General features: G+C 36.4%; 5 non-coding genes across 5 annotated transcripts; all 5 read left to right on the top strand.

Annotated features, from left to right (window-relative positions):
• Nucleotides 1-21,173: 21,173 nt before the first annotated feature.
• On the top strand, nt 21,174-21,247 carry TRNAV-AAC (transfer RNA valine (anticodon AAC)). Its single transcript has one exon. It is a non-coding gene; the product is annotated as a tRNA-Val (tRNA).
• A 12,219-nt stretch (nt 21,248-33,466) lies between these two features.
• Nucleotides 33,467-33,540, top strand: TRNAV-AAC (transfer RNA valine (anticodon AAC)). Its single transcript has one exon. It is a non-coding gene; the product is annotated as a tRNA-Val (tRNA).
• Nucleotides 33,541-47,466: 13,926 nt separating this feature from the next.
• On the top strand, nt 47,467-47,540 carry TRNAV-AAC (transfer RNA valine (anticodon AAC)). Its single transcript has one exon. It is a non-coding gene; the product is annotated as a tRNA-Val (tRNA).
• A 13,190-nt stretch (nt 47,541-60,730) lies between these two features.
• Nucleotides 60,731-60,804, top strand: TRNAV-AAC (transfer RNA valine (anticodon AAC)). Its single transcript has one exon. It is a non-coding gene; the product is annotated as a tRNA-Val (tRNA).
• A 3,810-nt stretch (nt 60,805-64,614) lies between these two features.
• On the top strand, nt 64,615-64,688 carry TRNAV-AAC (transfer RNA valine (anticodon AAC)). The gene has a single exon. It is a non-coding gene; the product is annotated as a tRNA-Val (tRNA).
• Nucleotides 64,689-72,089: the final 7,401 nt, after the last annotated feature.

Raw genomic sequence — 72,089 nt, 5'->3', positions numbered from 1 at the left:
ATTTTAACCAAAATAACAAGATATTAGATTGCTTATGCTAAAATGCTCTCTAAAAATGTCTATAGCCTAAATGCATACAAGTTTTCAGGATCTGGATTATGAAGAAATGGGCTCTATTTATAGGAAAAATGGAGCAATGGATGGTTGAGATTGAGCAATCTCAACAAGGGTCAGGATTGAATGATTTCAAATCCATGTGAGGGCTTTCAACCCAATCCCAGGATGACAAGTGTTAATGTGAGATAGGTTGAGAGGGGAGGGAATAAGCATTAAATGCCTGATATGACCTTGAGATTTTAGAGTCAAGGTTGGTTGAATGAATAAAATCTTTATTCAAAGAATAAAGCTTTTATCCAATGGATAAACTCTTGTGCAAATGTGAAATGGATGAATATGGTCAAAACAATAAATGTTTGGGGGGACAAGTTTGAAATAACCATAAATGGTTATGTAAGAGCCATAAATGGTCATGTAAGAGCCATTAGTGGTCTTGGAAGACTTTGGGGGTTAATTTGTTGAACACACAAAACATTAAATGCTTTTCAAAGACTTTGGAGTCTTTGAGAAGTGACTCCATTTTGCTTAGGAATGTGACAATAATTAGGAGATGGATTAGGCTAATTAGGAAGGGGTTAGAAGAATCTAGAAGGGGATTAGATTTTTGCAAGTGGATTTGGTGGGTGAGGGAAAATAGGATTTTATTAAAATAAATATTCATTTATTCCAATAAATGTGTGCAAGTTGTATTTGTAGGAAAATGCAAGTGGGGCGGGGATAATGATTTTAAATAAATGTTTTATTTAATTTATTTAAAAGAGGAATAGGGGGATTTAATTAAATAAATAGATTTTATTTATTTAATTGATTTGAATTTGATTTTATGAATTAATTAAAATAAATTGAATAATTTATTTAATTAATAGAAGAATGTTTGGGGATGAATTAATTAAATATTAATTTAATTAATTGATGGCTAGTGGATTTTTAATCAAATAAATAGCGAATATTTATTTAATTAAGTTGGACAGATTTGTGTGACTACACCTTCCTTTTGATTTGTTGTACTCTTTTGACTAATCCATTTGGGTTGGTTAGTGTTGTCTAGAATCTAAAAGTATGAAATGTGTTTAAGGTTATGATCTAGCTTAGTGTTGTTCGCTTGAAGGACTAGTGTGGTAGATATTGAATGCTTTTATGTAGCAAATGAATGATTATCACTCTTCCTCCTCTCTCTCTCTCTAGAAATTAAAATGCTTGTTATAAGTATAATTATCCCTTATGTGAGTTTTCTTTTTGCAAGAGAAAGGTTGCGACTCCTTGAGCCCTTGTGTGAGCCTCATAACGCTTATGTGGTTTTAGATTATAAAAGGGCTTTGGTTTGAAAGTTCATATTGGTTATTGGGAGAAAATTGTATGTTTACGTTAAAGAATTCTCCATGTGTTTTGTAGGAGTAACATAATTAAATTTTATCTTAAGTAAGGTGCATTAATATGTGAATAGTTGAATTATGTGAAACTGCTTTATTTGTAAAAGAAGTACCTAAAAGAGAACATGTTATAGTAGCTTCAAGAGTGTATTAATGTGTTCCATGAAAGATTGTTTTATGTGCTTCTTTAAACCGGTTTGATTGTGGATCTGTTTTAGCAATGCTCCATTGAACTTGCTTTTGGATACATGTAGTTTCCTTATTATGTTTAGAAAGTACGAATGAAAAGCTTGTTTGATGTGTATGCATAAATGTGTATTATTTAGTTGATAGCTCCTCGTTTATCTTCTTACCGTACCTTGAATTTTCAATGATAGGTTGCAGATTTTTTTTGATATGTTTTGTTTGAACTAAGAATAGTGAGTGTTCTCAAGAGGTCTTGCATTATCGATAAGATTACCTGTTTTGATATCCGTTGTTTGGAAAACTAGAAAATTTTGTGCAACCATAATAATTGGAAATGTCATGTTAGGTTGTTTGGCATCCTCCTAAAACGGTAGTGAAATGAAAACCGTGCAATTAAAATGATAGACATAGTGATAAATTTTAGCTTGTAGTGTGATCTTGTTGATCTTGTGTCTTTGTAGGAAATAGTTTGATTATCAAACTCTCTTTCCTTTCTCTTTACATAAATCATAAGATTTATAGAAATGCTACTAAGAATGCATTGATTTAAAAAGAATTTTTATAACACATATGAAATTGTATGTTTTCTTTTGGGCTTCTTATGGAAAGATGAAAGTCTTGAGCTTCATAACGAAATTTGCATAGTTAGTAATGTGGTTGTGAATGCTTAATGGGTTTAGAAAAGATATCGGAATGATGTTATTTCCTTATATAATGGTGAATTGTTAAGAATTTCAGTACTTGTATTTAGAGTGAGCTTTATTTAGTGATTCATGTGGAAAGCATAGGTAAAACCTTTCTTGAGTAGATGATAGTGTATTGAAAAGTACTCCCCATAAATGTGACTAAACTAGTAATGGTGCTATTCCTTGTGTATTGTAAGAAACCCGTGCTTGCTATGTGTGCCCATGGGATGGTGAAGTAATCAACCATGGAGGATATGTTTGCTTATGAGTATGGGAAACCATATTGTTTATGTGATGTTGCTTATTTGTTTCCTTACTGAGTGCCAACCCACGGGTTGTTGATAAGTCAGTATGTGAAGGGGTGGTATTAAAACTCACCATTCCTTGAATAGTATGGAATGACGTATGAGTAATGTCAACGCGAAGAGACTTTAGCTTCTCTATTTTGAGGAAAAATATAGTTATATAATGAAACTATATTATAGGTGTACTCAATACTTTCCCTTGTAATGAACTGATTCATAAGGTTCATGTGTGCCAGCCTATTCCTATCCTTTATTTGAGCATATTGATGTCATTACTTGAGCAGAATGATGGGTTTTATTGGAGGATCTTTTGCCTTGTCTTCATGAAAGGTATGTTATTTTTCACATGAGCTTCCAATTGACTAGCGTTGGTAGGCTTGTGGGTAGACCTTAGCCATTTATACCTCTGGCTTACAATGAGTATCTTGAGAGGTATGTCGCTATCCAGGGTGTGACCTATGCATGCCTTTTTCCGTGAGGTACACTGTCATGCGGGATACGTCCATTATGTGCCCTTTCCGCTTGGAGTATTGCCATGTCGTGCTGAGACACGGTGCAGGATGTAGTAGACATTGCCATGCGGCCTACCGACAGGTTTAGGGTAGAGCCATGCCACGTGACGACGTGATGCGGGGTGATGTCGAGGTGCACACTGCCATTCCATGAGGATGTGTGACTAGGCCACACCACATGATGAGCTACTGCGATAGCTAGACGATTGTTCCTTCCTTCCTCGTTGGTGGCTAGATGCTAGTCACATAGTGATGTTATGTGCACTTATGATATTTTTTATTTATTTCCTTGTGGGCCAACAATTTATTTTATTTTGACCTTGAAGGTTTAGCAATGATCTTGCGATCTTTTTCTTACTTGATTTGATGTTGCAATTCCGGAATTATTTTCTTGCCTTACTGTTGGAATTAATGATTATTATCTTTATTCTTATGTACTTTGGTGGCTAAACTAGTTTATCCTTGTTGTTTTTGCATGCTGGTCTTGTGTTGAAATGTGAATTCCTCTCCAAGAACATAGGAGACGGTCTTGGTTGAGTGTATACGATGAAGTAGACATAGGGAACCTTGAGGATGGGGGTATGTGAGGTTGTGAGACAGCTAGGATCCACTACCTACCTATGTGTGGCGACTATCTCTTGGAGTCTAACCACCTTACGCAACAAGGGATATTCATGAGGGTCTTGTATAGAAGGTAGCACCACTATGGTGTGCCCTAGCACCATCAAGCCCTTGAGTGAGATGTTGGATATTTATGATCATGTTATTTGTTATGAGATTAGGCATAGAGATGTTGATCGTGCATGTTATCCTTGATCGAGCATTAGACATGCTCACATGTGACCTTTTGTGTTGTGCATTCCAGTTATGTGGATGGTTATTATGTGTAATTATGGATTAAATGGTGTTAACTCACCACTATGTTATGGGACATAGTCATTGGAAAGGTTCTTTTATGCCGGGAAAGTGTAAACAATTGAGTTATTTACATTGCTCTTATTTATTGAAAGTTAACTTTGAGGGCTTCATCCCTAGCTCACCCGATCGTGGATCGCAACTTAAGGCGTGGGTATGCTCCCCATGGTCTTGAGTTCGAGTCCCCGACTGTGTTAACTCTGTGTGTGTTGCTACGTTGTGAGCGGGTCGTACACACTGGGGGATTAGTCTCGCTTCGGCGAGGACACCTCCAGATTCCATGATAGTGAATATAAAAAAAAAGTTAACTTGTTTGTAGAAATTGATATTTGAAGCTAGTTCTATGCGATAAAGTTTTGTAAAAAGATGAATTGGTAAAAGAAATTGATCATGATGGCATGTTTTCTTGTCCTGCTTGGTAGAATGAGTATGGTAATTGTTGTTTACCTCTTTTAATGCTTTAATTTGGTGTAATGAAAGGAAGAAAATTATGGTTTTCCTGTTGTGATTGTGGATAATCCTTAGAATATTTTAAGAGGTGTATGGTTTTAGATGTAGCTTGCCAATGGATAATGACATTCATAGAGGATTTAGAAATAACATTTTGATTGTTTGTGAAAAGATTCATATGTGCAAATTGATAATGGTTAATTGAGTTTCAGGGCTAATACGTGTTGCATGAGTTTCGCTTAGCCTTACGACTTCCGGTAGTAAGTCGGAGCCTAGGGGGGAGAATGTAGTGCCCCTACCCTAGTCAGCTTTGTAAAACCGGTTTGACCTTGGTTGACTTTTTTTATGTGGCATTCTTGAATGGTTGATTTACCGCAATGTAATGTTGTAGTCAAATATTATGATTATTGTGCGTACCTATTAATGTTCTTTCACATCGATTCTTATGTAAGTTTAATTGTTTCCCTGATTCTTGTTATTGATCTCGAGCTAACACCTTCATTAAATATATATATATATATATATGTATGTATGTATGTATGTATGTATGTATGTATGTATATATATATATATATATGTATGTATGTATGTATGCTTGTGTGACTCCTGGTTGTAGGAGATTGCAGGTATAGTACCGCCGTGGTGCAAGGTTTGTCTTCACCTGGATTCGCAGGGTTGAGCATACCTCTTTCGCCCTTAGAATTTGGGTTAGGTGGTTGTAAAACCCTCATTTTACCCTAGTCATGCTCAAGTGAGAGTCACCTATGGTCCGTCAGTTTCCCTTTTAGTTTGGGTTTGCGGGTCGTGTATTTGGTTGGCTTTCTTGGTTTGCGTGCCTTGCGTGTGGTAAAAATTGAGTATTTTGTCCTAAGTATTTAATTTGATTTAATGTATTCATTTACGCATTAGTAATTGAGGAATTAAAATAAATAGGTTCTTTTATGTGATTAATCATTAATTAAAAAGATTGCTCTATATATGTTGTAGCAAGTTTAATTTAATGATTAATTTAAAATTGTGAATTTATTTAGTTTATGCATTTTGAAAAGGGAAGATTTAAAGTTATTCGAAATGGGGAGAGGGAGCTTTGCAACCAAGGTACACGAACGGTCCTTGGCTACAGGTCGCCTCTCTGCCCGAGGGCTCCTAGACCTAGTGGGAGGCTCCTGCACTAACTCTATTCGTGCCTCCATTAATGGAGAGAAAAACCAATGGTGAAGGGAATAATACCCGCAAAACCCCTGTCAATGGCAAAAAAAAATTCAGTGAAGTTGTTCAAGGGCTCCGCATGACCTTTCCAAACAAGGTGAGGTTCGAACCAGAGACAAACCAAGATGCAGCAGCAAATTGCCAAGAAGGTGAGGTTGCCTCGGCCCCGAGAGTCATCATTAAACCTAACTCCTCTATGACTGAATGTATTTCTAAAGAAATTGCTAGGCTTATGGATTCTACAATTTTTTTAGCAGCCCTTGATGTAGATAAAATGTCATCTAGACAATACCTTAATAAATGGTTTCAAGATACCTGGTCTATTAAGTTTGGAATTCAGTTTTCGTTCTGCAGAATGTTACAAAAAGGTTTATTTCTTATTTTCTTTAATGATAAAGAGATGCAAAGGAAGGTTATTGAAAAAAAATTTTGGAGTATAGGCAACGCCTGTTTTAGGGCCATCCCCTGGACTCTGCTTGCTTATAATGAAGAAATAATGGCACTCTCCAACCCTAAATGGGTAGTTATTAAAAATGTCCCCCCATTTTTGTGGAACTGTATTTCTAAAATCACGGAGCCACTTAGAAAGGTTATTAAAATTGACTCCTCGACTTCTCTACTACCTCACATGGATGCGAGGGTTCTCATTGCACTCAACCCTACAGTAACCCTCCCCTCTAGTATTGGCATTTGTATTGAAAACCAACTCTTCTCGTGCCCCCTAGAATACTTAGGAGGGATTAATGCATGCCATAGACGTAGAAGAAGTGGACATTACTTGAAAAACTACCCTCTGATGGTGAAGAAAAATGGTACCTCCTTCAAGAAGACTTCCAGTAGAAACTGCCTTCACCCGGAGTCGGAAGAATCTAATAAAACTGACCCTTTTCCCTCTGCATCCCCACCCCTTGACCCTTCCCCCCAACCTAGGGTTGTTGAATCTCTACCCTCATCTGATCCTTCTCCCCCCTTGTCTCAACCCCAAACCCTCCCCTGACCATCCACTTCGCCTCCCTCAATTGCAAAAGCTATTCTCAAATATCAGTTGGCATTAAAAGAAGCTAATCGGGCTACTAGCAAACTTGGTGTATTGGAAATAGATAAGAACAAAATCTCCATTCCTACTGGTGAACCTAGGAAGCAAAATGCTCAACAAATTGTCTTTGAAAAGCTGAAGATGGCTGCAGAACATAGAAAACAACTTGAATTAGCATTAATTAATCAAAAAAAGGAAATTGAATCATGTACCATACCCTTCCTCCAAGAGTTGACCAGAGGGGAAGATGGTGGTACTCATGTTGCCACCAGTGCTACCGAGAAGGTTAGTCACTCCCCTCATGGACCTCAAGTTAATATGAATGCCCCCATAGAGGATATGAGCATCCCTCATATGGAAAATATTCTAGTGGAGGCTAAGGAAGGAGGAGAGCTAGAATCCAACAATCATACTGAAAAAACCTCTAATAACACTGATGGGGAGGTGGAGCCTACCACTTTTCCTTTTGGCCAACCCCTTGAGAAAGGGCATGGTACTGCACCTGGGATACAGTCAGCTGAAACAGTGAATAACAATATTGAAAGAGAAAATACATTTTCCCCTAATCCTAGAACCTTTGAGGTTGGAGCCAAAGATGGGGGAGAAGAACTAACTAGTAATAAAACAAAAAAAAGGAGGAAAATATCTCCTAAAGTTAGTAAAGACAATTCAGCTAGGAAAGAATCCCTAGGACCTGATCAACTCTCTGAACTCAGGAAAAAAAGAGGGAGACCACTATCAATTGTGGCCTTTGATGCCAGCCACCTCTCTAAATCTGAGGAATGGCCCAAATGTTTTGAAGGGTTTAAAGCCCTAGGGGACAATTCTGAAGCAACCCCCCAATGATGAAAACCATCTCATGGAACATCAAGGGATTAGAGGCCCCTGACAGGAAATATGTAGTCAAAAGATTTCTAAATATGCACAAAGAAATTGATTACCTTATTCTCCAAGAACTAAAATCAGTAGGATTTTCTCTAGAAATTGGGCTAAAATCCATCTAGAGGGAAGCCACCCCCTTCTTCACCAAACACCCTAAGGGTAAGGGTGGAGCTGTAATATTGCTTAAGTCCTAAATGGAAGAACAAGATTCTCAAATGGGGACAATCCCCCTGTGATAGGGTAGTATGGGTAATAATACAGAATGAAAATAAGACATTTGGTCTCTGCTCAATATATGCTTTTAATGACTACCGAGAAAGGGGGGAGATGTGAGAATGGATTGCAAAATTAGAAGACATCCCCTGGCTCTTGGGAGGAGACTTTAATATGGTACTCAATGCACAAGATAAACAAGGAGGGAACAAGGTGGAATGCAAAGGGGCGAAGAGGATACACTGGGAGAGGATGGTCAACAAAATCAAGTTGCTTGACCCAATAGCAGGTAAAAAAGGAAAACACAACTCAATATGGTACACCTGGTGTAACCACCAACAATACAATAAGAGAGTGTACTGCAGGCTAGATAGATTTTACTTCAACAGGGATTATTTTAAAATTATTAAAAATGAGGAGAGTGTTCAGTATGTTGTCATACCATATACACTATCTGATCATCACCCCATTATGATTGGACTAAAGATAACTAGTAGTAAAATGGCCCTACCAAGCCCTAACTTGAATTTTAGAATGAACACTAGCTTGCTAAAGGATGGTGATCTTAAGTGTGCACTATATCTGGTCAGAATGTATAACAAATGTGGAAACAACAAGTTGTCAAACATTGAAAGGTGGAACCAAAATATTGCAACCTGGACCTCACTTTGTCAGGTGGTAGGTAAAAAGAAAGCTAAGGATGCCAGAGCAACTGAGATGCAATTGCACAATGCACTACAAGTGGCAGAATCTGAAGTGCAAGGGGATCCAGAAAATGCAACACTCACCTGTCAACTAATCAGGGCAAAAAATGATCTTAGAAGGCTACAAACCAGAAAATTAAAGGATGGAGAGCAAGAGCTAAGCTTAACTGGTTAGATTCTAGGGATCAAGGATCCAAGTTCTTCTTCCAGATGCTCAAAATGAAACAAGCAAGAGAGAATATAGAATCCATATGGGAAGACAATAAAAACCTCTCTGAACCAAATGAAATTCTAGAATGTTTTGCTCAATACTACAAGCAATTATTCTCTGCAGAACCAGTTAGGGAGGAGCAGGAAAATGCAAGTAAATTAATCATGTCTTTAGTCCCCAAACTCCTTGATAAAGAAGATAGCAGGATTCTTGAAGGAACTATTTCCAAAGAAGAAATCAAAGAAGCTATTGATGCCCTTAGTAATGACAAGTCCCCTGGCCCTGATGGATTCCCAGTAGAATTTTACAAGGATAATGTTGAATGGATTGTGGATGATCTCCATGAGCTATACTCTGAGGCTATTCACAAGGAATCCCTAGGAGAAAACATAAACCAAGGTTTGATCAAACTCATTCCCAAAGAGGGTGATACAACCCTTGTTAAAAACTGGAGACCCATTACACTGTTAAATGTAACATATAAGATATTAGCAAAGTTGACAGCAAGCAAATTGGAAAATATTCTACCTACGATTATCAGTACTACACAAACAGGGTTTGTCAAAGGACATTATATATTAGAGAACTTAATCACATGTTGGGAATCACTTCATTGAGTAAAAGAAATAGGACAGAATGGAGCCATGTTACTCATCGACTTCGAGAAAGCTTATGACATAATAGAATGGGAATATATTATTCAGATGCTCCAGACTCTTGGATTCCCCCCTGGGTTCTATAAACTAGTCAAAACACTATTATGTGATGCTATTGCCTCAGTTGAAGTGAATGGAATGAGATCCCACAAATTTGCACTATCCAGGTCAATAAGGCAAGGTTGCCCCCTAGCCCCTACCCTATTTGTCATAGCTGCTGATGCAATGTTCTATTTACTCAAAGACTCATTTGTCACTCCTCCTGTCAGGGGTATATCCTTACCTAATAAAAAGGAAATATGTAATGTCCAATTTGTTGATGATACTGCAATGTTAATTAAACTTGATGAAGAGAACCTTACTGCTCTGCTAGAAAATATAAATGTTTTTTGCCTTGCCTCTAGAAGTAAGATTGCTATGCACAAATCTAACCTACTTGGCTGGGATGACAGCCCCCCAGGCTGGCTCTCAAAATTCTCTCTCAATTGGTTGGGTCCTTCCCATATGGTTAATTATCTAGGTATCCCCTTCTCTGTTCTTCCAAATCTAAAAGAAATGTGGGAATGGGTAAGGAATAAGATAGAGAAGAAACTCTCTAAATGCAATAGGAACTATCAATCTATGGCTGGAAGATTTCAAGTCTGTTAAAAGATCTTGGCATCATATAACATCTATTTCTCTGTTGCCTGGCTCTTCAAGAACTATCAATTTAACCATATCCAAAAATAGATAAGGGAATTTCTTTGGTCTTATGGGAAAGGTACCAGGAAGCAACATGCAATGAAATGGGAATGGTGTACTATGCATAAACTGTATGGTGGGATGGGGCTAAAAGATCTTAGAATACAAGGGATAGCCCTCACATCCAAATGGATCCTCAAAGCCATGGATGGTGAGGAGCCATGGAAAGTCCTAATAAGAAACAATATATCATCCTCAATTCCAAAAAAAGCCAAGAAGTGGAAAGACCTCCCCATGATTGACCTTCTTCTTGGACAGATAGATGTAGCCCCAGCTAGATCAGGGGTCTTTAAGTCCCTATGGAAGGCCTAGGAACAGGTGAAACACTTGGTACAATACAATCTGAAGGGAAATAGACAGGGCCAACTCACTAGTGATAGATCTATCTAGTGGAATCTAATATATAATGGAAAACCATTGGCATCTCTTCAAGGTTGCTCTGCACTTACATGGCACAATATAGGAATCAAGTACTTTGATCAGATTTTGGAGAATGGCCAATTGAGAACATGGGAGGATCTGCAACTTTCCTTCTCTATCCCGTTATCCCAGAGCAGAACCTATAACATCATTAAGTTTGTCATAGCCAATGCTCTTCCCCCATCTCACCTTTCTCCCCCCCTCCTTTTCTTCTCTAGGCTTAGCTGGGTTGATGGCACACCTCTCTCCTCTCTTAAGGCCAAAAACATTTATGCATCCCTCACTGAGGCAGATACCATTTTTCTTCACCTAAATAATTATTGGGAGCTAAATTGGGAACCTGGGGTATGGAAAGATAGATTAGGTAAATTTTGGATGAATCCAAATGAACCAAAAAAATAGTTCTTTGGCTGGAGACTGCTGTTAAATAAACTCCCTATTAAGGACAAGGAGGGTAACTACCTAAATTGCAAAATTTGTAGAATTCCAGAGACTATGAAACATATCTTTTTTTACTGTCATTTTGCAAAGGAAATCTGGAACTTGTTCGGTCTAAATCTGGATGCTAATTGTGTTGAAATCATAAATGTTGTTTTAGGCTACATTAAGGGCTGTAGGAAAACTGCAAATATCTTCTAGTCTTGTTTATCTTTATAAGTTCTTTGGCTCATTTGGAAATACCGTAATGATGATGTCTTTAATAACAGCACTAGGCACCTCACTGAGTCTCTTAGGAGACTCATTTTTCATACTATCTCAATACAGGTCACTGTGGTTATAAAGCTAGACTCAGATAAGTTTGATAAATGGATAAAGGAAGGTGCCACCACTGTCTACATCAGAGAGCTATCCCACGGCTTCACATGGGAGAGAGATGAACCAGGAAAGCGGCATTTGAGCAAGAACTCATGGCCTTCATGAGACAGATGGACAGTAGACATCTACATATGGAAATTTCTCGAGAGGAAGTTGACCTGATTCACCAGAGCACCTCACACCCTCACAAGCAGGACATTCTTGATGGCCGTATGGAAGTATGGAAAGATGGAGATATGGGCTGGGTGGCTTGGATCCCACTAGTGGGAGTCAACTCTTCTCCAGATTCTGAAATTTCTTTCATATAGTCTGTTATGACTCTTTATTTTGATCTTTTGCTCTTATAATATGATGTAATTATTGTAACCATCTCCCCATATGTAGTGATACTCGTGCAACTATAAACTTTTTGATGGCTGCACCCTCCTAAGGTGCCTTGATGTGGACATTCTCAAACAATTCTGGTGATATGTAATGACCTTATGATATTTAATCCAAAAAAAAAGTTATTCGAAATAGAAATAATTTAATCCCTTTTTGCTTTTTGAAATAGAAAGGTTAATTTTAATTATTTAAGAAAATCAATTTTTATTAGAAAAGAAAGTTTAATTTATATATATATTTGATATAGTGTGAAAGATTGATTTTGGGAATTTAATTTTATTAAAATATTTTACCCTCATCAATATTGCGAAATATAAATGTTAGCTTTGTTAATATTGAGAAAATTAAAATTTAATGAGAGAGAAGCATTTTAATTTTAATTAGAAAAGCAAGTTAGATTATTTGAAAAGTTGAAAAGAATGATTTTTCATTTTCTTTTATTTAAACCCCCCCACCCTACATGCCGAGGGGGGCCCTACTATCTATAGGCTAGAGAGAGCCCTATCAGAATTCTAGAGCCCTATCCCAATTAAGTCTACTTGAAGCCCCTACTATTCTCTCGGGGTTCAGTCGGTTCAATGCCTACTGTATCGACCCTAGTATTCTATTCTTATCATACTCAAAATGGCCCGAGTTTGATCCATAATATGTTCGGCCTCCTTTTTTGCGTTTTAGACTCTTGTCCATTATAAGGGAATTCAAGGAGCGGAAATGAACAACACTTCTTCTTTCTTAAAGGCGGCAAAAAGCACTAGGATTCTGGATCAATACGTCACATGCCCTAATGGATTTCTTCTTTATTTGCCTGATGAATAGTAGATTTGCCTGATGAATAGTAGGGTAGGAGACCCTAAATTGGCGAAAAGGCGATCGACAGAACGAGCCAATTTCAATGCCCCGCTACTTTTTAACCCCCCCTAATACAATGGCCACCTTTTTTTGGTATGTTTTATTAGTGAAATTGCTAATAAAACTTTGCCAATAGAGGTGGCATCCTTTTTGTTCCTTGTTTTGAGCCTCTTTTTTTCACCGTAGATTTTGAGAATGACGAGGCCTAACCAATACCCCTCCTAAAGTTGGGGTATTGGGCCTTGGGAACAAGGGACAACCATTAATGACAAGGCCTAACCAATACCCCTCCTTCGGAAGTCGGGGTATTTGGCCTTTATTTAGGACGAGGCCTAACCAATCCCCCTCCTTCGGAAGTTGGGGTATTTGGCCTCTATTTAGGACGAGGCCTAACCAATCCCCCTCCTTCGGAAGGAGTGGTCTTGGTCTAGCCTCTCAGACGAAGTTGGAGACGAGGCCTAACCAATACCCCTCCTTAGGTCAGGGTATTTGGCCTCGGGGGTGGAGGCCTCACCAATCCCCCTCCTTTAGAAGGAGGGCTCTTGGTCCGGCCTCTAAACAAAGAAAAAAGTTTGAGAATGACGAGGCCTAACCAATCCCCCTCCTTTCGTCAGTGGATTTGGCCTCGGGGAACAATGGGCAACAATTAATTACAGATTAATAGTCATACAATAATTAGAATGAGAATTTATAATAGGAAGGAAACAGGACGAGGGACCCCACCTCCCCCCTAGAAAGAAGTGGGGGGGAGGGACCCCACCTACTCGGACGAGGGACGAGGGACAAGGGACGAGGGATCAGTTGTCTTTCTTTCTTATTGGCTGGAAAGGACAAAGGGACGAGAGACAAGAACAAGGGACAAAATTCTATTCCATTTAACCTATGTGGGAAAATATTTTAGGATTGTTGATTTTTTTTGGGAAAAATATTTTTGGATGGAGAAAATTGGGGATTTTGGAGGAAAGGCAGGTTTTCTTGAGTTGCAGGTTGGGCTCTCCATCGGATCTTGCCAGGAATGCAAAGAGAGGTAGGATTCTTATTTTGTTTCCTTTGTTGAAAGAAGAAAAAAAAAAGGGGGGGGGAAGAAAATGAAAATAATGAAAATAAAATTTCTGGTTGTTTTCCTTTGAAGAAATTTCTTGATTGAAATGGGGTTTGGGTTTTAAATCTGTGCATTTTAGTTTAAAGTTTGGAAATTTGGTGGATTCATTGTTTGAGAAATGATCTTCTCTATGCCCAAAATTTGTAATTTATTTGATGAAATTTTGACTAATTTAGGCCTGGTTATTCTGGAAAAATTTAATCATTTGTTATCCATGGACATTCTGGAAACTGTTTGAAGTCTCTGTTTGAGACTATGAATATTAAATCGAACTAGGATTTGTTCTTTTTTTGTAAATCTATTATTAAATGTATAATTAAATATCAAAAAAATGAAAATTGCAAATAAAATTTTAATGGCGGATTTTAGGGTTGCAGGGTTGAGGAGTCGAAGCTCAACTCATGCCCCCTACCCTCCGCAGAGCCCTGCGACCCCATGGTGGCGGCAGAAGCCTGCGACCCCATGGCGACCGCAGGCCATGGTGGCCACAGAAGCCTGCAACCCCATGGCAGCTGCAGAGACCTGCGACCCCATGGTGGTCGCAGAGGTCTGCATCCACCATGGTGGCCGCAGAGTCTCGCGCCCACAACATGGAGGCTGCGGGTCTGCGTCCACCATTGTGGTCACATCCCTCATGGCTAGGGCACAACCTCCACTCCCGTGGAGGGAGGTGGGCCCCTTGGTTAGTTTTTTTTTTTTAAGAAAAAAAATACAATCGCCTTTTTACGATGTGGGTTATATAAAAAAGTTGTTTTTATATTTTATTAAAAGTTTTAAAATAGCATTTTTTTTAATCATTATTTATTAATTAGTATGTATGGTATTAATTGGGATTTAATATGCATATATATATTAATTAATACTTAATTTGTAAGGTTATTGCTAATTATTAATTAGTATATCTTTTATTAATTGTGGATTAATATATATATGTTAATTAATATTTAATTGCTATTTTTCCTATATGTATGCAAGGAGGTATCAATTTATTTGGGGAAATGATCATTGACTTTATTTCTTTTAAAATTTATATTTCCATTTTTGGAAAGTCTATATATGTGTTGCAAGAGATGAGATTTGATTATCGTTTTTGATCAAAATGGAAATGATGTTTTATTTGAAAATGCATATCGTATTTTTAGTTGATCAATGTTTATTTAATTATATTCTTGTGATTGTTGTTTGGAAACTCATAATAATGTAATTATGTTATTGTATGATGTTAATGAAATATAGTGAGTTAGTAAATCATAAATGTCATGTTTTCAGACAAGTAGACAGATAGAAAACAACTTAGATCTATTAGAAAACTGGATCGAATGTAACGTTTAAATAATATGGAAGTAGATGGTCATTTCTGATTCCTACATTTGCATGTTTAATTTTTTTTGTTTGCATTTGCTTAAGGAATGGTAAATCTATGATTTTGAATTGTTGGACCCTATCGTATGGATTGAATTGGGGTACTTGCTTTTGCCCTCGGTCTCGAGTTGACCGTTGTTTGTGATGGTGTTATATCTGGTCTTGTCCTTTATGCGGGTGTCGAGTGTTGATTTGTGGTTGGCCATAGCGGGTCAGGTCTCTAGTTAGAGTACTGTCAGGCAATGGACCTTTGTATTTGCTTTTAATATGTTCAGTTGGGTCTGTTTCTATGTAGGGATCATTATGTTTTTATTGACCGAAGTGGTCGTTTGTATATTGGTTATGTTCGCCTAAATGGCAGGATTGTAAATGATGTGAACCTTATGTATTCTTAACTTATTTAATGATCAGAGGGGTCTTGCAGTTGAGCAGACCCAGAGATGTAGCCCTTTAGGAGTGAACTCCGATATCAATTTGGTGTTATGTGATGTTGTTGTCCTTATGTTTCATGATTAGTGTTAGCATGTATGGATGGCATTTTGTTAGAATGTATAAGTGGATTATATGAGATTTATCGTATATGCATGTATGCAGTCATCTCTTAAATACAATAAAGTGGGTCATAAAGGAATATATTATGTTAATGTTAATGAAAATAAGTATGCATGAAAAGACCTCATTAGTAATGATTAAATTATAGTGCATTTTGGAACAAGATGTATGGCTTGTGTTTGATGTAAAATTGAACGTAATGAATGGTTAAAAACTATTGGATGAACTTGTCATATTACCTAAATTGTAATTCTAATGGATGATCTTCATTTGACTACCTACATTTTAACCTTAATCAATGAACTGCATCTTATTAGCGATATTTTAACTATAATGGATGAACTCAATTGGTTATTTACATTTTAACCTTAACAAATGAACTTCATCTTATTAGCGATATTTTAACTATAATGGATGAACTCAATTGGTTATTTACATTTTAACCTTAATAAATGAACTTCATCTTTTTAGCGACATTTTAACTATAATGTATGAACTCATTTGGTTATTTACATTTTAAACCTTAATAAACGAACTTCATCATATTAGCTATATAATAACTAAATTGGATGAACTCATCAAGTTAACTATATTTTAACTCTAATGGATGAACCTCCACATGTTATCTATGTTTTAACTTTAATGGCTAAATTTCCTCATGTTAGCCTCATCTTCAACCTTAATGGATGAACGCGTCCTATTATCTATAATTTTAATTTACTGAACAAATTATATCCATGTTTTAAGTAATAACATGTAATTAAGCTATCCTGCTTAATTGGATCAGATGTCGCGAGTTGAGTTAGGTGTGGAGTTACGTAATCACGTTGGGAAACTCCTTAGGTTTGTTTAGTCTTCCGCTGTGTTATCAAAGCTTTAGATAACTCCAATGTATCTTAATGTTGTGACTTATTATTAAAAAAAAAATTGCTCTCCATTGTGTGTTTTAGCTTTATCCCTTCCGGGTTTCCTGGCGGGGCATTACAAATACAATGCTAGGGAAGAAAACCATGTCTTAAAATAGGACAACTAGCATAAAACAAACAAACCTTAGGGATCATACAATACCGCACTTCTCCCTACTAATCAAAACCTCTAGTATCACTTCCACCACCTCTTTCATTGCACCTCCAACACCTCTCCGCACTCCCTTTCCACGTCAAAATATTGTAGGTCCAATAAGGGAAGGGAAAAAATTCCCTTACAAAGCTCCAAATGACACCTAGAGTGATGAATTGAGCCTTTTCAAAACATTGGGATGGTGTAATCATTCAACACATCAAGCCTCCCTTGATCATGAGATACATGAAGCCCTACCAACACTTTACTAAGAGTATGATAACAATAATGATTTAGAAGACCTATTTCCTAATTCATTGCTTCATACTCCTTACAATAACCTATTTCCTTGTGGCAAACAATGAGGCTTCTCTTTATGCTACCTTGCTCTCCTTAAACCTCAAGACTTACACAATATTCATGTCCTTGACCTATTCCATGTCACATAACAACTAGATACAAAAAAATTGCATCTGATGACACAACACCTAGGTTGGCAACAAAATCTCCCTTCATAACAAACTTTGGTTTGTTGCCAAATTTGATACCCTAGTCTCCCAACAACTCATGAACAAACCATACACAATCATGGAATTGTAAGTGAATCTAAACTCCAATAAAAATCTCTAACCTTCTCCTTAAATTTGTGTTGGACCTAGCCATAAACACCCCTTCCTCAATTTGTCCATGCTAATAAAAGAAATCTTACAAAAATGCGACCAAACCACTCAACGTTGCGTATATCAACAAAGTGTAAATGCTAGTTGAAGAGGCTCAAACATTTATGAATAATTACTCCTAGACTTATGACACTACCAAAATTCTCCACAACATATACCTCTTTATATACACCTCTTATGACCATATAACAAGAAATTAATAAAACGTGCATGCCTAACAATACATCCTTTCTTCAACAACAATGCCATCTTTTCTCCTAATACTATAGAACACCTATGCCTTACCAAGACAAATAGAATCTATTATTATTCTCTAGATCTTTCCATAATCTATGTTTACATTTGCTAAAAGATATGTTATTAGTTCCTGCCTGCAGGAAACTATAGCGGAGGCATAGCTTTTTAAACAGTGATTAATCTTTCTTTCTACAACCAATCAAATTGCTAGAAATTTATGCATAGATTTATTTTCCCTAAATAACATAAGAAGTTGCATTTTTTTTAACGTGAATTTTTATGCATGTATTTTTGCTTCCTCTGATTGGCAATTGAGATGGATGGCAGCTGCTTTCTCATATATCAAGAAGAGAGAACACACTCCTCCCTAGAACAGGACCTGCAAAATAGATCTTGGGATGCTCGAGCCTGCAAAACTTTCGAATCTCCAAAACATCTGGAGATCACCGTAGGTGCAGTGATAGATAATAATTAGGACAGACACTTGGCGATTGGGGCTTAATTTCTTATGCATGCTTTGGCCTTTATTTGTGTTCTTTGTGATTTTTAAGCCTCTGGTTTTGATTTTTGGTTTTGTGACCAAGTCGAGCTTTATTTGAATGAATTTGAAAGATTCAGAAATGGCTAAGGTTTTTCACTTTCCAGTGTGTAGATACGGCGGTCCTCCTACCACAATGTTATTCGCGTTTTAGAGATTCAGAAAGTTCTGGACATAAGCGGCGTGCAGACATATATCATCAACAGTGCAAGGATTGTGTTTCTCAATGAGAGGCCCCAATCGAGGCCTAAAAAATGCATGACAAATACTTGTGAAATATGTGCTCGAAGTCTTCTGGATTCATTTTGGTTTTGTTCGCTGGGTTGCAAGGTAAGTTCGCTCATAGCCACTTTCTCTATTTAGTACCCCATTACAATTCTCATTTATTAAAGGGAATTTCACATTTAATGTCATCTCAAATTTTGCAGTTGGTAGGAATTGAGCGAAGCAGGGATGCGACATTTCTTCTCTAGGCAAAGCATCCGGGAGACAGCAGAGAAGCCTTTTCAAACCACAAGAGTTTGATGCTTATCAATCTCATTTTATCTGCTTCACTCTATCCACTAACTTAAAAGTTTAGGTTGCATCCTTTCAATAGCTATATTTCTATTGAATTCTTGCTTATATATTACAGACGATATCCATAATTTCAAGCATGGTTATAACTAGAATGGAGATTGATTCCAGGTCAAACTATTTAGACATCGAGGTTTCTAATTTCCTTATTTAAGAGAGTTGTAAAATTTTATCAACTGTATGAAACTATTGGTAAGATGTTTGTAGACTACTGATAGTATCTCTCAAAATTTGTGGTATGATCTTTTCCTACGATTATTCAAAAATCTCTATTTGCTAACTTGTAAGAACATGTGCATAATATTCAAAATATACCCGAGATTATATAAACATTCTACACATCCAAGTGTCATTCTGCAGACTGATCATTCTCTTGATTAGCCCTGAATGACTTTAGTCAAGAATCAGAGTGTTCCACTAGTCAAAAATTTTCCAAAAGTAGCATTTACACATTACAAGCTGTTATGGTGGTTAGGTTTGACAAAAGGCTACCTTGCAGTAAAATCAAAGGATTTCTAAAACCTCTCATACATAAATAAAATCCGTTGCCATAGTAAACAAGCATCACTAGCATCTTTTAGCAGAGTGCAGGAGCCGTTGTTGACAAAACTTCTAATCAACTGGTGCCTTACCTCCATTAGCTATCCCCTACTACTTATTCTCGTTTCCTTCGGTGTGCATGATAGGAGGATTGTTGCAATTGATTTTGAAGCAGTCATGGGTAAGGGAAATGGACGACCAAAGGACAGCATGCAAATTCAGTTGCAGGGATATTCTTTGTATAGATCAGAGTAATTAATGAATACTATGCATTCAACACAATCCTCTAAATGTGAAATAACTTATAATGCAAGCTTTGGTTTGGAGTTATCAAGGTCTACTCAGGACTTTATTTTGTATATATTACTCCTACCTAGTTAAAGTTATCTATTTCCTATTATGCTTTCTCACAAGAATGCTTCCTAAATATGGTTAACATGTTTTTGCTTGCAAAATTGTGAGAATGAAACACATCGGAAGCGATTGTTCTGTTAGATTGGACATTCTAAAACTTAAATATAAATATGTTTTGCTTTAAGCAATTGTAGAGTACTACTCATAGATGTCTCTATGCGAACGGTTTCTACTAAGATTTCACCCTTCACCTTTTCACTTCTGCTGTACCTGCCCTTTTCATGTTTACACCCCACCTCCATTGTAATGGTTTAGTAGAGATTTGTCCATTTTTGGAATGGGATTTTGTATATTTGTGGGATGTGTGGCCATTATGGCATCCCTGCAATAGAGATCACAGAATAGTCATCTGCCTTCCACAAAATATGTATTACGTTATACACAATTTGAGGCCATACATTCTTGGGCCTGTTCAACATTTACGAATTCCTAGGCGTTGGGGAAATTTCAAAAGAATGCAAAGTCTTAGCATTTTTATGCTTTGTTGTAGGCCAACACCCCTTTGACAGTCCTCATCACGAATCACAATAAAAATCAACTATCAACGCATTTACATCAAATCATATATAAGGTTGAAAAGCATTTTAGAAAACGAGAGTAACAATAACTCATTGGGAACACTGATAAACTCCCAACATCTGAACTAGAATATACAGGTTGATTAAAGGTAGAACTGGGATAACTCAGTGCTAAAGGCTTCCTTAACACCAAGTTTGATAAACTAGATTCTGACAACTTTGGTCTATCACAAGAATAGCTAGAAGCTCCCATAGACTCTGTACCTTTGCGCTGTGCACCTAGTGCTGCCAACTTTTGGAATGCTTCATATGAATTCCTCCCTTTCTTTGCGTATGGTTCCAACTGAACAAAGACCCCTGTTTCCACTATTATTGGATTTGTTTATGGATTTCGAACAACAAAATTAGCCATTACAAGTGGTAAGAATACTTTCCCTTCCAAGACTTCTGCAGTGTTCTACAACCAGTTTATTGCATTTTGCATTTCCCAGCAACTTTTTAACATTTTCGAACAGATTAAATCATTTCACTCCTTTCTGCAAACTCAGCCCTTGCTTTCCTGGCAGGCACTTCGCTGCTTTGCAGCTCTTGTTGAATGAACAAAACTGATCTTTTCGAATCTATATTTTGACCCTTCCAATTCTTTGGTATATCTGTTTAACTTCCTAATTTGACTCCTTTCCACACTATCATTTACTCTTGATATGTGCTTGTCTATATTGTTTAAAAGATGATAAGATTATATGGAGGAATGATATTCTTCTAGTGATATGAGGTGATTGCATTGCGGTTTACTTTATGATTGATTTATAATTATTGTTTATGATTTTAGGAGGTTGGTGTTATTCAAAGATGAAACAGCCATGCCATAACAAAACTTGGAATAAGTCAGTCTTTATGAGATTGTTCTATTTCTGCCATCATCAGATCAATAAACTCAGGTTAGATGTTGAAATAAAATATTGTATAACAATATTGGCACCATAGCGTGTCGGTGCCGTGGTGTAGTTGGTTATCACGTCAGTCTAACACACTGAAGGTCTCCAGTTCAAGTCTGGGCGGCGCCATTTTTGACAATTTTTAAGTTATTGCTATCATTACCATTGAGCAGATCATAATACTTTCTCAACTTTCCTTTTGAAAATTCAAAGGTGCCTCATTTTCTACGCTGCCTCCTATTTAAAGCAGGACGTTGAATTCAAGCTATGGTGAAAAATATGCAGAGATGAGAGAAAAGTCCAATCCATTCACTTACAAAAATCATAATCTACTCGCATGTTTTGATTTGTTTTTGAATTGAACCATCTGTCTCTGTCTTTAGTGTATATGACTTTCAAATTGAACTTGTGGGGTGAATAGTATTGGAACCAGAATTAATTCATCATTCTTCAAAACTATTTTTGAATTTATGAATTCTTTCACAAGACAATTCTTTTATTTTAATCACTCATATTATTATTGGTTTCGGAAGAGGTAGGTTATTTATACAATACATCAACGAAACAACTAAATCATGGTTACATTGTAATTCGAAATAATAAGAGGGAATAACAAACTCACGCCTCAAACCAATAAACAAAAGAGATAAAATCACAAGTACCAAAATATAATAAAAAGATTCACAAGTACCCATTGATCAAAAGGAACAAGAAAGCAAAGATTCATATGGTCTTTATGTCCTCATCTAGCTTCTATATAATAACATTTTGTTTTTCCTTTTCCATTTTCGGCAAGTTAATTTCATAGATAGCTTACCTTCTTGAATAACAATTTGTTCATATTTTTGTCTCAAATTGGCCTTTCCCTTTTCCATTTTCAGCAAGTTAATTTCATAGATAGCTTACCTTCTTGAATAACAATTTGTTCATATTTTTGTCTCAAATTGGCCTTTCCCACAAGCATCTTGTTGATTTCTATAAAAAAACCATTTAGAAAGCAAATGATGGTTTTTTATTTTCTTGACTAATTTAGATGATTCTTCCACTATCTAGTCACTAACCTTAATCACACCTTTCAAAGACTCTTCCTTGTACAAGTAAACCTAATTCTAATTGTAAGCATGTGAGCAAGGCCTCAATATTCTAGGAAACTTGGCTCATGGGCCCAATTCTTCCCAAAATTTCTCTTTACCATTGTCATTCTTGGATTTTTTTCCCTTCACAATCTTCGTTGTTTCCTTTGACTACTCTGTCTTCCAATTGCTCCTCCTTATAGTCTTCATTAGTAGTGTTATCCTCAGTGTCACAACAAGTGAAAATTTTTCCATTCTTGGAAGACAAACCCTCCTTCATAAAAGGGTTAAAGTTTCTCCAATCATTTAAAATAAGAAAAATTAACTCTACCTGTGTTCGGTGGGATTGCAACCCATAAATTCCTTAACTACAACCTCTAAGGAAAGTGCAAGGAAGGAGAGGGATATGGAATGGTGGAAACATAAATGGCTTAGTAGATCAAACCGGTATGAGAACACAGTAGTCAAGTGTCCCTCCAAAGTAATATACTTCATGATCACAATGGCCACCTAAATGATAACATTTGAGTGACTCGCCTTTTTTAAGAAAAATACTTTTCACCTCCTCTCCCATCTTATAATCCTCAAGAATCTTCAAGCGCTCAATCTTGAAATTGGTAGCTATAGTAATAACTTGTTCAAAAACTGCCATGACCATTCCTATTTTGCTAACTGTGTTATTAAACCAATTTCTAGAAATTTCCATTGTCATCATTATGTCATACCCTATGTCATACCCTTTTATCCTCTCAAGAAATGGGGTGAAAATGCCAACCTCCAAGATCCTCCAAATAGTGTGGTTAGACTTCAGCTTCCTACAAGAAATGGGCTCACTTGGTTTCGAACCACACCTTTATCAACATCCAAATATAGGACCCTCAAATTCTTAGTCTTGAATAAAGAACTCATAGGAAGATGCTTTGAGTTGAGAAACTTTCAACACTTGTCAAGGTTGAGGTGGAGGTAAACATGCCTAGAAATGATTAACCAGACTCTTTTAAACTCCATTATGGCAAAATTAAGATGGCTCTCCACAATTCCAAATATTTATCTAGACATTGAACTACCCATTGTATTAGCAACATAATTGGCTTCTTGAAAGGTATCTTGAACCTCCACCTAATTTAGAGAAAGAATAATATTGAGAGTCCTAAATTTGCTACTAATTATCCAACTAGGCTTCTAGCCTTTTCCTTCAAGTAGTGTATAATATTGTTCAATTCACCTTCAACAATGCAATTTTAGATATGCATTTCCTAAAAAAATTAAGTCAATTGTAAGTCATCAATACCTCCAAAATATGATTGATTTGCAACCCAAAATTTATTGCAAAAACAACCCTTGTGAACTACCCTCCAAGTCACAAACAACCACTCTTCCCCTAAGGGGCTATGATTACCCTTGGACATTACATCAAAATTAATTTAAACCAATTAGGGGGTAGGGACCCATTTAACAGTCTTTCTTTCCTTTTCACCACCGTTGAGAGGAATTTAAATGTGAACCTTTAAGTCCCAATAGGAAGCTATTCTTTTATCAAATTTAGAAATGGATAGCTTACCATATCCCATAGATTTTGAATGTAGAGCCATAAGTAAATTTTATTTGATGGTGGAGCTAAATAAGTCTCACTTGTAGTTTATGGATGATACTGCTTCAATGGGTTTAGCTCGCATTCATGAAGCACAAAATTTCGGACAAACTTTGGATATTTATTTAGCTACTTCAAGCTAAAAAGTCAATGAGCATAAATCTTCTATCTATTTTTAAAATACTACTGAGCCTATTCAGATACGTATTGTCAATATCTCATGATTTCAAATTGGCTTTCTTCCATTACTTTATCTTGGTATTCCTTTGGTTGTGGGTAGTCAACTTAGGGGCTACTGGCAAGAGTTGTTGGATAAGTTGCGTAGGAGGGTTAATCACGGACTCATCGTTGGCTCTCCACTGTTGGGCGGGTGACTCTTCTAAATTCTATAAACCATGCTCTCCCTATTTATAGGTGTTTTGTTCAGGTGACTCCTTCATTTTTTATTAAGGAAATTGATGCTCTATCCTGACAATTCCTTTGGAGTGGCACTTTGCTTTCTTCTAAGTGGAGTTTAATTAAGTAGGAGACTATTTGTAGGCCACAAAAATTAGGAGGCCTTGGTCTTAGCTCAACAACTCTGAATGGGCAAGCTCTATATGCTAAACTATATTGGCGATGGTGCACTAGTCAAGATTAAGTTTGATCTTGAATTCTTTCTAATAAATATCTTACCAGAGTTGATATCTTGGAGATTCCCCGCTATAGCCTTGAGGGGAAGGGTTCTATTATTTGGCATATTTTGAAGAGAGGGGCGGGGCTCATTAAATAGAGGTTTTTCTGGATCTATAATAAAGGTTGTGAAGGTCTATTTTGGCTTGATTCTTGGGATGGTCACCCTCCTCTTCTTTCAATGTATCCACACTTACAATTCCGCTGTGATAGTTTCACTACATCTTGTTGCCACATAGTGGTTGATTAGAAGATTGTTATGTATTTAGGCTCAGTGGATGTTTGCAGATGGAAATAACCCCAAGACTGGCCACCTGGTGGAAACGAGGAAGCTCGTTGAGAGTTAGCTCACATTCTTCGTAGTAGGGAGTGTATCCTGGCATGGGGTAAGGATTCGACTAGTAAGTGTGAGCAGTGTCTTTGGGCTACTTAGAGCTCGATAGACAAATGTTTGGGGGGGAAGGAGCTAATTAGTGGTGAAAATAGGTGTGGAACAAATTTTGTTGCCCCAAGAGCAATTTTTTCATGTGGTTGGTTGTTCAAAATAGATGTCTTACTTGGGATAACTTGTGCAAGCGTGGTTTCCAAGGACCTTCTAGTTATGTGCTTTGTCTTCCTAGTGAGGAATGTACTTCTCATCTTTTCTTTCAATGTTCTTTCTCTAGGGATATTTGGCATATCCAATGGGCAGTTCGGAATCAAGCTTGTCTGCATGCCTCCTCTTTGGCTGAATTATGGGTTTCTTGGGTCAACCTCCTATTAAGACTTATTTTCTTTAGGTTATGTGGGTTATGTGGCCTTCTTTCATTAAATGGCATCTTTGGTTAGAACAAAATCATAGGATTTTTCAGAATACAAAATTGGTTGTTCAACACTTATGAAGGAAAATTGTTAATACTCTTCAAGAGACAGTCTCAGCTAAGTGTGATCTTTCTAGTGCGATGGATCCTAGAGATGTATGTACTCTTCAAAGGTTGCATTTTTCTTGTGATGTGGGATGAAAGCATGTTAGGCAGTCCAGGGGTCGCCAGTCTTAAAAGGAGGATTAATCGGGTAGGTCAATAGTTCCTTTCTCCTTAAGGCATTCTAAAGATAAATATTGATGGCTCCTCTAGGGGGAATCTTGGCCATGCAAGTATAGGTGGTGTTGGTAGAGATAGCTCTAGTGTTGTTTAGTTTCTCTTTTCCATTTATAGAGGGTTTCATACTAATAATTTCATGGAAGCCCTTGCCATCTTGTATGCACTAGAGAGAGGGTGTGCTCTTGGTTGGAAATAGATTATTTGTGAATTTGATTCACAATTACTAGTGTATATGTTGAATGAGTAGCACTTGGATGGCATTAATTGGCATTTAATTGTGGTTATCCTCTAGATTCTATGGTTAAGTGGGTCTTTCGACTATGTTACTTTTTTTCATATTCCTAGAGAATGGAATCGCTTAGAAGATTCGCTGGTGAAATGGGCATCTGATGGATTGGAAGGTTGGAATGTTGTAGAATGGGGACATTTGTGGGTGGATTTATCTCATTTTTTAGGGAATTTGGTTGTGGAGGATAGGAACGGTAATTTTTTTTTTCTTTGTTGGGATATAGGCCTTTCTTACTTTGTATTCTTCTTTCTAATTAATAAATTTTTACCCCTTGTGTGAAAAAAAAATAGTTATTCAAAATTTAGAATTATATAAAGTTGATAAAAAATATTAAAGTTTATATTTAACTTTTTTTTTAAATTACAAATTATAATTATGAAAATAAGACGATTATATGATTTTTAGAAATTTTGGAGTATTTTTTAGATACAAATATTAATTCAATCTTCTTAACTCATATTTTATGAATAATATTTGAAAATAACTTATCTTCTGTGAGCATGAATAGTTCAATTAACACTCATTATACTTAGGTGACACTCACGTAGATGAAGTATTGGAACGTTTAAGAGGCCACCCATCTTGGTACAACTCTAACTCAAGCATGTTTAACATGAAGTTTCCCCCAAGATCAAGCATACTAAGCTTTCCCCTATTTGCAAAACTTTCAGCGTGGTTCATACCTTATAAATCATTCATTATAGAGCTCCTTAACTCACTCATTATCAATAGTGTGATATTTTTTGTAGTAACTTGGATAATTTGATGTTTTCTCAAATTTGCATTGAAGTTTTTTGAATAAAAAATTCTATTGTCTCATATGTCATGAGTATTGGTTCACAAAAACTCATCTGTCATGAGCATAAATGGTCTACTTAGCACTCATTGCATCTAGGTGATGCTCACAATGTTAAATCATTAGGACTTTGTAGGAGGTCAACTATCCCAATAATACTCTGACTCAAGCATGCTCAAAAACTACTACTCATGAAATATAAGTCAATAAAATTGACTTAAACCCACACAATTGAATCTTTAAAAAAATCACATAATCACCATCTTCTTGATGTGATATAATTGTATTTTTGATTGGCATTACATTTTTTTTCTTCTTAGAACTACAATCTCATGATTTAATTAAAAGCATGTGGTTCCATGAAAAATGGTAATCTTGAAAATGCAGGCAAATGGAACCATCCACAAACACATGGAGAAAATATTCTTTAGACTTGCAATTTCATAGTGCTAGCACTTGTGGACTATTGTTTTTGGCCTACATACTTTAAATCTAAGAAATGGTTGGAAAGTGTATATTACAACCCTTGAGTTGAGTGTCTAAAGGAGACATTGTGCAAGATAGTAAGAGTTTGTGCAGATGATAGTAAGAGTGTCTATTATAGCCCTTTAGTTGAGTGTTAAGAAAATATTGTGCAAATGATAATAACTACTTCTATGGATTTGAAATAAATTTTTGATATTTTAGATCTTTCTCCTTAGGAATCAACCATCTCATTGGACCAAGCATGTTGGGTATAGAACCTCCATATGGGTACCAACCAAAATTAAGAGAAACATACTATATTGAAAAATACCATATTATTGTGGTTATGGTACTAGCTAGATCATCCTTTGTTGTCGATTTCGGCCACCCTGGTTTACTTCTTGATTTCTTCTCACCAAACATGAAGTTCGACATAATATTGGTTTCAAGTAATAATAAGCGACATAATCTTTTGTCCATTCTTTGTCAGCTAACCAAATAAGAACGCCACTAGCTTTTTCATAATAGTTTTTTTCTCAATCATCTACCTCACACCACATGACTAAATACAATACTCATAAACTTTCATACCCTGTCCATAATCAAAATCATAACCTATTAAGAATAATATTTAAGTTATTGAAAAAAAGTATATACTAATCCTCAAAACATACTGGTTACAAATGAGGTAGTACAATATCTCCATATAATTATAAAAATAATATCAGATCTATAGCTCAATATCACTTTACATGAAGCAAACTACACTATTTTTCAACCAAACAATATTCAACTTGTTCTTAAACAACCCACTAAATTGCATCAAGAGAATTACAATCAGATGCAACTTTACCTTCTAACATTCCCCTTTGGATCCTTTATCATAAATGGATTATATTTTGTTTGAGAGGTGAGATGTTTATTCGACACTATTATTATGTTGACTTCTGTAAAATAATATTTACTATACTTATGTCTAATTAATTCAATCATCAACATTATCTCATATTACATTATTGAGAGATGACAACGAAATCAAATTCATTCACTTACAAACATCACATGTTTTGATTTTTTTTTCACTTGAACAATCTGTATTTGTCTTTCATGGATATGTTTTTTGATTGAATGTTGTTTTCACTCTCTTCTTGGGGTGAATTGATTTGTCATTCTTCATTTTTAGAAGACACAGTTAGATGGGAATTTAAGAGTTTACCAAAATTTAGAATTATATAAAGTTATTAAAACAACTAAATTTTGTATTTAATTATCTTTTAATATAGAAAATAAATAATGAACAAAAGTTAGATATCAAATTCAGCAACATATATTAATTTCAGTAAAAAGGAACTACAAACTTGAACTTCCCAATCTGTCATGAAAGAAGAGAAATGCAATATTATATATGCATGAATATATTTTTTATTAAATAAGCAACAAAACAAGGGTGTTGGTCCTATATAAAAACAACATGTAAGTAGAAAAAAGAACGGCAGCAAAACAAGGATGTTGACCCTAAACAAACTCAGGTCAGACAGGTCTTTAATAGCAAGTCAGAACCACTGTCAAAGGCATGCCAAACAAGCAACAACCCAAAAAGACTAGACTAAGTGAGGAGATAGGCATGAATATGATTAAATTAGAGAATTCGAAAACATTTTTCAAATCTCAATATGCAAATGAAAAATTAATTAACAATTAGCTAAATAAAGCCTCCTAAAAACTAGGAAACTAGTATTCAACTTTTACTTTTAATCTTTTATATAGAATAAAAATTAATAAAAATAATTTAAATCTTATGTTATAATCTATATCTTATGAATCTTCATCATTCCTAAAAACAATAGTAGCATTGGGTTCTAATGGTCTCAAAAATAAAAGGAAAATCTTGAGATAATTGATGGCGAGAGATCCAACAAGCCTAATTTGAAAGTTGACCTTGCTTGACAACAACGTAGGAATTAGTGGAACCATGTGAGGTCTAGAAATTCTTTGTGTCAAACACTTAGTTAGATTCAAGAAAAACCTTAAAATCAAGAACATCTAAAGGATAGTTGATGGGAAGCTTAGTCTCTAGTTTTGAACCATGGTATTGCTTGAGAAGCCTGACATTGACAACAATTGATGCCCAATTGAGCTAGACGATCAAGTCAAAAAGCATTGTCAAAAACCACCTATATATTAGTGTAAGGCCCATAATGGAGTGGCTTGAAATTATTGTGTTTTCTCCTAGAAACAACAAACTCGGGTCAGAAAGGTCTTTAATAGCAAGTTAGAACACCTGTTAAAGGCATGCCAAACTAGTAACAACCCAAAAAGACTAGACTCAAGAGTGAGGAGATATGAATGAATATGTTTAAATTAGATAATTTGAAAATATTTTTCAAATCTCGATATGCGAATGAAAAATTAATTAACAATTAGATAAATAAAGCCTCCTAACAACTAGGAAACTAATATTCAACTTTTACTTTTCATCTTTTATATAGAATAAAAATTAATAAAATTATAATTTAAATCTTATGTTATAACCTATATCTAATGAATCCTCATCATTCCTAAAAACAATAGTAGCATTGGGTTCTAATGATCTCAAAAATAAAAGGAAAATCTTGAGATAATTGAGGGCAAGAGATCCAATGAGCCTAATTTGAAAGTTGACCTTGCTTGAAAACAAGGTAGGAATTAGTGGAACCATGTGAGGTCTACAAATTCTTTGTGTCAAACACTCGGTTAGATTCGAGAAAAACCTTAAAATCGAGAACATCTAAAGGATGGTTGATGGGAAGCTTAGTCTCTAGTGTTGAACCATGGTATTGCTTGAGAAGCCCTACATTGACAACAATTGATGCCCAATTGAGCTAGAAGATCAATTCAAAGAGAATTGTCGAACACCACCTATAGATTAGTGTAAGGCCCATAATGGAGTGGCTTGAAATTATTGTGTTTTCTCCTAGAAACAACTTTTGTCCAAGTATAACCAAACTTATCCTCAAATTGAGAAATATGAGGAACATGATGATGGTCCAAATGTTATATTTTATTTCTCTTAATTCTTCTAAATAATCCGAGCTACTTTGGAATGAAGATTTTACAAATACTAAATTAAGGCTTGGGACTTATCTTTTTCTTTTTAAATGTGCAATGGTAAGAGCTTTGGGTAGTGATAAGGGCAACTCATATATATGGAGCCAAAGGTTGAAAACCATTGAGACATACCTTAAAAGGTGGGTAACTTATAGATGAGTGAATTGCCCAATTGTATACATGCTCAATTTGGGTTAGGCACAAATCCCATTTGGAAAGGATCTATGATGATGAATCCTCAAACTCTATATAAGAGTCTAGTTCACAACTTTAGTTTAACCATCCAATTGAGGATGAAAAGTTGCAGATAAGTTGAAACTCCCAAAATATTTCATAAATATCTATAGAAATGGCCCACAAAGTGTGAGTCGTAATTAGATACACTGCTAGTTGATAAACCAAAGGATATTCAAACACATTTGAAGAATAGTTGAGTTAATTCCTGTGCAAAACTTGTCTTATGGCATGGGATGAACTCAGCCATTTTTCTTAATTGGTTATCATTAGTATGAATGCTATAGGATTTTTCATAGCCACTCATTTGGAGAAGGGAGAGAGAGATTACATTGATCACAACTTCATCATCTATCATGACATGCTTAATACAATAATCATAAACTTGCACCTATAAGAAAATAATAGATTCACCTTGCATAACATTGTCATCATCTAAATGCAATTGGTTTATTTCAAATATGGAAGTAATGTCTTTATAAGGAAGACCTAGGTGGGTGAGGGGCACTTGTAACATTGTTGACATGAGAGATTGACTTAGTGCATATCACCTAGTATTAATGTATAACATCAAGGAGAGTAATCTTATAGGTGGGAGATCCCAAGAAGATCTAATTTGTAAGAAAATTGTGAATCATGAATCTCACTAGGGGTTGAGTTAGGTTACATAGGTCCATGGGTGATGTAGAGCTTTGTATTCATAATTAGTTATACAAACCCTAACATGTTTTAGTCAGAGGTGTATTGAAAAATACATTGAATTTTATTTTGGCCTATGTTCTCTATCATGTTAGTGTTTAAGAACTTGCTCTTTAGTGATTATTGTTGATTGTTTTGGAGGCATTAAATGATTCTATCAAATTGTCTACATATTGAAGCATCATGCCTCCTAGTTAAGAGAAATTGCAGTAACTTGTAGGAGTGTAGCTATGTGGTGGGTTATTCTTTCTATTGTCTTTCTCTACTGCTATATTATGTTGGTTAGAAATTATCAATGTTGTATATATCCATGGTTTAACAAAAAATTCTTAAGGGTGGAAGAATGTATTTATAAATAGACTTGTTTGTTCCTTTGGGAGGTTTGGTATGAATCTTCAGTCCTCCAACGTGATTGAATGGCATTCTCTCTTTATGAAATATAAAATAATTGTTGGGTTCATACTCCAAAACATTTTTATTAGGGTCTTGTAGGTTATTTTGTATATATATCATTTTGTCTCTCTCTTTTCTCATAGTTTTTTTGGGGTTCTGGAATGTCTATTACTCTATAGATATTTTTTATGATTTTCATTTAAGATTTTAGGCATAGAAGGTTTGTTGTTGTTAGTTTGTGTCTCCAACCTTTAATTGGCACCATATTCCTTTTTTCAACTATCACTAGTAGCTTGGTCTATTCTTAACTTGTTGTCAAGAGCATCTTCATAAGACTTGTTAGGGATTTTCAGAAACTCCTCCCATATATCCTTGTTTAGTGTATTCATGAAAAGATCTCATAGTTTTCTATGATCCATGTTTGGTACACTAGTTGAAGAATATATGACTTGTCATATTGGTATGGTGTAAGAATTGATATGCAAATTGTGGTGTAAGAATTGATATGAAAATTGTTACTTGTGGTACCTAATCCCAAGGACGAAGTTCCCATAGTGTTATGGTGTAATAATTGATATGCAAATTGGCATCTCCTACTCCCATGAATTTTAGAACTTGTAGAAGAGAATGTGGTAATATGATGTTACAAATGTTGAGATCCAAAGACTCCTTGAGGTATTCGAGATATGTCTCTGAAAAGGGGCTAGGTGAAGAGGGTTTTGTTCCTCTAAATATTTTCTCCACAAATGGATATTCTTGCATGTGTTGTGTTGGCAATGGTACATAGGGTTGTCAATAATATGACAAGGTTAGATAAATTGATACCAAAGTATTTATATTTTGAAATACAAGTCAATTGTTTAAGTTTAATTTTGTATGACCAATATTTACCTAGTTGATTAAAATCTCCAAGTTAAATGATAAGGAAATGGAATCTTGATAGCTTCATTACTTGTGTTGTGAGCATAAAAGTTGATATAGGGAGGCAATTAAGACCCCCTTTGGTTTTATCCCATACACTTAATTTTAAAAGGTTTGGCATGAGGCTAGAGCCTCAAAGACCTTAGTATTTTGTTCACTTGAATAAAATTATGCATTGGTTGCTTAGAGATCTAGCTTTAAGAGTCGTAATTTATTGGACCCAGGTAGCTATCAGTGCTTTAGGAGTAACTTCTCCTAAATTTTATGCTTATTTGTTGAAATGTGGGGCATGTCCATTATGAGGGGGTTGAGTATCCCCATTGGTTCTTTCTCGAAGGAAGCTTTCAAGAACTCCACATTATGTTATAGTTTGTTCATCTTTGAAGGCCACATGAAGGGCTTCTCAGTCTACTCGACCCTCTTCTAAGTCTTTTCCCAAGCAAATCACCTTATTGATTTGAGTGGTTATCGATTTGAGTGATCATGTCTCTATAATTTTTCATGAGAATGGTCTTGTTGGTTACTTTTTAATTGAACAAAGATCCTTCTTGTACTACTTTGAATTTAATTTAATTGAAACAAAGTATCTCAATTTCAAACTAGATTATTAGAAGTGGTATAATTGTATAATAGTATAATACCTGTCATCCTCCATTTGAATTAGTGTCTAAACAGTCATATCTTTTTAAATAGATCTAATATCTAAAATTTGACCCTTCCACTTCTGTGTATATCTCTTTTAACTTCCCATTCTGACTCCTTTCCATTGATGAGATGATTCGATTGTGGTTTACTTTTGATGAAATTATGACAATTGATTATGATTTTAGGAAACAATGAAAACTTTGACTTTGACTGCAACATTGCTGCTATGTGGGTACAAGTGGAATAAGTCAGTCTTGATGAGATTGTTCTATTTCTTACCTGATATTATCATCGACCTCCATTGCTTATTTTTTAAGCACGCAGTTGACTAAACAAATACAAGACTGCTCAAATGTTGATATAAAATATTCTTTACTCAAATTATTGGCTTTAAATATCATGGTGCCGTGGTGTAGTTGGTTATCACGTCAGTCTAACACACTGAAGGTCTCCAGTTCAAGTCTGGGCGGCGCCACTTACAGCATTTATAGAATCATGTCTTTTTCAACTTTCCTTTTAAATATTCTCTACGCTGCGAAAATCCATTTACTTACAAACATCACAATTTACTCACTTGTATGCCATTTTTTCATTTCTTTTTCACTTGGACAATCTGTGTCTGTCTTTCATGGATTTCTTCTTCCATTCTAGTGTGTTTTTCATTCTCTTATTGAGCTGAGCCTCCTCTTTAAGAAAAAGATTTTTTTTTTTGTTTTTTTGGGTCAATTCATTCTCGACGTGTTTAAAAATTAGTATTCATAAAATATAGATGAATAAAATTAATTTAAAAATCACATAATTGAATCTTAATAATTAAATATAAACATCATTTTCTTAATATAACAGTTTTTTCTTTTCTTTTTATAATTATAATTTCATAAATATAATTAAAATTGTGTATAATTCCATGAAAAATGATTCATATTAAAACTGCAAACAAATAAAACCCTCCCCAAACACAGCTCTGGAATTGATCAAGGTATTTCTGGAAGCAAGCAACAAGTTAGAAATTCATGTAAGTAGCTGGCTGAGGGGGTCATTAATCTCGAGCTTGAATAAGTGTAGTGGGATGAACACATTATGACAAGGAGAAAACACAATGTTTCTAGAGAACTACATTATTGACATCACACGCTAATAATTGGTATTGGAGAAAAAATGCAAAATCTCATGAATATCCAAAAAACCAAAAGAATCATCAAATACATCTATCTAACTTCCAAGCATCATAGAGCTCTCTTTTTTCTTATTATCATTTCCTAGAAAAAGAAAGAATAGAGAAAACTAATCCCTAAGAAGTCATTGGTTTTACCAACCTATCTAGATGAAAGAAGTTGTGTGCCAATCTTCTTGGATGAACATAATTACTTGCATGATATGACTCGACCTCATCACCAATAATGCTATCCATTGTTTTGATGGCCCGAGCTTTCGTACAAGATATTAATGGAGAAAAGTAGATGAACAAACTTTTTCACATTGCAAGTGTGACATTCAAATATCATTCATATTGCACCCTCACGCACACAAGATGTCATGACAAAGTACAATAACACACATGACATTGATCACTAATGCACTAAGTGTGGTGCCACAAGTAGAATATCTCACTCAATTATAGGTCAAATTCATCATGACAACACTGTGATGAGGTAGAGATTCCTCTATCTTAGATTATTAGGCCTAGGACCACAAGATACACCACTCATCAAACTAAGGATAAGATGAAAGCGTGATTTCATGCCAATCAATGAGAGGCTAAAACATTAAGAACATGCATTCATAAGGTCATAGACAAGAAAATTGAGATTATGGTATCACGGGGGCTTCACTTAATGAACCTAGGTTATAGCACACGTGTTCATGGCATACTAAAGAATCTCCTTGTTTTCAAAAAATATTGCCCTAAACTCCTTTTTTCTCACCCCCTGCCAATACATAGCCTGAATTAAAAGCCCCCCTATTTTCGCAAGATATTGTATTTTTTCATAGCCCGAATTAAAAAAACCCCTATTTTCACCGATAGGCAATATATTGTACCCTCATTTTTTGGATATTAAACCCCCCAATATGAATGCACGTGATATAATATTGCCTAGAGAGTGAAGCCCCCATGCATGGTATGCACACACCAAAATTTAAGTAAAAGGAGATCTATATCCCTCAAAATACTCAAAGGACTACTTGAACTAATATTTTTAAAATGCAAAGGAAACATCTAACAATATATCTTTTTAAGAATTTTTTTTGAAAGAATATAGTAAATGCATTTTCAAAGTGGTCTAGACTATAACATTATTCTAGACACTAATTCACTTTTTGTACATTAGTGCACCTTAGAACCCCAACACACCTAGAGGACACTAGTGCTCTTGTATTGTAGTCCTTAATTTATGCTTCTATCTTGTGTTTGTGTCCATGATAGATAATTATCCATATTAAATTAATTACCAGGTCAACAAAAAAATCCAAGGGGTTTCTAGCATAAACCTAACTCTGTAACAAAGTACAAACACCACAAAATTGAAACAAGATCACATATATACCATTATGTAGATCAACATGTGATCTAAGTATGATGTGCTAAGAGGACTAGAGAGATAGGGAAATCCAATAGCACACCTAACTCACTCTAGGATAGTCATCCTAGCAGTAGGCACAACTCCCAACACTAAGTATTGCAACTCACAAGATTTTCAAACACCACTCATATTCAATATTGGGACAAGTAGAGAATTCAAAAGACCTCAATAAATCTCTATACACTCATAAATCTATTGACCTACAAACATGGGTACACACATGAAAAGAATGGTAAGCAAGGTGGAATATGACCATCACCTAGGATACTACTTTTCACCATACATTACATCATTATACATGGCATACATTACATCTATGCTAGTTTTCATGATCATTCTATGAGAGTATGAAACTAGATTTTATAAGGAAGTTAAGTAGTGGAACAACTTCCTACACTAACCTTGGGACGAGGATAATGCAAAAATTTTCAGATATTTACAATAGTTACATAAACTTAACAGACTTAAACATAGATAACATGCATACCACAACACAATGATTTACATGGAGAAAGCCCTTTCAAGAGAAAAAAAAAAACCCTACACTCCAAAAGTTGCCCAATATATTATTCAAAAATAAACAATAGAGTACTATACACTTGCAGAGCAAGCTTCTTATGAGAGTATCACCAACCAGGGATGCGAAGGTAACTCGATAGCTATAATAATCTTACACACAACCTCCATCTCACACACCTAATATATAGGAGATACAATACATGAAACCATCAAACAGTATTACAAAACCATGGGCTAAACCCACCCAAGAGTGGTGCCCATCTTATCTCAAAAAAAAGATGACCTGTGATGTATCAATACACACATCGACACATGTAAATCTTTTTTATAGCTCATTTATACATTCAATGCGTTTTTTATATTTCCTATTTCAGGAGACCCAACTTTCGGAGGCCATAACTTTTGAACCGGGTGTCCAATTGGCAAACTATTTGAAGTGTTGGAAATCTCGTGAAGCAATCTATCAAGTTGTAATGTACTACATTACTTACAACCACTTTTGGGCCCATCTGGAGCCTCTAAGGCCTTCAAAATTAACTTTGCATCTTTCGTTCAACATTATCAAAAATGGATACTTTAATATCTTTAAATTCAAACATGATATTGCCACGAAAACTTACTAGCATGCTTATTTAGCTATCTTGAAGGTTTTGGGACAATTTCAAACCAATCTGTGCTCAAATAAAAACTTACTAAAAATAGTAATCTTATGTAAATACAAGGTTTAGACATCATTTTCCAAACATGTTTTCAAATCATGTTTTTATCACATAGTTAAACATGAGAAAAATGATACAAAATGTCACCTCCATTCAACACAAATGTTGAGATGTAGCAAAATTAAAGATACAGATCTTGCCACTTACATAGGCTTATTGCATTCCAACTCATATGAGTTTAAAATAATGCCTACAATATTACAAATGCTGACTTCAATGTCCCAAACTATACATTTTCATCAAAATACATAAACATGAAATGCTACACCACTTTAAAGGATGAAACTCCTTTTTCATGCATTCCTAAGATTATTTAAAGAACCCATGAGCCCCTAATGGTATTAAAACACCACCCAACCCTGTGGAAACCTTAGGGCCACCCATCTAAATTAGGAGGCAACTATTTGGGTATTCCAACAACTCTTACTCAAACTAAGTCAGTTGATCATGCACATACTAACCCCATCTAATACATAGAGTTTTCAAGTAAAGCGGATGTGAGGGATAAATAATCACCAATCAATGCATACACATGTTAATCAAACCAATGAATGATATAGCAATTACACATAAGGGTTCTACCAACACCATCAATGAGTACACATGAGATGTCAAACGCATCATACAAGATACAACCAAATATGAGATTGAAAAGAATACACCAATCAACACATATTCTATGGATTTACATACACACATTAGATTTGTAATTCAATGTATAAAAGAGGAGAATATTAACATAAGCTCTAGTGATTGAGTGTCATCATGGGTACAAATATCCACATGGAGGTTAAGGAATATGCCCTTGTCTAATGGGCATATTCAACAATAATTGTAGACCAACCAATTGTCGTTCATTGCATTTTCATCTATCCTCTTAGGAATATAAAAGAGTCATGGATAACTCTTATTAATGTTTTAATTATGTTTAATTCATATTATTTTATTTTATTATTTATGTCAACATCGTATTGCATATCATAGCTTACCATACTTGAGTAGATAGGTGTGAGAGCCTACTCTATCCCAACATTTAACCCTCGCATCCTATGACCATGTAGTCAAATACACATTAAGTACATGTCATGAAAATTAAGGTCCAAACATGACACACATAGATCAAAATGATTTCCCATCCCATTTCAATAATAATAACCTTATTTGTACAAAATTAATAGAATTTCAAGGCATTCAAGCTTTTTCCAAAATCCCAAATTTCAATGATAAAATTCTAATTTAAAAATAATCAATTTTTTTTTTTAAATATCCTCTTGAAGATAAGGATCTCAAACATACCTTTTAAATCACATATTTCCAAAAAATTCCATATTTTTGTTGTAAAATAAAAAATAAATAATCAAGATCATTAATTTGATTTCAATCAATTTAATAATCCACCAATATAATCTTTCATACAAAATGAAATGTCATATGCATCCACTTAAGGTGATATAGAAAAAGCATTAAATTTCAATTACAAGATATGGAGATGAAACCATTACCTTCAATAGAGATGAAATGAACACATGTCGGTGGCATCTACAAGGCATATCCTCATAATATTTCATTTTGGCATCCAATATGGGAGTGGAAAGAAACTTTCCTTCCATGATTCTTCATTTTGAAACTTATCATCTTATGAATTTCAAGTTTAGACATCCAAGTACACTTGCTTATTTCAGGACCTGGGAAAGTTATGGAAGTTTCTAATTTGACTAGTTGAGTTGGAGGTGGCTATGTGTAGTTCAAGTGAAGCAAGCAATGCAATTTTATAAGTTATGGGTAGCCTCCTTATCTTGGCGTGGGATGGGAATGGTTTCCTACTCATGGTTTTGGGAAACAATAGTTGTTTTCCCTCCATTACTTTCCTATAAATTGGGATTCAGAGTTAGAAATTTAGAGATTTTTGCAAGTGGGAATTTTAAGAGAAAATTAGATTTGAGTGTGTCGTTGCTACTGTAGTTCTCTCTTGCAAGTGTTGTTGTTTTTAAATCAGATTTTAAATTCACATATGATACCAATAAGATTGAAGTTTCTATCATTTTTAAGAAATCAATAGAAATTTTGCATGTTTCTTGTCAATTTTATTTGGTGTTTTTGTTAGAATTATATTTTATTAGCTAATAATTATCTATTTAATTATTAGTCTATTATACTCTGTTCTTAAGCTAAACTTAGGAATCTTATAATTCTTTAGGGTTTTCACCTTTAGGGTTTCGAGTATCCTTTTAGAAGGATTCTCTCTTTGTAATTTCATAACAACTATAATTAGTGAATTGCATTCTTGTTTTTTATTACGAGAAAAATAGGTTTTGAAGGGACCCCGAAACCCTTTACAAAAGAACCTTAACAGATAAGAGCATTAAGAAAAAGGACGGGGCAAACTGCAAAAAAACCAGCAAAGTACTAGGCAATAGCCAACATAAAAGCCCAAAACAACCAGCAACAATCAGCAAAAACAGAAAACAGACAAATTCCTTAATGTTTTTAAGGGCATTAGCCAATTTATCGCTAATCCCTTGCATTTCTTTGATATTATCCCTGAGAATTGGGATTTCCTTGGAGGAGGCCAAGGCAACTTTTTTCATACTCGCCCTGGTCCTTTTGGCAATTTCCTCCATATTCCTGGTCACAGTGTTGAGGATATCTGGAATCAGAATCAAGAAGTTCTTCATGGTTGTCTTTCCTTCCTCCAGCTTGCTGATCTGAACTTCTAGCTTCTCCACTTTTTCATCATAACCTTTTTCCACTGCTCCTAGTTACTTTCACCTTTTTGTCCTTGCTCTTCCTGTTGTTTAGCAATTTTTTCCATTTTATTAATTCTTTCATATACCCACCTATCAAAACCCAGACGAGCATCAGACTGGTTCTTGATCTTATCCAAAATAATCTCATCTCTAGCTCTATCCTTTTCCCTGCTCGTATCCTCTGTATCCTTGTTCTGCTCAGTTTCCATTTCCCTTTCCTCCTGATTAATCTGGTTGTCCTGCTCCTCCATAGGCTGGTTGTTAAAATTACTAGTACTCGTGTTGTGGGTAGGGTTGTTCTGATCTGAATCATCCTCTTCTCCTCCTTCCTCTTCCCCCACTTCCTCATCTTTCCAGCTCTCCTCCCCGTCAGTATCATCAGTCTCCATCTCACTTCCTTCTTTTCCCATATCCTCAAGATCAGCCTCTGTATCCTTTTGTTTATGACTCAACCCTATGTCCTCACCTTTTTTCTCCACAGAGGCTTTTTAACCTTTTTACTCTGTTTCAGCTCATCTTTACTGGGCCCAGGGTCCTCACTTTTCTTCTTGCCTTTCCCCGAGGACACCGACAGCCTTTTGTTTTCTTGAATCCCCAAAATCTTGCAATGCTCATAAATGAGCAAAATAAGACCATAATGTTGAATTGCATTCTTGTTGCAAAATCAATATGACTCATCTTTTCTGGATATCTGAATTCTTGCCTCCATAGCTTTTTTGCTTCTCTCCTTCTGTGATAGGTTTGCATGCAGGTGATCTTTGGGAGCTGTAGAGTTCATTTTTCCTCAACTCCAATATGGTATCAGAGCTTTTGGCCGTAACTTGGTCATACAAGAGGATTTTTTTTCTTTTGGCCGTAACTTGGTCATACGAAGGCACTTTTCCAAAAACCTTATATCATCGGAAATCTCTTTCCAAGCTCTATCCAGATCTGGAGGTTTGGACTTTTCATTTTTCTTTTTTGATGGCATTTTTTGCTATCAAAGAGAAAAATTCCTTTTTTGCACTCCGAGAGACATCACTTGAGCATCTGAACTCTGTTTTTTTTTAAAATTTATATCGTTGGAAAGCTTGATCTGTGTTCTTTCCATTCATATGAGTTTTCTTTCCAGATTCTACTCTAAGTATATTTTATTCAGTTTTTTGTTTTTCAGCACTCTGGTGAATATCTTAGATGTTTCAGGTCCTGGGATCTCTTTCTTTGAGTAAGATGTCTCATCTTTGGCTTTCTATTTCCAGTTTTATGTCTCTTCTTATCATTGTAGCATTTTATTTATGCAAACACATTGAGATAAAGTGCCACCATGCATTGTATACTTAGGATCTTGCACAACTTGTGCCTTATTGTACATGCACTACTTATAAAGTGCCATGGGGGGGTTGATGTTTGCCTTTTGTTTTTCATTTACTTTTGTCATGTGAGTTTTCCTTCTACGACATTAGCCTCATGATGTGTGTCAAGTGAGTGTTCCTTCCACAACACTATGTACTTTCTCTGCACCTTCGATGTTCCTGGTTCTTCATCATGTGGTTCTTGTTGGTCGTTCTTTTCAATGTACTTGTCCCTCTCCATTTTCAACATTATGGGGAGGTTTGTCCTGTTGTTCTAATGCTTCCTTGGTTCGATTGATCAGCTCTCAGGCTTTGGTGTTTCATGCCATCTGTATCTTCGAGTTCAGTTGTTTGCTTTTGTTTGTCATTTGATCCGAGTAGTGTCATTTGAGGGCACTCATGCAGATTATAGTCTTCTCTACTTGGTTGAATGTTCTATTTCAGTGGAGGTTCTTCAGATCAGCAGTTACTCTTCGACAGTTTTTGCAACTATTTCTTGCTTCAATGGTGTTCTTCATTCTCTTTTTTTGTTCCTATCTTCTGGAACACTCTTGTTTGGAGGCTTCTTAGTCCTTCACTTGAGCTTCCATCTCTTCTTGGAGAGGAGTTTTGTTCCCACAAGGTTTTCTCCTTTTCCTCCACTTTACAGATATTTTTATTGTACTTAGGTACCTCATCAGGCCTAGTTGTCAGGACCCATTGTTGTTTTCCTAAGTTTTTTACATGTTTTTTTAGTTCTTAGTTGTTTTTTAGCTACTCCCTAAGTTCATCTTAAGGGGGGGTGTTAGAGTTATATTTTATTAGCTAATAATTATTTATTTAGTTATTAGTCTATTGTACTCCATGCTTGAGCTAAACTTAGGAATCTTATAATTCTTTAGGGTTTTCACCTTTAGGGTTTTGAGTATCCTTTTATAAGGATTCTCTCTTTTTAATTTTATAACAATTATAATTATTGAATTGCATTCTTGTTGCACAATCAATATGACTCCTCTTTTCTGGATCTCTGAATTTTGGCCTCCATGGCTTTTTTGCTTCTCTCCTTCTATGACAGGTTTGCATGCAGGTGATCTTTGGGAGATGTAGAGTTGATTTTTCCTCAACTCCAATAGTTTTGTTGATTTGAATGAGTTTGGATTGAGAGAAAGAGAGAAAGTCTATTTGCATCAAATGTTATCAGAGCCAATATTCTTGAGCATGTATATAGAGCACCAAAAGTGAGGTAGTCTAGCACTAGGATATGTGGGCATAGTCTATGAGTCCATTGTTGTCATCCAACAATGGTTAGGGTTGGGTATATGGTGCATAAAGAGAGAGGTGTGTCTTCCAAAAATGTTTTATAAAGAGCATATAAAAGTAATTGGATGGTGAGTTTTAAATTTTATTCGACTAATCGCCTTTCATTATTTTTCATATACGATTATTTAATTTTGAGACCTTATTTTACATAAGAATGTCAATAAACGTTTTTTACATCTTATAAAAAGCTAGAGTATTCTATTTGTTAATGTTTGTAGCTTCAGTCGAATGATCATTTAGAATACATATAATATATGTTGATTAATAATAATATATTATTATGTTATATTATTATATTATTATTAATCATATAAAATTTAATATTCAATATTAATCTATTATATTATTCTAAATTAATAATTGATTGATGAAACATTATAATATTGATTAAATTATTATAGTTAAAGGAGAGACATGTCCATTCAAGGACATGCCTCTCCAAAGGAATATATATAGTATAATGTTATTCAATTTGAGAACACATAGAATTCCAAGAATGCAAGTATCAGATTGAATCAGATATATACATTAAAATACATCCAATAAAACCTGGGAAAATTTCAACATGGTATCAGAGCTCAGGCCTGTGAAGTTTAATTTGGAGGTTGGAGAGGGTTGGAGAATTCAATTTTTTTTGGAATTTTCAGTCTAAAATATGCCATTGTACGGCCCTTGGTTGGCCTCAAAATGAGGAATATAATATATGGATGGAAAGATCTGTGTTTCTAGTTTTTAAATATGTTTATCTCATCAAATTTGATTCAGTTTTGTGCAAGATATGATGACTTTGGTGCAGGTCACTTGAAACCCTACCTATGGTTAGTAGTTTTGGGAAAAATGTCATAACTTTTGTTTTAACTGTCGGATCTGGCTATAACTTGGAGGAAATGTTTGTAATTAGATTTTCTAACATCTCATTGAAGAGGTTGGATAAATTTGGTAAATTTCAAAAGTTATTAACGACTGTGTGTGGCAGATCATAATGAAAGCGTTGATCAAAATTATGAAAATGTTCTACATCATTCAAAGGGAATTATGATGAGAGATGATTCATGCGTGATATTTCTTATATGGGCTCACCTTATGAAAGGAAATGTTTTAAACTTAAGATAAGTATTCCATATTTTATTAAGGCACATGAATTATTGAGTTTGTAATTTATGCTATAATATTGGCTAGTAAAATCTTGTATGCTTCTATCATTGGTATTTCTGTTTGAGATAATTTAGTTTATGAGCTATTTGTAATCTCTCTCTGACATACCTTCAGGACAAAAGCATAATAAAATTGAATTAAAGGGAGAAATAAATTGATGCTTATAAACGAATTGATGATTGAGACCAGATGCAGAGGGAGTCTGACATTTCAAAAGAGGACAAGAGGTTGATACAAGAACTTGACCTTTAGAGGGAGCAGATGGTTCAGTCAACTTGTGACAATTTCGATCATAGTGATTGAGAGGGATTTTCACTATTGAAGGTGAAACACTTATGAGGTAAAACTTGATTCAATTGATTATTATACTAATGAAATCATTTAATGTCTTATGGGCCTTGTGTAAATCATAAGGAAGTGACGACTTCCAAATGATTTCCACTTGTATTTTTGAGATTATTAGAAGGTGACGAGCTTACAATAACTTGAGCTTGTGGATAGAATCGCTGACAAAGGCAATCCACATGAGAGCTCGTGGATAGAATTGTCGACCGAGGCAATCCACATAAGAGCTTGTGGATAGAATCACTGACCGAGGCAATCCACGTGAGAGCTCATGGATAGAATCGCCGACTGAGGCAATCCACATAAGAGCTTGTGGATAGAATCGTCGACTGAGGCAATCCACGTGAGAGCTCATGGATAGAATCACCGACTAAGGCAATCCACGTAAGAGGTTGTGGATAGAATCGCTGACTGAGGCAATCCACGTGAGAGCTCATGGATAGAATCACCGACTGAGGCAATCCACGTAAGAGCTTGTGGATAGAATCGTCGACTGAGGCAATCCACTTAAGAGCTTGTGGATAGAATCGCCGACTGAGGCAATCCACGTGAGAGCTCATGGATAGAATCACTGACTGAGGCAATCCACATAAGAGTTTGCGGATAGAATCGCCGATTGAAGCAATCCACGTGAGAGCTCATGGATAGAATCGCCGACTGAGGCAATCCATGTAAGAGCTCATGGATAGAATTGTCGACTGAGGCAATCCACATAAGAGCTTATGGATAGAATCGCCAACAGAGGTAATCCACGCAAGAGCTTGTGAATAGAATCACTGATGGAGGCAAATTCACACCTTGAGACTATGGTTGATGCAAATACTCCCCTGCGATGAGCATCATGTTAGGCCCAATATGGAAAGCTAATGTACTGAGAGGGGAGGGGTGAATCAGTACTTCAAAACATTTCTTCAACAATATCTTTACTATTATGCATAAACCAAATAGTGCAGTAACGTAATATAAAACTAAAACAAATAGATAACAATCATACATGATTCACTCCATAACACATATATTTTGATTACGCAGAAACTCTTGGTTAGAGAGAAAAACTGCGATGGGGATGGCACCCACAACTTCACTACTGCAATAATAAAGAGTGCTCGGTTAGAGCTACATGTTTAGCTATTTCTGATAGCATACCCTATTAGGAGTAACAAGATCTGTTAGATCTACCTTGCTAAAGGATTTTACAACACTTCATCTAAATGTTGCACCTAGTTAGAGGCTTTACAATTTATAGACTTGATTAGAGTCTTTTACCCTGTTAAAGGTTTCTCTTACAACTTCACAATATTACAATAAAATCATTACAAATATCTGCAACTTTACATCTGGAATGTTATAGTAGATTCTATGTGCTCAGAATAGATTACCTTGCTTATAGCATACCTCGGTAACCCATATAGTAACTCGATAAACCCTTCTGTTTACTCTGTTCTTCGACTGTTCTCTGAAAACCTTCTCGGTGACCTCTGTGTCTCTGTAATAGTCTTCTTACACTCATGCACACACCTTTAACTCTTTAACTCATGTTGTATAAATAGATCTCTTATGACGGTGATCCAATTCATTGCTTCGATCTTACAAACATGATTTATTGAATGAATAACCATGCAAAATATTTCATTGGTTAGATAACCTCAAAATCATACACAATCTTTAAGTGCAATTTCCAATGTGATAGCAGTTAGATGTGCCTCGATCTTGTAACACATTTTCATATGCATGTCCAGGTTCAATGAATCTGGTAACATGTTTCACTCGGTGTAAATCAACTCGGTGTGTCATCTTTGCTACTCGGTAGACATGTAAAGATACTCGGTAGACAGCTCGGTGTATACTGCGTTCTGCGACTGCTTTCTTCTGTAACTGACTAGACTATACATACCGACTAAATATTTCGATAATAGATAACCGACTAGAGTATATAGTATAACTTTGACATAAAACTAATGGCAATTTGATAAGTAGTAACACGTCATATGGTTGATGCAAATACTCCCAATATCATGAGATGATATTTTTGAGTTATGGTGAATATCACGTGCCTTGATATTCTTGTTTATACCATACTTCCTGATATCATAGTGAGATAATATTTTCTCTATTCCATAATTAATCTAGACTTAATGCATTTGCATTGATTTTATCTTCCCTAGCTAAGAGGGAGTGTTAATTATGTTTTGTGTAGCTATGGTGAGGGCCAGAAGTGTTGACATGAGAGATCACTACACATTCTGTTTGATCATCCTCCCTAGCTAAGAGGGAGTGTTAATGTTTGTAGCTTCAGTCGAATGATCATTTAGAATACATATAATATATGTTGATTAATAATAATATATTATTATGTTATATTATTATATTATTATTAATCATATAAAATTTAATATTCAAGATTAATCTATTATATTATTCTAAATTAATAATTGATTGATGAAACATTATAATATTGATCAAATTATTATAGTTAAAGGAGAGACATGTTTGTTCAAGGACGTGCCTCTCCAAAGGAATATATATAGTATAATGTTATTCAATTTGAGAACACATAGAATTCCAAGAATGCAAGTATCAAATTGAATCAGATATATACATTAAAATACATCCAATAAAACCTGGGAAAATTTCAACACTATTAACACAATGTACTTGCAAATTTATAGGGCATTCTATCTAAATTTTGATCTTATGTTTGATATGAGGCTTGTGTGGAGATAACTTAGAGGCCCTAGTGCATAAAAAGAATGAATGGCTCAACCTATTATGAAGAGTGCTCAAGAAAACCAAAGCATAAAAGCCAACAAATAGTGATATGAGTGTGAAGATTAAAAATACTAGAAAAGTAGAAAGGCCAATTGTGTGTGTGTGTGTGTGTGTGTGTGGAGTTAAATTGTCCATCCAACATTCCATAAATTCATGGGTGGACTTGATGTCTTGAGCCAAGAATCTATGCCTTCACACATGGGAACTCTTTTTAAGAGCCCTTAAAAGTACCCTTTTCAAAACCCCGAGGCACTCTATGCACCTTTTCCCAAGTTATCTACACATAGGTACTTGGGTTGGGGTCTCAAAATAACAATAACACAAAAAATCACATATTAAGAGCATTTCCTTCCATTATGATTAGCATTCACATACACAACATAACACAATCTAACTCAATTATTAGCGTAAGTAGCACAATAAATTTTCAAGTTTAGCACAATCATCTCATAACTTGACATAACCACACATCAAATTATATTCTATAACAATGTTTTTGTATCTAAACAAGATATAATGGATTTCACACTCAAAGAAGAATCAAGTAATAATCATGCAAAAGCATAATAACAATAAAAATTCTTAATATTAAGTTTTCAATTCAAATAATAGTCTTTAAAGTTCATTCAAGGGTCAAGATGTTGTTGAAAGTATATATTAAGATAAGATTAACAAGGTTCACCTTAAGATTCAACTAGCTAGCAACATTAGGGTCGTTGTAAAGAAAGGTGCCACAAGAGTAAGAAGCATGGTTGAACCTTACACAATATATGTTATTTTTGTGTATTTACCTCCTTTTCACACTAAGAACATCAAATAACAAATATAACATTATCATATCAATTGTTTTAATCATGCTATTGAACTAAACAATTGGAACATTCTCTACCGGTATCATTCCATCAAATAATTTGTAAAAGCATAAAACAAAAGTGGGTGCCGTGGTGTAGTTGGTTATCACGTCAGTCTAACACACTGAAGGTCTCCAGTTCAAGTCTGGGCGGCGCCACAGTTTTTGACATTTTTGAAAGTTACAGCTTTCATAATCATTTTAGCAGATCATAATACTTTCTCAACTTTCCTTTTAAAAATGCAAAGGTGGCCATTTTCTACGCTGCCTCCTATTTAAAGGAGGACGTTGAATTCAAGCTATGGTGAAAAATATGCAGAGATGACAGAGAAGTCAAATCCATTTACTTACAAACATCAAAATCTACTCACACGTATGCCTTGTTTTGATTTGTTTTTCAGCTGAACAATCTGTGTATGTCTTTCATTGATTTTTTTTTCCATTGGTCTGTGTTTTTTACTCTCTTCTTGGGGTGAATTGATTCGCCATTCTTCATTTCTGGAATCTTCGGTGAAGTCTGATGTGAAATCTGACCTTGCTTAACAACAAGGTAAGAAGTGGTGGAAACATGTCAGGTCTAACAATTCCTTAGATTAAAAAATTCAGTCAAAATGGAGCAAAATTTTAAAATCAAGAACATCTACAATGGTTGATAGGAAACTTAGGTTGTTGATTCATGGTAGTGCTTGAGAAGATCTACATTGACAACATCATGAATGTTCAATTGAGTAGGAGGATCAGGTCAAACACCCTCTACAAAATAGTGTAAGGTCCATAATGGAAGTGGAGTGGCTTGACCTTACCATGTGCTTTTTCTTAATAATAATGTTTGTTCAAGTATAACCTAAACTCTATCCTCAATTTGAAAATTATGAGGAACGCGATGATGGTTCATAAGTTATTTTTTGTTTTTCTTGATTTTTCTAAAGAACCTTAGCTACTTTGGACTGAAGATTCTACAAATACTAAATAAAGTTTTGGGTCTTATCATTTTCTCTTTCTCAATATGTGAAGTAGTTAGAGAGGGTAGTTATAAGGGCGATTCATATGGAGTCAAAGTTTGGAAACCAAGACATACATCAAAAACTGAGTGACTTGTAGATGAGTGAATTGCCTAGTTGTATGCATGCTCAATTTGGATTGGCCTCATATCCTATTGGAAGGAGAACTATGATGATAAATCCTCAAACTCTATATAAGAGTGTAGTTCACAACTTCAATCTAACCATCTGACAGAGGATGAAAAGCAACAAAGAAGTTTAGAGAAACTCTCAAAATCTTCTATAAATATCTCTAGAAATGACCAAAAAAATGTGGGTCATGATAAAAAAAATGCTAGTTGGTAAACCAAAGGATATTACAAATTTGAAGAAGATTTGGGCTAAATCTTTTGAAATGTTTCATAGCCAATCCTTTGGAGGAGGGAAATATGGATTACATTTACTACAACCTCATCTCTATCATGTCACACTTAACACAATAATCATAAACTTGCACCTATAGGTAAATAATAGAGTCAGCTTGCATAACATTCTCATTGTCTAAATCTAAAATTGGTTGAATTCAAATATGAAAGTAGTGTCATTAGAAGGAAAACCTAGGTGTGTGAGGCTCACTTGTAACATTATTGACATTAGAGGTTGAATTAGTGCATGTCACCTAGTCTTAATCTAGAACATCAAGGAGAGTACTCTTATAAGTGGAAGTTTCCAAAAAGGTCTAAGTTGTGAGAGAAATCTTAATCATGAATCTCACTAGGGGTAGAGTTAGGTTAGGTCCATGGGTGGTATACACTTTTGTATTCATATTTAGTTCTACAAACCCTAACATGTATTAGTTGAAGGTCTATTGATTTTTTTTTGGCCTATGTCCTCTATCACATGCGAGTGTAGGAATTTGTTCATTAATGATCATTGTTGAATTTTTTAATTGCATTAGATGATTCTATTAGATTGTCTACATATTGAAGTATCATGCCTCCTAGTCTAGAGAAATGCAATAACTTGTAGGAGTGTAATTATGTGGTGACATATTATTTGTATTTTGTCATTCTCTACTAATATATTATCTTGGTTGGAAATGATCAATGGTGTATATACCCATGGTTCAAGGGAATTTTCTTGAGGGTGGAAGTATGTATCTATAAATAGACATTTTTGTTCATTCGGGAGGTTTGGTATGAATTTTTAGTACTCCTAGCATGATTCAATGACACTCTCCCTTCTCTTATGAGATGTAAAACAATTGTTGGGTTCATACTCAAAAAAAAATTATTAGGGTCGTATATAGGTTATTTTTGTATGATATATCATTTTGTTTACCTCTTTACTCATAGTTGTTTTTGGGTGGTGTGGTGAGATTTTTTTATGACCTTTCTTTAAGATTTTAGGCATAGAAGGTTTTTTGTCGTTATCTTGTGTCATCAACCTTTCATTGGCGCCATATTCCTTTTTTTCACTATCAATGGTAGCTTGGTCTATTCTCAATGTGTTGTTGGGAGCATCTTCATAAGATTGGTAAGGGATTTTTTGAAACTCTTCCCATGTATCCTTGTTTACTGCATGGAAGAAGAGATTGCATAGTTTTCTATGATCCATGTATGATACACTAGTTGAAGTGAGTGTGTGCATGTGCGCACACGCACGTGCGTGTGGGTGTGTGTGTAGGGCGGGAGGAGAAGATAGTGTTGATCTAGAGCTATATGTTTCCAAAAAAATTAAAAAATTGCCACTACCTTATCCCAAGGAAGGAGTTCCCACATTGATGGTGTAAGAATTGATATGCAAATTGGTATGTTCTACTCCCTTGAATTTTAAGAAGTTCTAGAAAAGGAAGCCGAAATATGAAGTTATAAATGTTGAGATCCAAAGGCTCCTTAAGGTATTTGAAATATGTCCCTAAAAAGGGTTTGTGTGAAGGGTTTGTTTCTCTAAATATTTGCCCTACAAGTGGAGATTCTTGCATGTGTTGTGTTTGGTGTGGTACATAGGGTTGTTTATGCAATGAGAGGGTTAGACACATAGATAACACCGTATTTATATTTTAAATATGAGGGAATTTTTTGAGTTTAATTTTGCATGACAAGTATCTACCTAGTTGATTAAAATTTATACTTTGAATGATAAGGAAATGGAGGCATGAAAGCCTCATTAGTTGTGTTGTGAGGTAGAAGTTGATATAGGAAGGCAATTGGGATCCCCTTTGATTTTATCCCATACTCTTAATTTTAAAAGGTTTGGCATGAGGCTAGTGCCTCAGACTTTAGTCTTTTGTTCATGTCAACAAAATTATGCATTGGTTGCTTAGAGCTCTAACTTTAAGAGTCCTAAATTGTTTTTGATTAAAAAGCAGTGAAAACCAAGGCACTGACCCTTTACATAGAAAAACTATCAATGGAACCACAGCGCAACAACAACACTATAACAACATTAACATCAAACGAAAACCAGTCTTTAAAACCTACAAGTAAAACTTATTAAAACCTGCAGGTAAAACTTATTAAAACCTCCAGGTAAAACTTATTAAGGCCAACAATTTGGGCATCCCTGGCTTCGACCATGCTCTGGAGCCTATTGACCTCATCCATGATGGCCTTCAGTTCCATCACAGGACCCAGATTCTCAATCTTTTGCATGATGTCCATCACGACGGTGTGCAACTTTTCCATTTGCTCCAGGGTAGGGGCCCTCTGGGGGGTCTCTGTAGCCTTCTCATCCATAGTCACATCTACCGCCTTGGCCACATCCTCAGCAGGGGTACAGTCAATTCCAGTGTCAAGGCCCATCAGAGTAATAAAGTCCATCACCTCTTCCACCATCTTCAAATTGTCATCCAGGTCGAAGTCGACAGAATCGGGCTTTAGTATTTGTATTGTCCTCACCGGTGGCTGCCGCAATGCCCATATCCATAGGGACCCTATTCTTATTGTCAACAAAATCCAGGGTTTGAGTATCAGTATTATCCTCGCTGGTGGCTCCCGTGGAGCCTATATCCATAGGATCCCTTCCCTTGTCATCTTTGGTAGCATCCTTATCGGCGGGCCCCATAGTGTTTTTAGGGTCCCCCCCATCCTTGTTCTCCATGGGGTCCTCCTCAGAGTTAATCGTCTCAATCACAGGGGTCTTCTTTTTAGCCGAGCTTTTGGAGGCCAATCTGCAAGACCTTCTTCTTCCCTCAGAGTCAAGGGAGGGGTTATCATTCTCAACATCCTCGAAAGACGAATTGTCCTCAAAGACAGTTCGTTTACGTTTGACAAGGGTTTTACCTTTACCCTTGGAAAGGGAGTGGGACATGCTGGGAGAGGCGAACAACGTCAAGCTAGGGGAGACCTTAGAGATTGAAACCGTGGAGCCAAAAGAAGGCAAAGACATGGGGAAATTAGTCGTAGAAAAGGCCTCATGCGAAAGTTGGAAAAATCTGGAAAAGCCATAGAAAGGGCAGCAAGTTGCTAAGGGGTTGGCATAGAGGGTTGAGAGAGTGTGAGGTTACAGGGGGGGCAAAGGGCCTGGTGGTATTTATAAAGTCCAAAGATGAGACCCTGGTGGAGGAGGTATGGTGGCTTGTCCCCGTGCTTGGGGTCCAAGGTATCCTTGACAGAGCTTTCAATGGAATGCAACAAGTAAAAAGGCAAACATAGCAAATTGTTATTACAAAAAATGATTCAAAAGGGGCAAATGATAATAATAAAATACCTTGTGTCTTCCTTCGAGCATGAAATATATTCCAAGGATTTTTTAGCTCTTCATGGGCAAACCCACTCTAGAGTTTAACAGGTTCCTCATGGTTGCAGAAGAAACATTTCAGGCCTTCACTGTTTGCCACATGGCTGGTGTGCTTCCAACGCCGCCCGTCAAGGGCCAGCCTCGTGGCTTGGGCGATGGTTTCCTCAGAGACTTTGAACGAAATGTGGCCCACTGAAACACGCCACCCAGACCAGGAAGAGGCAAATTTAGCAAAGAGCTGCTCATCATGGCCCTGAAGACATTCCAAGAAATCAGCAACCCCTCCTTCTACGCAAAAATTCCATACCAGGGGGTCATTCTTGAAGTGATCCGATTTATCCAGCTCATATCTGACCCTTTCACCCCCCATATCATCCGCCAAGAGAGCTTCTTTAGTCATGAAGATGGTTTCGTAGAGAAGATTGCAGAGATCCTTGGATAAACTAGCCACGAGAAAACAATGGGAAGTGTGCAAGCCAGGGGTCCTTAAGTGAGACATGAAGTTAGGCACGTGGGAAATAATGAACACACTTTTGGAAATGATTTCCTGATTGCATGGCATGAGAAGCCAACATGTATCAGCGGCAACCATCATGTAAACCTCCATATCGTATCTCATTATTAGGCGATAAGCCCAAAAGGTTTACCAACAAAGAAGCACATCCTTCGAAGCCAGGTTGGCCGAATGAGTCACCACCCAACTGGTAGTAACCATGGGAATATTCCCATTATTTGAATTATGAAACCAACCCCTCTGAACAACCCCAAGGGAAGAGAGGAGAGTAAGGGAAAAACTAAGCAGCAACTCAATCATTGATAGATATTTTAGATTTCTCTCCCTGAAGAAGGAATTCTGGCTCCTCCAACATCTTAACCCAGAAAAATTTAGCCCAAGGGTAGCTAGAGCATCAGCCTCTCTGTTTCCCTCTCTAAAGACATGGATGAGTCTAAATGAGTCGAGCCCAGAAATAAGCCTTAGGGTGTCCCTGATGGTTCCCTCAGTGGTCCATCTGAGCCTATTCTGCCTTTTGACAACATCTATGATGAGCTTGGAATCACCCTTAATATCCATTGACCTGATTCCCATAGTGAGGGCAAAACGAATCCCCCAGGCTAAGGCCATTACTTCAACCTGATTAGAGGAGTTCCCATTCAGGTTTCCCGCATAAGAAGCAACACCTTGTGTGGGTTCTGATGATCCCTCCACTAGCAACTAGGCCCCCTCTGGCAGACCCATCAAAGTTGAGTTTAAAACCATGGGTGGCAGGAGGGGACCAAATCGTGGTTTGCCTTAAGAGTCTCTTGGAGCAGTCAACAAGAGAGAATGAGGTGGGGAAGATTCCAGTATCTATCAATTTCCCAGTCCCAGGTAGAGGGGGCCTTGGAGGCTAGCCGGGTTCTAGTGATCGAGATATTCTCAAGAATCAACTTTAGCAAACAAGCAAACACAACTTCCATAGAGGCCTCTTTATCTCTGAATATCTTGTCATTCCTTTCCTTCCAGATACTTCAGCTCACATGAGGGGGGATCTGCTTCCACAGTTGTTGGATAAGGGGGTTGGAGGAGGGACCCCAGAACTCTTGGGACAAATTTAACAAGTTGTCATTCATAATACAACTGATATTGAGCTTGTTTCAGATCATCCCCTAAAGCTCCCGAGCAAACACATAGTGAAGAAAGAGATGAACGGGGCTTTCCGCATCATTTTTGCAAAGGATGCATCTATTAGGAAATTGTAATCCCCTCTTAACCACATTGTCTTGTGTCAATATTTTTTTGTGGAGATCCATCCACCAAAATAAGTTGACCTTGGGGATGAGTTGAGGGTTCTAGACCTCTTTCTAGTTGATGGTATGATCAGGTTCCCTCAGCAAGTTGTTGTAAGCAGTTTTGACAGAGAAGTCCCCAAAGGGATCCCACTTCCAAATTAATGTATCTTCCCTGGGGAAGAAGGGGAGGAAGGTGCCCACCAAAATCTCTTGAAGCTCCCTAGCCATAGGGAGGAGGAAGGGTTCATCAATGCAACAGTCCTCTAAATCCCTCCAAGTGTTGTTGATGAAGTAATCACTGACCCTCTCCTCGAAGAAACTTTTAGTAGCATCCTGGAACCTTCTAAGGGAGGGGGAGAAAGCAAGGGGCTTCTCTCCCAACCAACAGTCCTCCCAGAAGAGGATATTCCTACCATTTCCAATAAGCCACCTCATACCATGGGATAAGGGGTCCCTGCAACTCATGATGTTGTTCCAAATTTTGGAGCCCCTGGGGAGGCCATCCTCCTTGAGGAGAGAGGAAAAATTACCATTTCCCAGGTATTTAGCCCTGATAATCCTGCTCCAATCTGCATCCTTATTCAGAAGCTTCCAGGCAATTTTGGTCTTAAGGGCCTTATTGAACCTGGAGATCTTGCGGGTTCCCAACTCGCCCATGGCCTTAGGGAGACAGACTTTGTCCTAGCCCACCAAAGCAAGCCTCTTATTTTCTTCCATCCCAGTCCAAAGGAAGGTCCTTTGGAGAGTCTCCAGCTTGGTAGCCATGGCCGCCAAAATCTTAAAAAGGGAGAGGAAGTACACAAGGATCCCTTAGAGGGAGGAGGTAAGCAACTGCAATTTCCCAGCACTACTGAGGAGTCTACCTTTCCAAACAACCAGTTTTTTCTACATTCTTTCAAGGATGGTGACCCAGAAAGAATTAGAAATATCTTTGACAGTTAAAGGGAGGCCAAGGTAGGTGTCAGGGAGGGAGGCCATTTGACAGCCAAGGATTCTATAGATTTTATCCTAGAGTTGCACATGAGTGTGAAAGAAGTATATGTTGGTCTTCTCATAGTTGATGTGTTGACAAGAGGCCTGAGCATATAAGTTGAGGAAATATTTCCAAGCAGTAGCTTCCAACACAGAGAAGATTCCAAAGAGAATAGTGTAATCTACAAATTGGTGCAGAACATTTGGAGGCGTCGTTGAGGTCGGTTTGATGCCCAAGAGAGCTCCTCTATTAACCATGGAGTTCAAATTAGATGCCAACACTTTAGCATGGATAATAAAGAGGTAAGGGGAAAGAGGGTCCCCTTGTCTCAAACCTTTGGAGGCCCTGAACTTCTCCAGGGGGCTCCCATTAAGAAGAACAGAGTAGCTGACTGTAGATATGCATTCCCTGATGAGCTTTAGAAGTTTATCTCCAAACCCAACCTTCTTCAGAACTTTGAAGAGAAAGTTCTAGTTGACTCTGTCATAAGCCTTAGAGATATCAAGCTTGAGCACCATCCCCGGTTGATGGAACTTGTCCATAGAATGGATTATCTCATGAGTAGAGATGACCACATCAAGAATTTGTTTACCAGGAACAAAAGCTTTCTAGGTTGGGCTAATCAGAGAGTCAAGGAAAGGTTTAAGCCTATTGACAAGAACTTTGCTGAAGATTTTATAAATAGTGTTGCAAAGGTTGATAGGGCAGAAGATCCCTTGATGAAGGCTGCCTCTTGAATTTTGGGGATAAGGGCAATGAAGGTTTTATTGAGCTTTCTAAGAAGCCTCCCAGGTTTGAAAAAATCCCTAGTGGAAAGAACGACATCAAGGCCCACCACATCCCATAAATCTTGGAAAAAAGTCATGGAGAAACCATCAGAACCTGGGGCTTTGAAAGCACCCATAGCAAAAACAACAGTCTTGACTTCCTCCTTAGAGACAGGGGCCATAATGAGGTTATTATCCTCCAGCGAAAGGGGGGGCGGGAGGCAATTGAGAAGGTCCTCCCCAGCAGGGGCCCCAGAGTCACTATCATCCTTGAACAAAGTGGCAAAATAGTTAGTTAGTCAATCTGCCCAGATTGTCCTCATCTTTGACCTCCTGATTGTTGTCATCCATGAGGGAAGAGATGTGGTTTCTTTGCTTGTGGATATTAGCAGATATGTGGAAGAAAGGCGTATTCTTATCTCCCTCCTTGAGCCATTGCACTCGATATTTATGTTTCCAATAGAGTTCTTCTTTGTAAGAGTTTTCTTTCCATTTTCTGTGAAGAACCGCCTCCTCCATGTGGGCAGCTTCAAGGGAGTCACCATGATTAATGAGCTCCTAGATAGCAGTCAGCTTACTATTGAGATCCTTTTTTCTAAATGAAGATGTCCTCGAAGGTATTTTTGCTCCAACCCTTGACATTCCTTTTGATCAATTCTAACTTATGGGCAACCCGGAACATGGGTGTGCCAGAGATGTTGGTACCCCACCATCTTTTGATGCAGTCCTTGAATTCAAGATGAGAATTCCACATAATTTCATATTTAAAGGGGTGGTTTTTCCTTACAGGATTCGTGGTACTACAAAGGAGTAGGGGGTTCTGGTCGGAGACCATTCTGGGGAGGGCAGAGTGTTGGAAATATGGATGGAGTAACTGAGAGGGGAGGGGTGAATCAGTTACCACAAAAATAAATCCACAAGTCCCTTAGATGTCTTAAATATAAACTGTTGTAACTCGGTAAATTAGCTTATCATATGCATGAAACAAATAACATGAACACAAGTAACACCAGATATAACGTGGAAACCCAATTTTGGGAAAACCACCAATGTAACTAGTTACTGATTTTCACTCTTCTGAAGTGAGCCCTGTTAGGAGCCAACCCTGTTAAAGGTTACAAAACACACTGTTAGGTGTGACCCTGTTAGAGGATTTGATCACCCTGCTAGGAGTGGCCTTGTGAAAGGTCTTAAGAACAATTCAACCGAATTGTCACCTTGTCAGAGGATTTATAAAATGGTTGTTAGACCAACTCTGTTAAGAGATTTCGGTATCACTGCTACAATGGTTAGAAAGCAACAATGAAGTGACCTGAATTAAACACAACTTATCTTGCTGATACAGATCTCTGTTCTGCGCCAATAGATCCTTACTGATCACATATATCTTTTCTGCACCTCAAGGATATCGCTGATCCTTCATCAGAATTCGCACATTTCTGCTCCTTCACATTTCCATACTTTTTAGTCTTTTTCACACACTTCAAAATCGCAACTTGATCTCTCATATATACCATTCAGGTTACCAAGTCGGCTCAATTATAAGTTACAATAAATATTACATAGGTCGGCTACATATACAAGTTTCAATAAATTAAATATTGCTTCGGTCGGCTGCATAAACATTTCACTGATGCTCGGTGAACACTGCTGATTCTTCGATAACCGACTGAACTCGGTAAGTACTGCGAGCTCGGTAAAGACTGACTTTCCTTCATATTCTTCGAAGACCGACTTAACTCGGTAAAGACTGTGAACTCGGTATAGACTGACTTTCCTTCACATATTCTTCGAAGACCGACTTAACTTGCTTCTCTTACCGTCTGAACTCGGTAGACTCTGTCTGACTGCTTTGCCGAACATTCTGAACTCGGTAGACTGATATGACATTTGTGTAACATCAAAGACAATACACAATTAAACAATTGTATCCAACACAGAGAGCTTCAAAGAAGGACAAAATCCCCAATTACCCGAAATGAGAAACCTGTCAAGTCTAACTTGTATAAGATCCTTTCCTTTCCTGAGATTGGACCAAGTGAATTTTTGCCCTGTTAATTCCACATCCAATAAGACATTCCTGCCAATGAAGTTGGCAAGGTCTGTCGTGCTGTCTGAGCACTATGGGAGATCACCCAACTTCTTAGAGGGTATCAGAGGAGAGTTGAAATCACCTGCAATCAACCAATGGGCGTTGGTGTTATTTTGAATTAGAGCAGTTATGTCATTCCAGAGATTCAGTCTGCCCGACCTGACATTAGGGGCATAAACATTAATGAGTAGGCAGGAATCCATAAGGGAAAAGAGTTCAAAGACCAAAGAGTTGGCAGAGTAGGAGAGGAGACTGCTAGAGAAATGGGAGGGGTCCCACATGGTAACCAAGCCACCAGAAAGCTCTAGTAGCATCATTGATAATGAACTTAGCACCAGGCCAAATTTTTCCAGCAACAAGGGAAAAGGAGGTCATAGACATTTTAACCTCTTGTAGGAGAAGGACCTTCATTTTATTTTCAAAAATACAATTCTTAAGAGCATATTGCTTTTGGGGGATGTTGAGGCCCCTCATATTCCATGAGAGGACCATCATTTCTTACCTTTCATGGACGTCTCCAAGGTCCGTTGCGTGCCATTGGCAATGTCCCTTGCTGCTTCCTTTTGTCTAGATAGTCGCTGCGATGGTCGGCCTGCTTTAAGGTCAATCCCCACATTAGGCTTTTATTCTTGGTTTTGCATCTCTAAGTAGTCTAACCCTCATCATCAGGTTTCTTGCAACCACTAGATGAAGCTCCAGGAGAGGGGAGGCCCAAGTTCAGAGTGGGGTGAGTTAACACCATCGGGGAGCGAGCCCTCTCAGGGGCAAGAATGGGGCCCCTCACACATTCGCCATCTTCCAACTAATCAACAGGTATAACCGAGCTGGCCATTGGGGAGATGCACTGCTCCTTCAAAGACGACTTAGGGGCCTCGTCCTCATTCTTTGCAAGAGATTTGAGAAGGTTGATAATACTCTCAGCAAAAGGGTACTCTTCCGTAATCGGGTCATCAACTATAGGGGAAAGAAAACTAGGGTCATAAGTAGAAGCCACATCTTGCCCAAGTACCGGACCATTAGGCTTGGGAGAAACCATTGGCTCAGGGCTTTCATCAAGAGTCGAGCCCTTTAGCTTGAGAGGAATGGGATCTAGAGCTTTACATTGAGAGATAATATGCCCCACTTTTTGACATTTTTGGCAGAAAAGAGTGGCATTTTTATAAACAAGGGCCTGGGTCCAGCTTCCCAGCTTGGACTTGAGGGTTATAAAGTTAGGGAGATTCATACTCATAGTAGCTTGAACACAAAATCATACATAGACCAGACACGATTTGGTTCTGGTAATCTCATCGACACCAACAAAGTGTCCAAAGGTGCTCCCAATCCATCTAAAGATGGACTCATCCCAGTACTCAAGGGGGAGCCTTGGGAGCCGCACCCAAACCGGGGCAGTTTTTTGCAAATCAATCGCTAGGTCAAAACTAGCCTTCCATCGACAGAGGGAGAGGTTGCATCATCCATAAGACCAGCAACCAAAAAGGACAAGAGCGACATCCTCCTCAGCAGTGAATTTGAAGAGGAATAGGGCTCCAGGCATAACGCTAACAGAGACACTCCCTTTCAGTTTCCATTTGTCCTTAACCCATTTTCTAACCATTTCCACTGTGAGGTGAAGAGAGAAAAAATTTCCCACCAGGGTGCTGGCCATGTTGAGCAATATGCAGTCTAAAACTGAGTTAGGGAGCTCTAAAGTCGTTCCTTCCTCAGTTTGAGAGTAGATGGGGGTGATGTTGGGGTCCACAGTCTTAGTGTTCCCGACCAACGCGTTTTTCCAGCCTTTGAGGTTTGAGCTATCAATGATAGTTTGTTCATCATGAACAACCGACGCATCGGGTTTAGGAGCAAAAACCATGGGCATGACCAAAGAACTCCCTTGCATAGGACCGTCAACCATCATAGCCTCGGGTAGGCAGGTCGCAACCAACTAAAACTCACCCGAACCGACAGGAGGAACCACCGTGGTGGCAGGAGGGGATGTGACATAATTTGTCAGCATTGTAGAGTCCAAAGCGGGGCCCGAAGGCGGTGGGGGAAGATCCCCACCTGCAGAAACCACCATGAATGGTGGGCGTTTGAAATTGAAAATTGCAGATTGGGAAATTGCAGAGAACTAACAATTGTTTAACACTAATAGATAGAGTCCTAATTTGTTAGACAAAAGTGGCTATGAATGCTTTAGGAGCAGCTTCTCCTAAATTGTATGCTTATTTATTGAGATGTGGGATATGTTCATTACGAGAGGGTTGAGTATCCCCATTAGTTTTGTCTTGAAGGAGGCTTTCAAAAACTTCATGTCATGTTATAGTTTGTTCTTTTTTAAAGGCCATGTCAAGGGCTTCTCAATCTACTTGGGCCTGTCTTAAGTGTTTTCCCAATTGCACCATCTTATTATCAATTTGAATGATCATACCTCTATAATTTTTCACTAAAATGACCTTGATTAATTTTTAATTGAACAAAGACCTTTCTTACAAAATACCTCAAATTCTAAACTAGATTGTTGAATAGTGTCTAAATAATCTAAAAAGATGTCTAATTAAAATCTCTTTCAACTCTAGATTTTGACTCTTCTACTTCTTCTGGATATCTCCTTAACTTCCAGTTCTGACTCCTTTCCCTTGATGAGATGATTGGATTGTGGTTTACTTTTGATGAAGTTATGACAATTGATTTGAGTTGAGGAAACAAGCATGTCATACCTTGGAACAAGAAAACTTTGACTTTGATTGCAACATGGTGCCATGTGCATTTCAAGTGGAATAAGTCAGTCCTCGTGAGTTTATCCTATTTCTCTTTTCTGAGTGTGAAATGCTTGCCATTACCAGAAGAATGGGCTCTCAAAGAAAACTCTAATCGACCTCCATCACTTAGTTTTATTCACACTGTTGCAATAAACAAATACCAGAATGCTCAAATGTTCATATAAAACATTCACAAATACCAGAATGCTCAAATGTTCATATAAAACATTCTCAAATACCAGTATCATTTTATGTCAACTTTCTCTGACTACATCAAGAACTGTTGGTGCCGTGGTGTAGTTGGTTATCACGTCAGTCTAACACACTGAAGGTCTCCAGTTCAAGTCTGGGCGGCGCCATTTTTGACAATTTTTAAGTTATTGCTATCATTACCATTGAGCAGAACAAAGTGATGACTTTTTGAACTTTTTCTTTCAAAAATTCAAAGGCCTCATTTTCCATGTTGCCAGCTATTTAAAGTAGGACGTGAAAATCTGCAGAGATGACAAACAAGTCAAAACCATTCACTTACGAATATTACAATCTACTCACATGTATGCCTTGTTTTGATTTGTTTTTCAGTTGAACAATCCGTGTCTGTATTTCATGGATATGTTTTTTTCATTCTCTTCTTGGGGTGAATTGATTTGTCATTTTTCATTTGATGAAGTCTGATGTGAAAGCTGACCTTGCTTTGACAATAAGGTAGGAAGTGGTGGAATCATGTTGGCGGGGAAATTCAGTTTCTAGTGTTGACTCATGGTAATGCTTGAAAAGACCTACATTGGCAACATTGTGGATGTTCAATTGAGTTGGAAGATCAAATCGAAAAGCATTGTCAAACACCTTCGATATAATAGTGTAAGGTTCATAATGGAGTGACTTGACCTTACAATGTGCTTTCTTCTAGAATCAACATTTGTTCAAGTATAACCAAACTCTATCTCCAACTTGAAAATTATGAGGAATGCATAAGTATTTTTTTGTTTTTCTTGATTCTTCTATATAATCTTAGCTACTTTGGACTGAAGCTTCTACAAATATTGAATGAAGAATTGGGCCTTGTCTTTCTCTTTCTAAATATATGTAGTGGTTGGAGAGGGTAGTGATAAGGGCAACTCACATGGAGCCAAGAGATATATCAAAAGGTGAGTGACTTGTAGATAAGTGAATTGCCTAATTTTATGAATGCTCAATTTGGGTTAGGCTCAAATCCTATTTGGCAAGAGAACTACGATGATAAATCCTCAAACTCTATATAAGAGTCTAGTTCACAACTTCGATCTAACCATTTGACTGGGGATGAAGAGAAACAAAAAAGTTGAGGGAAACTCCCAAAATATTCCATAAATACCTCTACAAATGATCCACAAAACATGAGTCAAGATAAAAAAATAAATGCTAGTTGGTATATACCAAAGGATCTTCAAACAACTTTGAAGAAGATTTGGGCTAAGTCAGGTGGGCTTTTTCATAGTCAATCCTTTGGAGGAAGATGTTGATTGCAACCTCATCATCTATCTTGACACACTTAATATAATAATCATAAAATTGTTCCTCTAGGTAAATAGAAGAGTCATCTTGCATAACATTGTCATCATCTATATCTAATTGGTTGATTTTAAATGTGGAAGTAGTGCCTTTGGAATAAAAAACCTAGGTGGGTGAGGGTCACTTGTAAAATTGTTGGCATGAGAGGTTGAATTAGTGCATGTTGTGCCCAGTCTTAATCTACAACATCAAGGAAAGTACTCTTATAGGTGGGAGTTCCCAAGAAGGTCTAAGTTGTGAGAGAAATTTGAATCATGAATCTCACAAGGGATGGAGTTAGGTTATGTAGGTCCATGGGTGGTGTAGACTTTTGTATTCATATTTAGTTCTATAGGTCCTAACATGTTTTTAGCCAAAGGTGTATTGAAAACTTTTTGGCATATTCTCTCTCTCATGCGAGTGCAGGAATTTTTCATTAATGATCATTGTTGAATTTTTTGAAGGCATTAGATGATTCTATTAGATTGTCTACATATTGAAGTATCATTTCTCCTAGTCTAGAGAAAATGCAATAACTTGTAAGAGTCTAATTATGTGGTGAGTTAATATTTTTTTATTGTCTTTCTCTACTACTATATTATCTTGGTTGGAACTAATAAATAGTGTATAAACGCATGATTTAAGGGGATTTTCTTGAGGGTGAAAGAATGTATCTATAAATAGACATTTTTGTTCCTTTTGGAGGTTTCGTATGAATCTTCAATACTCTCAACATGATTTAGTGGCATTCCCTCCTCTCTTATGAAACATAAAATAATTGTTGGGTTCATACTCCAAAACACTTATGTAAGGGCCATATAGGTTAAATTTGCATGATATATCATTTTGTTTACCTCTTTGCTCATAGTTGTTTTTGGGTGGTGGGATGTCTATTACTCTATAGATATATTCTTATGATTTTTGTATAAGGTTTTAGGCATAGCAAGTTTGTTGTTATCTCGTCTCACCAACCTTTCATTGGCAACATATTCCTTTATTCTACTATTAATAGTACCTTGCTTATTCTTAAAGTGTTGTTGGGAGCATCTTCATAAGATTGATAAGGGATTTTTTGAAAACCCTCCCATGTAATCTTGTTTAATGCATACAAGAATAGATCTCATAGTTTTCTATTATCCACGTTTAGTACACTAGTTGAAGAATACATGACTTGCCTGAGTGCCACTAACTTGTTAGACTCTTTCTTGGTGGGTGGGAATGCATTGATGCCTTTTGGGAGAGAGGATAATGTTGAGAGCAATATATTCCCAAAAAAAAATTAAAAAAACTGCCAACATCTTATCCCAAGGAAGGAGTTTCCACATTGTTATGGTGTAAGAATTGATATGCAAATCGGTATCTCCTATTCCTTGGAATTTTAGAAGTTCTAGAAGATGATCTATGACAATATGATGTTACAAATGTTGAGATCTAAAGGCTCCTTAAGGTATTTGAGACACGTCCCTAAAACGGGGTTATGTGAAGAGGTTTTTTTCTCTAAAAATTTTCTCTACAAGTGAAGATTATTGCATTTGTTGTGTTTGGAATGGTACATAGTGTTGTTTGTATCAATAGAGAGATAAATAGATAGATACCATTGTATTCATATTTTGAAATTTAAGTGAGATTATTTGAGATTAATTTTACACAAGAAGTATCTACCTATTTGATTAAAACTTACCATTTTTAATGATAAGGAAATGGAGGCATGAAAGCCTCATTTCTTTTGTTGCAAATGTGGAAGTTGATATCGGGAGGCAATTGAGATCTCCTTTGGTTTTATCCCATACTCTTAATTTTAAAAGGTTTGGCATGAGGTTGGTGCATCGAATACCTTAATCTTTTGTCATTGATTGTTTAGAGCTCTAGCTTTAAGAAACCTAATTTGTTAGACCAAGATGGCTATGAGTGCTTTTGGAGTAGCTTCTCCTAAATTTTATGCTTATTTATTGAGATCATGTGACACATGCTCATTATGTGGGGGTCAAGCATCCCCATTGGTGTCTTTCTCAAGGAAGCTTTCAAAAACTCCATGTTATGTTATAGTTAGTTTATCTTTGAAGACCACATGAAAGGCATCTCAATCTATTTGGGCCTCTTCTAAGTCTTTTCCCAAGTGAATCGCCTTATTATTAATTTTAGTGATCATATCTTTATATTTTTTCATGAGAATAACCTTATTGATTACTTTTTAATTGAACAAAGACCCTTTGTATACTTATTTAATTAGATTTGACTGAAATAAAATACATTAATTCTAAACTAATAAATTGTTAGAAATGGTATAGTTGTATAATTCATATCATCCTCTATTTGAATTAATATCTAAATAATCATATCTTTTTAAATAGATGTCTAATTTAACTTCCTAATTGATTAATCTGTAATTTCCTGTTCTGACTTCTTCACATTAATGAGATGGTTGGATTTGACTGCAACATTGGTACTAGTGCATTACAAGTCAGTCCATATGAGATTGTTCTATTTCTTACCATAATAATAAAATGCCTGACATTATCAGAAGAAAGGAGTCTGAAAGCAAACACCAGAATGCTCAAATGTTCAAATAAAACATTCTCTACCAATATGATCGAATTTTTAATTTCTTTGAATGCTTCAAATCTGCAGGTGCAGGTGCAGGTGCCGTGGTGTAGTTGGTTATCACGTCAGTCTAACACACTGAAGGTCTCCAGTTCAAGTCTGGGCGGCGCCATTTTAGTTTTGATCAGAATAATGACTTTTTCAACTTCCCTTGAGAAAATTCTCTACGCTGCCAGATATGTATTGTAGGACGTTGAAGTCAAATCCATTCACTTGCAAACTCACATGTATTGTGTTGTTCTATCTCTCTATTTCTGAAATTTGTTCTTCAATTGAAGTGTGTTTTTCATTCTCTTATTGGGTTGAATCAAAATTAGAGCCTCTTCTTTTCAGAAATGAAATGATTCATTATTTGATGGTTACATACTAACTAAACCATTCTTTGTTTCTAATTTTGGTCACCATAGTTTATTTCTTAATTTTGTGTACCCTTTCATTCTTGATTCCTTCCCACCAAGATGGATGTTCAACATCATTTTGAATTCCTCTCAGTTTTGAGTAGTAAGAAGCAACATATTTTTTTGTTTATTCATTGACAACCAATCAAATAAGACTATCAATAACTTCATCTGGGTTATCATCAATCATCTATCTCACACCATGCGCTTTAATATAATACTAAAAAAATTCATACCCTTGATATAGTCAAATTCATTATCTATTGAGACAATACTTGAATTTCTAAAACTATTATATTCTAGCTCTCAAAATGTACCAATTACAAATGAGGTAGTATCATATCTTCAAATAACAATTAAAAAAATAGGTCATGCAGTATATTTCATGACATATACATAAACAATTGTGTAGGATCTAATCTAATATCACTTTACATGAAACAAACTCTAAAGATCAATAGTTTTCATTACACACAATACTCATCTTGTTCTTGAACAACCCTCTAAAGTACCTTGAGATTTGCAATTAGATGTAATATTGATCCACCACTTTCCTTTATAATTGATATCACAAATGGACTAAGTTTATAAGACCACCTTGGAGGGGGAAATGCTCTATTTCACACCATTGTTATGTCAGCTAATGTAAAAGAATATTCTTTGTACTCATGTCTAACTAGTTCAATTATCGGCCTTATCTTATAACAATTAGGCCATTAATTATTCTTTCCTCTTGTTTTACCTTGAGGCTATGTAATATTCATAAAATATCGTGGTTTTAGTATCCTTTTGTTGTTGGCTATTTGGTGGAATTGATTATGTGTTGCATTGATGTTTTGTCATTGATGTCAACACTACCTGTTTGGATGCTTTATCGGCACCCTTTTGGTCCTGGTAGGTTGAGTGATTTCTGGTTAACTTGGATCCGGTATGATCTGACAGGCTTCGATATAGTCTGGTGATGGAATTGGCTTGTTCATGATACTTATAATCATATTTGGTCAATTGATTTTGGTATGGTGATTGGATGCTATCCTTCTTGCTTAGAAGATTGGTTTCTGGTTCTGGCGACGGTTTCACCGGCACAGCTTTTGATGGAGATCTTTGGTGAATTGCATAAGTGGTGTTGGTGCAGCTTCTGATGGGGTTTCAGGATGTTGTTGGTGATCATATTCGAGACTTGGCGGATGGAGATCATTGCTAAAGCGTGTGGACCTATACTTGTTCCCAGTTGATCTAGGTTATGGACAGACTTTAATGTAATGTGTGGATAGGACCTATTGATGTATTTTTGGGATGTCTTATGTGTTGATATTACTTGTTTTGTCTAAGGCCGACATGGTTTGTAATTATGTAATTGGTTTATTGTTTGGTGGTCGGCCTAATTGTTTATGGTCGAGGGTTTTATATAAATAGATCTGTAAGATCTCATTGTAGATCATCATGGTTAATGTAAGAGGTCATGGTCAAGGAATGTAATGTGCGAATAATGTAATATCATTCAGGAAGAGGAGTTGGTCGATCATCGGAGATCGAATTGGGTTTATATAAGAGGATTTAGTCCTCCAGTATTGAGCTTAAGCGGAATTGTACTTAGGCATAGGAGATGCTATCTTTTGCAGTTCAACACTTCTCCAGATTGTAGTTTAGATTTCTTTGTAGTTAGTGAGGCTCCTTTTGTGATGAGTAGTGTGCTCTAGGTTGTTGGTCTACCTGCAAGTACATGCCCCTTCATTGTAATTCACATACTTACTATAGAAGTATTGTCTGACTATGGGTAGGCTTCCCATCGTGGTTTTTCCCTTTACCAGGTTTTCCACGTACAAATCTCGGTGTTGTGTAGATGGATTTTATTTTGTGATTATTGTTTATACTTAATTGGATTAACTGCTATTCCGGTATTAAAATTTTAATTGTTGAATGTTCTTGTAATCCGTGACAAGTGATTCACGCCCCCCCCCCTCTCATTTGTCTTCCGATTATCTAAACTGTCTAACAATTGTTATCAGAGCTTTGGTCCTCTCTGCAGAAAGCTTAACCGCTTGAGGAAGATCCTATGGCAACTAACAGGTCAAGTTCATCCAGTTCTTCTAAAGATATCTTTCGAAGGGATATTCTGAGGCTTGATAGAACAAATTACACAGTATGGAAGATTCAGATGGAGACTCGTATGAGATGTCTTGACAAGGAGATTTGGGAGATCACATAGAATGGTGTCACACCCTATAATCCGGGATCTGGCAATCCTCTTCTGGCTAGCCTAAACAAGGAGCTTGAGAATGATTGTAGAGCAAGAGAAGCCCTCTTGTGTACACTTTCTGATCAGCAAATAATGGGATTAACAAACAAATCATCTGGAAAGGCTATATGGGATAAGTTGGAGACTCTTAATGAAGGTGACCCTACAATGAAGATTGCTAAACTTGATGGTTACCAGGTGAGATATGAAAACCTGAAAAATGGAAGAAGATGAAAGGATTACTGCATTCATGGAAAGAGTAAATTATATTGTTATGGGAATTCAATGTTGTGGTGGAATTTTGAGCGAAGATGAAATTGCTTCTAAAGTCCAGAGAGCCCTACCTCTAGCTTACAAAATGAAGGCTACTACTATTAATGAGTTGAGAACAATGGCTAATACATCTGTCAACAGAGATACTTTGGTTGCGAAACTATTTGCTTTTGACCTTGAGGAATTTGGACCTTCTGGAGTTGTGAAGATTGAACCTTCTTTTCATGCATCTAAATCTACAATTGGTAAGCAAGACTGGAAAGATTTATATGCAAAGGAGTTAGAAGATATGAAGAGAGATGATGATGAGTTTGAGCAACTTGAAGCACTATTTGCTAGAAGAGTACTGAAAAGACCGGTAGGAAGTAAGTATGAAGGAAAAACACCTTTTAAATGTTTTGCATGTAATAAGATTGCTCATTTTGCATCTAGATGTCCTAAAAGGAATTCAAGATTTGAAGAAAAAGTCAAAAGATCATTTAAGCCTAACCCTGGATATCAAAACAAATATAAGTACAAGAAAAATAGAGACAAATCATACTACATAGCGGATGAGGAAGGCATTACTGATTCAGATGATGAACTAACAGAAGACTCGGGTAGTGGATCCGGCAATGGAAAGGAATGGGTGCTCCTGGATATCAAGGAAGATGATCCGGCACTGGAAGAGAATGTACTTGAAGAGAAGACACTTTTTGCTAAAATTGAAGACAAGGATGAATGGGTAATTGACAGTGGTTGTTCACATCATATGACTGGAGATAAAGGGAAGTTTCTATTTTTGCAAGAATTTGATGGTGGACTAGTTAGATTTGGAGATGACAAAGCATGTATGATCAAAGGAAAATAAACTATATCATTGGATGGTAAGAACAATACTGACAATGTTTTTTATGTTGAAGGTTTGAAGCATAATCTTTTGAGTATAGGACAATTGGTAGATAAGGGATTTCAATTACAGTTCAAGGATGGAAAATGAAAAATCATTAATAGATTTGGCTTGGAAATTGCAACCGGTACACAGACAAAAGGTAATATATTTCATTTGAACTCTAGTGAGAATACATGTTTGATTACACAGATTGATGAGAGTTGGCTATGGCATAAAAGGTTGTGTCATGTGAATTTTGATTGCATTGTGAAGATCAGTTTAACTAAGGCAGTTAGGGATATACCTAAGATTATGAAGCCCTATAATCCGATATATAAAGAATTTCAAATGGGTAAACATGTTAGAACCTCTTTTAGGAGTATACAAGATAAATCAAATGATGTTCTTGATCTTATTCATACTCATTTGTGTGGCCCTGGTAGAGTTAAAAGTTTTCATGGTGATAGATACTTCATGCTAATCATTGATGATTATTCTAGAATGATGTGGGTTACTTTTTTGAGAGAAAAATGTTAAGCATTTGAAAAGTTTAAAATATTTAAGGCTAAAGTGGAAACAAAGATAGGATTGAAGATTAAATCTTTGAGATCAAATCATGGTGGATAATTCACATCCAATGAGTTTAATAACTTTTGTGACAAGCATGGTATAAGAAGACAATATTTTTGCTCCCTAGACACCTCAGCATAATGGAGTTGTGGAAAGGAAGAACAAAACTATCTTGGATGTTGCTAGAACAATGATGATGGAAGCTAATCTACCTCATATCTACTGGAGAGAAACAGTGAGTACAATGTTTTATAAATTCAACAGACTATGTATCAAAGGGGAAACCGGTAAGATACCTTATGAATTATGGTTTGGGAATACACCTATAGTTAAGTATTTCAGAATTTTTGGTAGTAAATGTTATATCAGGAGAGATGATACTATTGGGAAATTTGATCCTAGATGTCATGAAGGCATATTTCTTGGTTATTCTAATGAAAGCAAAGCATATAGATGTTATAACAAGAGATTGCAGAGAATTTTGGAGAGTGCTAATGTCAAAGTAGATGAGCTGAACATAAGTCAAATCAGAGTTTATGAGAAGGAACTGACAGTGGAAATGATTATATCTAAATCGGTAGCACCTTTATCGGAACAGAGAGTTGAACCAGTTACTCTGGAAACATCAAAGAATTCTACAGTAACTGAAGAACGGGGAAGAGGAACAGAAAGTTAGAAGACTCCTGGGTATGTGAGATTGAATCATTCTAAAGATCAAATCATTGGGGATAAGAGCAATGGAATGATGACAAGAAGAAGACTGGCAACTAATGAGGTATGTTTAATTTCACAAGTTGAACCAGTATTAGTAATTGAAGCATGTAAATATGAACATTGGTTGAAACCTATGGATGAAGAATTAGATCAAATTGAGAAAAATAACACATGGACTTTGATTCCCCAACCTAAAAATAAAAATGTTATTGGAACTAAATGGGTTTTTAGGAATAAATTGAATGAGGATGGTCAAGTTATAAGGAATAAGGCTAGATTGGTTTGTAAAGGATATTATCAGACGGAAGGAATTGATTATGCAGAGACTTTTACACCTGTAGCTAGGATTGAAGTTGTAAGATTATTTCTTGCGTATGATGCTTCTAAAAACTACAAGGTTTATCAGATGGATGTTAAATGTGCATTTTTGAATGGGGATCTTGATGAGGAAGTTTATATTGAGCAACCTGATGGTTTTTTAGTATCAGATGATACAGATATGGTTTGCAGGTTAAGGAAAGCTTTATATGGATTGAAACAAGCACCTAGAGCTTGGTATGCAAGGTTGGATAAATATCTTTTGAAGCTTGGTTTTACTAAAGACAATGCTGACAGTAATTTATATTATAAAATCACTAATGATGATATACTAATTGTTGAAGTATTTGTTGATGACATTATTTTTGGAGGTGAAGATAAGTCATGCATAGAATTTTATAAGGATATGGAGAAAGAATTTGAGATGTCTATGATTGGTGAGATGGAATTTTTCTTAGGTTTGCAGATTACTCAAACTGGCAAAGGCATTTTCATCTGTCAAACTAAATATGCTAAGGAATTATTGAAGAAATTTGGTATGAGAGATTCTAAACCAGTAAGAACTCCTATGGTTACAAGTGAGAAATTGACAAGAAAAAATGTTTCTGTACCGGTAAATCCTACAAGATACAAGTCTATGATTGGAGGTCTACTTTATTTGACTCAAACTAGGCCTGTCATTATGAATGATGTTTGTATTGTTTCAATATTTAAGAGTGATCCTAGAGAAAATCATGAGATGGTGGTGAAAATGATTTTTAGATACTTACAAGGTACATCAAAATATGGTTTGTGGTACCCTAAGGATGATAAATTTACTTTATGTGCATATACAAATGTTGATTGGGTTGGAGATGTTGATGACTGGAAAAGTACTTCCGGTGGAGCTTTCTTTCTTGGAAAGAAGTTGGTTTCATGGATCAGCAAGAAACGGTTGTGTACTTCTCTATCTACTACTGAAGTTGAGTATGTTGTTGTTGCTACTAATTGTACACAAGTGTTATGGATGAAGCAAATGTTGAAGAATATAACTTAGGTGGATTGTGATGCACCGGTAGTTATTCACTATCATAACTTTGTTGCTATTGATATATCAAAGAATCTGGCATTTCATTCTAAAACAAAGCACATATCTATCAAGTATAAGTTTTTGAAGGAGAAGGTGGAAGCAAATGAAGTTAGACTGGTTTATGTGAACACTAAAGAGTAGATTGCAGATATTTTCACTAAACTTTTATCCAAGGAATCATTTGAGTACCTGAGAGACAGATTGGGAGTTTTTGTCCCTTTGGTAGAGACTTGATTGATGAGGTTTGGCATCAGTCCGGCATGCACTATCTGAGATACTATTCATTTTGGCATTGATGTGGGATGCTACTGCTCAGGGGGAGTAGTCAGCTTTGAGATTCAGAGGCTTATGTTTTTGCTTTGATATTTCTATCAGATTTCTGGCATTGATGTCAAAGGGGGAGAGTGATGTGAAAAAGATAAAGAAAGAAAAAGAAAATGTCAAAGGGGGAGAGATATGAAAAGTAAAAGGTAGAGTTATTCAGAGCTATATGCGGGTGATTGTTGACTGTCTTCCACAGGGGGAGACTTGTTTGGCATTTCTTGGTACTTAGATATTTTTTAAATCTAGTGTTGCCATCAATGCCGAAGGGGGAGATTGTTGGCCATTTGGTGGAATTTATTATGTGTTGCATTGATGTTTTGTCATTGATGTCAATACTAGCTATTTGGATGCTTTACCGACACCCTTTTGGTCCCCATAGGTTGAATGGTTTCTGGTTAACTTGGATCCGACAAGCTCTGGTATAGTCTGGTGATGGAATTGGCTTGTTCATGATACTTATAATCATATTTGGTCAGTTGATTTTGGTATGGTGATTGGATGCTATCCTGCTTTCTTAGAAGATTGGTTTCTGGTTCCGGCGACAGTTTCACCGGCACAACTTTTGATGGAGATGTTTGATGAATTGCATAAGTGGTGTTGGTGCAGCTTCTGATGGAGTTTCAGGATGTTGTTGGTGATCATATTCGAGACTTGGCGGATAGAGATCATTGCTGAAGCGTGTGGACCTATACGTGTTCCCAGTTGATCTAGGTTATGGACCGACTTTAATGTAACGT

This window comes from Cryptomeria japonica, chromosome 4, assembly GCF_030272615.1.
Source record: "Cryptomeria japonica chromosome 4, Sugi_1.0, whole genome shotgun sequence".
Lineage (NCBI taxonomy): Eukaryota > Viridiplantae > Streptophyta > Pinopsida > Cupressales > Cupressaceae > Cryptomeria > Cryptomeria japonica.
This window is presented reverse-complemented; position numbering and strand designations above follow the sequence as displayed.